The sequence below is a fragment of the Myotis myotis genome, unplaced genomic scaffold (genome assembly GCF_014108235.1).
Source record: "Myotis myotis isolate mMyoMyo1 unplaced genomic scaffold, mMyoMyo1.p scaffold_m19_p_1, whole genome shotgun sequence".
In the NCBI taxonomy this organism is placed as follows: Eukaryota; Metazoa; Chordata; class Mammalia; order Chiroptera; family Vespertilionidae; genus Myotis; species Myotis myotis.
The window spans coordinates 16,760,815-16,832,903 of record NW_023416313.1 but is presented as its reverse complement, the minus strand read 5'-3'; the positions used below and the strand labels follow the sequence as shown (position 1 = coordinate 16,832,903).

The 72,089-nt window shown below is 36.8% G+C and overlaps 1 pseudogene; it reads left to right on the top strand.

Annotated features, from left to right (window-relative positions):
- Nucleotides 1–21,484: 21,484 nt before the first annotated feature.
- Nucleotides 21,485–44,876, top strand: LOC118660565 (annotated as a pseudogene).
- The last annotated feature ends 27,213 nt before the right edge of the window (nt 44,877–72,089 follow it).

Below are 72,089 nucleotides of genomic sequence, written 5' to 3'. Positions count from 1 at the left end.
CATATAGGATGTAGCCAATCAATGTTTAGTTCTCACATGGATATTTCCCTCTCTCTCCCTTTATCTTTCTAAAAAAACATTTAAAAAATCCTAAAAACGAGTTTTAATATATAGTTGGAAGACCACTCAATTGTCTGTTATCCACCCAACAAGTTTTTGCCTTAATTGGGTAGTGACACATCTTAATTCATGGCTTCTTTCTGCCTGTTGAAAATAGATACAGTTAGAAAAATAAAATAAAATGATTTAAAGTGATAATGATCAGGTGATTGAAAAGAATCTGGGTCATCAAAACTATCACAAGCAAAGCTCACCTACTGTACCAGTTTCCTGTTTTTGTCTTAGCAAATTAACACAAACTCAGTAGCTAAGGAACACCAAATTTTTATCTCATTGTAGTATGTAGGTCAGTAGACTTGGATTGTCTATCTCAGTCCTACAAGGTCAAAATCATTTTCTAGGTACATTCAGGTTGTTGGCAGCATTGATCTCCATATAGTAGTAGGAATAAAGTCCCATTTATTTGTTGGATGTCTACTGGGGGTCTTTTTTAAATTCTTTCTGGTTTCTCTCCTCCATTTCAAAGCCATTACTGGCTGTCCAGTCCTTCCCTGGCTTTGAATATTTCCTGTCTCTCTTTTCTGCTTCATCTCTCTGATTCAACTCTTTGTTCTCCCTCTTCCACTTTTATAACTACATTAGCTCCACATGGATACACCCAATCTCCCCTTCTCAATGTCTGTAACCTTTACAACTTGTTAATATGAATACTAACCCTATCTAATAAAGAGGGAATATGCTAATTGACCCTCATGCCATCACAAAGATGGTGGTGCCCACAGCCAATAAGGAGGGGATATACTAATTGACTGTCCTGCCCTCAAAGATGGTGGTGCCCACAGTCAATAAGGAGGGACTATGCTAATTGACTGCCACACCCTCAAAGATGTCGGCACCCAGTCCCCTCAGTCCCGCTGGGGTGGCAGGCAGGCGGCAAGGCCGGCCCTGCCCCCAGGTGGGCCTGGCATTGCCGCACACCTGCCTCTGGAGTCCCCCAGTCCCCTCAGCCCCCCCAGGTCTGAGGCACAGGCAAGCCTCAGATGGACAGCCGTCCAGGGCTATGCAAGGCTCAGGTAACCAGGGCCAGCTGAGACTTGTGCTGCCAGCAGTGGCAGCAGCAGAGGTATGATGGAGGCATCGCCTTCCTCTAATTGCTGGGTTACCTCCTGCTCCTGAGGGCTCCCAGACTGTGAGAGGGGGTAGGTCAAGCTGAGGGATCCCCCGCTCTAGTGCATGAATTTTCATGCTCTGGGCCTCTAGTATTAACATATTCACAGGTTCCATAGATTAGGGTGTGGACTTTTTTTGGGGGGGAGGGCAGCATTGTTATGCTTATCATACCATCATAAACTTAGGTCAAATTTAAGATATATAGTATAACCATATTTTATTTACTATGTGTGAACACTGAAATACATTGGGATCTCTGGTAGAAATATTGTATATATTACACCAATGTATATTTTTATCTTAAAGATTTCTTACGTTTTTTTTAATAGTTGCAAAGGTTGCAATTGTTAAGCCATTTCATAACATATTATGGCCATTTATACTGTATAGTCACTTCCAGTTCTAGGAAGACTATACCAAGTATTTTAATGTGCTGCTGGAGGAAATCAGTGTTCTTAATAGTAAAACTCTTTAAGACTGAGATGCACAGAGAATGCCCATTTTTCTTTGGATTAAAGAAGACTAACACAGCTTTAAAATGATAAAAAGAATTTTATGAGCATAGAGATAAGCTCCACAGGACTCCTGAATCTTAGTGCTGAAATAAACGCTGAGAAAGGGATAATTGTCAGCCAAAAGACTCCTTCAGGGCAGAGAGAACTCACTTTCTAGCCAAAAACTGATGTAATTCACAAAGAAAAGAACTGTCCTAGAGAACATTATATGCTTTTTTTTAGGAGGGTGGGGGTTAGAAATAAACAACTGTCCCGTTTTGTCATTTTCAATAAATGAATAATAGATTGAATCTGTTTATACATAATGTAGTTTCAGTTTCCCAGACAATAGCATATGGAACATTTAATAATGAGGTGATGTAAATAAGAAAAAGTGGTTCTCACTTGGCCATATGGTTTTACTTTCTGTGAAAATATAATCTTTGCTCAGAGTTATGTTATTCATTTTAGATTTCAAGATAATTTATTTCCTTTGTTAATGTTATTTAACACTTCTCCAGAATATTTATGTAATTGGAAAGACATTCCAATAATTGTATTGGAACATTCTGATAGTAAATATATCAATGGGAGTTAAAGAAATGTCAAGAAACTGAGAATTTGTGGGAGGGTTTATTCAGATGTCTCCTTAAGCTAGGTAACATAACTGGAGGGTAGCAACATGAGGAAGATGATTATTGCAAATGCCTGAAAGCTGAACAAAGGAAACACACACCCTGCTAACTCACTCTCAGAGTCAAATGACAGTCTCATTTTCCCGCTCTCCAGATGTTTCTAAATCTGTTCAAGGATAAACTAGTCTACAGAAAATCAGTGGTATCAGCAGTGTTTTCTTAAACTCTAATGTGAGCTATTAAAAACATTTTTTGTATTTAAATTTATTTTTGAAATATAATTGACAGATAACATTGTGTGAGTTTAAAGTGTACAATGCGTTGATTTGATCCATGTCAACCTTCATCCCAGTGGTGATGAGGCCCACCAACGATTATACTCCTCTTTAATATATTTTTAACTTTCAAGTGATAGTCTTTACTAAGGGTAAATGTGCTCCATTTTATTAAGTCACTAGGAAAGAATTTACTTTGAAGGCAATTGCTGGCACAAGGGATTAAAAGAAAAGATGACTCTCTTCAAAAAAATGTGAATAATCTTCAATCCTGAGGTGACATTAAATTCTCATTCAGTAAATTCCAAAGTTGTAGAAAATTTAAAAAAAAATGGTGTATGAATTAAGCTCTTTTTTGTGACCATAGCATTTCCATTATATTTAATACTCACTTTTCATTGAATAGGCTACCAAATTTTACATTCTTTTAAGGTTAGTTTATTTTAACATGGTAAATCTCTGTTGTGCTAACATGGAAAAACCTACAAGATATGCCATTAATTGAAAAACAACAAGGTGTGTAAAAATGCTCTAATTGTGCAGGAAAATAAATAAAAGTTAAATATGTATAGATACAAGCTTTTATATGCAAATTTCTGGACGCTTACATAATAATTTGTATCAATCAGGGTCCAAACAAGAAGCAGATGGCACACTCAAATTTAGCTAATTTGAAGAAGGCTTATTTATAAATAAATTAGTCACAAAGGTGTGGATGGGTTTAGAAAACAGAAAGAAAGGGATAGTGCAAGATTTTTGACTATTAACAGTGGGACCGTTATCACTCCCAAGCCTGAAGGTTAGGAAAGCACTTAAAGATGGGGCAGGTTGTCAGAGGAACCAACCAGGTGATCAGAGCTTTGGAACTTTTAGTCCCACCCACTGACCTCCAGAGAGGATAACTTAATCTACCATGACTGTGGAATGGAGCCTTCATAAAAACCCCAAAGAATAGTGTTCAGGGAGCTTCTTGGTTGGTGAATAAGTGGAGATTTGGAGAGTGTGATAATCCTGGAGAGGGAACTGAAGCTCCATTCCCTTTCCCACATACCCAACCCTATGCATCTCGTCCATCTAGCTGTTCCTGAGTTATATCCTTTTACAATAAACCAATCGTCTAGCAAATAACATGTTTCTCTGAGTTCTATGAGCCACTCTAGCATAGTAATCAAATCCAATAGGGGATTGTGGGAATCTCTAATGATAGCCAGTTGGTCAGAAACACAGGCAATGGCCTGGGTTTGTGACTTGTAACTGAAGTCTTGTAAGACTAAGCCCTCAGCCTGTGGAATCTGATGCTAGATAGATAGTGTCAGTCTTGAATTGAATGCTCAGACATCCTGCTGGTATTTTAAGAATTGCTTATTGGAGGTGTGGGGAACACCTTCTCCGCCAGGCTGCAAACTGAGACTCAAAACAAAATTTTGAGCCGAAACCGGTTTGGCTCAGTGGATAGAGCGTCGGCCTGCGGACTGAAAGGTCCCAGGTTCGATTCCGGTCAAGGGCATGTACCTGGGTTGCGGGCATATCCCCAGTGGGAGATGTGCAGGAGGCAGCTGATTGATGTTTCTCTCTCATTGATGTTTCTAACTCTCTATCTATCTCCCTTCCTCTCTGTAAAAAATCAATAAAATATATTTAAAAAAAAAAATTTTTGAGTCAACAAAGACCTTGACCTCACTCTCCTTCCTCTTTTCTCCAACTGGGACCCAATTAACCAAACCCAACAAAACCAGTCCTGAGGAGCTCAATGTCCCTGTTAGGAGGTTCACTTGGGTCAGCTATCAAAACAAAGAAGAGGGAGAGGGTGGTGGAGAGCAAGTCTAGAGAGACAAATGGAAGACATTTACTATGCTGCAATTAAATGAGTTTCACCAGCTATGTAGTGTGACTAGCTTTTCCCTCTACATTTGTGATTCTTGCTTACTTATTGAGAATTGCACAAAGCAAGTGTTTCTAAGTAAAAAAATAACAATAACAACTTCTTTTTAGGAAGCCATTCACTGTTGGACTTAACTGTAAATTCAATTATAATTAAATTAGTTGCTCTATTATTACTATTAAACCTGGAATTATACCTAATAGATCAAACATCTTATATTTTTTAAAGGATCAACACTGTTTAAAAGATTTGGAAATACTTTCACAATTTATTCAAGGGGTGCAAAGGAATTGGTCATGTTAACAAAATCGAATTGCTTCACCAGTCTGTGTATGGGGACATGGTTGCCTTGTGAGTAGTAAGGAGGGTGGTTACCTAATCGATTATCTCCATTTTAGAGAGAAGAAGAATACATCTTGTATATAAATCATCAAGCCAGAATCTGAATCCAGTTCTGTTGATAACGTTAGGCTAGTTAATATTAAGTAGGAGAGATAACTTCATAACTTGGTTTCAAATGTCACCACTGTCTCATTAATTTTATATTTTTGGCAAGCCACTTAACTTGATTAATTTAAAAAATAGAGATTATCATTAAAATATTTTCTCTTGAGGGCTAACATGAAGATAAAGCGGTACAGTATCTGAGAAAACAGATAATATAAGCTGAACACATTATTTCACGCTCTATACAGTTTGTGTTTCTGTCCGTCTGTCTCTCTCAGACACACACATAGACTCACACATGCAGGTGAATGTTCAGGTATTCCTGAGAGTTGTTATGTGACCTATTTCACCTCCTGCCACAGTAGAAACTGGCTCTACTGGTCTTGCTTGCCATGAACAGTATAACAATGCTTTATAAGGCACCACAGCTTTCCTTAAGTTTGTTCATTGGATTGGACTACGGAAAATATTTTTGTAAATGCCACCTAAACAGTTGGGAAATTAAATACTTTGGCCTTTGTGAAATGTTTGGGCCTTGACTATATTTCATTCTCTGTGTAACTTTTCCTCTCCTTTCTTCTGTCCTACTGAGAGCAGACTGAGGTTTTTCTTAACAGAGGTATTTTTGGCAGGAAGAAAAATAAGAAGTTGTCTGCATGACACCCTCCTTATTTGGCATTTGTTTCCTAAAACCAAACTGCTCTGAAGCGATAAGCCCAGGTTCTCTGGAGGAGGAAGAGATGGAAAGAAACATGAATGCAGAGGAAGAATGTCTTTCAGGCTAAAAACAGAACCGGGAGACTGGGGAAAGTTAGCCTGGATGCAATTCTATGCTTAGGACAATCAAGGGAGCCCCTTAATCTGATCTGTAGAGATTTTCTAGTGAAGTATCAAGAATTTCAAGTGGAAAATCGGCATGGTTCTCAGGTTTGGCAAAGATTTATGAGTCAGGGAAGCAGCAGGGCAGAGGGAACTCAGGGAAAACATGTGAAGTAAGCCTGTTGGTCTCTTAGAGTGAAGGAGTGCACTCTGATGATTAAGGACGACAGGGGACTTCCTAGGATTATTTTTGCTGTAGCCTGTGATATTGAATTTTCTACCTGTCAAGGAGAAAATAGACATGCAATTAAACCTAGATTGTTTTGTTTTTTTAAATAATTAGGTTGAAATTAAGATGTTTCTTACTTGGAGAAAGTGAACTTTATTCTCATACATCTCCAATACAAAGTCTGCACCTGGGGCTGGAGGAAAGCAGTTTAAGTCCAGAGCTTTCTCTCCTTAAGGGAGTAGCTAAGGGGGACACCAGTCTTTGGAGACATTGGCCTGCACTGATATCGTAAGGAGCCTACACTGAATTTTAGACATGCTACTGTATGTTGTATTGGTTTGAATTGTGCATACATTCAGGGTGAATAAAGAGGCCCCACCCTGACACTATTAGGTGATGTCTTTCAAGTACTTTTATATGCTTAAAAAAAAAACACACAGGTTTATTGAGGTGTACCTCACACATTTAAAAGTACAATTTTGTAAGATTTGACATATGTATGCTCCCGTGAACCCATCAATAACAGGAAAAAACCTGGCAAATTCTTAGGCATGTGGAAATAAAACAATACACTCTTGAACAACCAATGGGCCAAAGAGGAAATCAAATGGGAAATTTAAAAAACAAACAAACAAAAAACAACAACACAAACTTGAAGCAAACATTATTTGCTTCTTGATATTCAGTGTCTATATTTTTAGTTGTTTCCAGTGGGAAGGTCATCTAATCCCAGCTACTACATCTTTTGTAAAAGCAGAAATGACTACTTTTTCCTTTGCTTTTAAACCAATGATGGCTTAATGCTTTAACTAACAAATGCCTTACTAAACATCTGCTACTTGTCAGACACTGTGCTATTAGATGTCACACACATTATACCAAAGTTTTTTGAGTCATGGATTTCAGGAAGAAATGTGTGATTCCAACTTTTTCTACTTTTAACTTGTTTTTTTTTTACCCGAGGATACAACTCAGATGTGCTCCTATAAAATAAGGACAGGTATTTGTATGCATATTAATCCTTCATTGAAGAGAAAAATGTTTTCCTTCAAATTATTGGTCCCTTTTTAAAAATACTTCAAACTGAGGGAATTGAATTGGTCATACTACTCAGGGTAGTTTATTATCATTGGCCCATTAAAGCTCTTTGGAGTTTCCCTTCCCCCTCCCTCTGTGAGTCTTTCCTCCCTTTTTTCTTTCCTTCCACTCCTCCCTCCCTTCCTTCCTTCTTCCTTCTTCCTTCCTTCCTTCCTTCCTTCCTTCCTTCCTTCCTTCCTTCCTTCCTTCCTTCCTTCCTTCCTTCCCTCCTCTCTCCTTCCTTTCCAACTCCCTCCTGCCTCTCTCCTTCCTTCCTTTATTCCCTAGACATTTTCTTCCATCCCTCTCTAGTGATGACAATTCCAATATGTTTATTATGCATTTTTAAAGTTTGTGTTCTTTTAAAATATATATTGGTTATATATAAGTATTTTGTATTTATATAGGATATATTGTGTTTTGCATGTCCTGGTTTGGTTATTCCTTGTTTTCACTCAGACCAATGTGTATAAGAGCCAGCCATGCATGCTCTGTTTGTGTGCACTTATTTCTTGCCTCTAACTGCTATCTGATGTGCATACATTACATTTCTCTATCTGCTTTCCATGTAATGGGCATGCAGATTGCCTATAATTTTTTTCACCACAACTCAGGATACAGTATTGAAAATGCTAATAAGTGCCCCCCCCCCCCGAATTATGTAAACAATTCTCCATTATGTTTTCCTGGGAGCAGAATTGCTAAGAGAAAATATATACATAGGAGTATTTTGAATGTGTCCTGAACAGGTTGCCATTCAGTATAGATTCCACAGTCTACAGCAGTGCCACCCCCAGTGTTTGAGAGTTGCTGTATTCTACCTATGTACATATTAAGAGCTGTCCAGCATTTAAAGTTTTGACAGAGAAATGCGCATAACCTATTTGCATATTTCTGATTTCTAATGACTTTGTGCATCCCTTCGTATGCTTTTTAGCATTTTAGTATTTCTCTTCTATAAAATATAGTTTATAACCTTTGCTCATTTGTCTGTTGGAATCGCTGTATATTTCTTGTTGATTTGCAGGACCTCTTGTTTTTCTGGGAATGATGGCTATTTATCCATTTTTGGATATGCAAATATTGTCTCCCATTCTGACATCCTACTAATTTTGTCTTTAGTGCTCTTCACTCACAAAGTTATTAATTGTGAGATAATTCAGTTAGTCCTTTTGAAAAGCCTATTGGTAAGAAGTTTTGCATAAGTATTCCTTTTTCCTATGGCAGAAATATTTTGTACTGACTTCATAGTTTACCTTTCCCTTTTAGGTGACTGATTTAATAGAAGCTATCTGGTGGCACATAAAGATAGAGTTTGAGTTTTCTTTATACTGTGAGCCACTTTTTATAGATTGAACAACCTGGTCTTGCCCTTCTGATTTGCAGTAACATATTTATGGTATTTATGTCCCCATATATACAGTCTGCCTCTAAGTCCTTTAATCAATTCCATCTACATATTTTTTCTTCAACCAAATGGCACTGTTTTTATTATTAGGGCTTTGTGGTTGTGGTATGAGTTAGTTCTATAAGATTGATATAGAAAAAAAGCTAATAATTTAAAGTTTGTTCTTGTATGTCTCGGGCTTCTGTATATATTTTCCAGTTCTATCCTTCCCTTAAGTCATCTAGGAGTTCTTTTGTTTTTATTTCAACCATTATATGTTTAAGCTATTGAAGCAGGGAGTCCCGCGGGGGTGAGGCCGACGGAGTCCTAACGAAGCATGCCCGACTCCAGAGACCAGGTTCAGTGACGCAGGTCTAAGTTTATTGTGTAAGTGCAGCAGTATATATAACTTTTTGGACCAATCAGAAGTTTACACAATCCTTAGGGCAGCCAATAGTAGGAAAGATCAGGGAACTATGTAGGGGCTCTAGGAGGTCTGCTCAGGCGGGCGCTGCCACTTCCCGGTGTGCCAAGGAAGCTTATATAGGCGGAGTGCGCTCACGCCATTGCATCTGCCACTGCACTGAGATAAATCTCCTGAGCTCTTCCCACAAGATATAATACTTCAAGTTACTCATTTTTATTGCTAATATTGTGCTTTATTTTGGAAAAAAAAAAAAAAGAATGTTTGCCTGCTGCGATAATTCTGCTTCAAATGTTCCTGTTGGTCAACTTCTTTTAGGTTGTTTGTCTTCCGAAGATATATAGTTTTGGGCCTGCGGGTTCAATTTCTTTCAGATTATCAGATATGGGCTGTTAATATGAGTTTAAGGTCAGAGCCTTTGTGTGTGTGTGTGTGTGTGTGTGTGTGTGTGTGTGTGTGTGAGAGAGAGAGAGAGAGAGAATCTTAGCCAGTTTAATCATTCTTATTTTCTGTGAGTCCATCATAAAAAGGATGTTGTCAGAATTGAAGCAGTAATGCTCAAAGGGCATTTTTCTTAATTTCTCAGAGCTCTGGCATCACCTAAGGGCACCAGCATGGATGGCCTCGGCATTTGGTTGCAGGGTTTTATTCTGAAGAAATAAGGTTATCATGACCCAAGGCAGTGACAAAACCTAAAACATTTTCTCCAAGCTGTCTTCCCTCTGCAGGCTCTAGACAGCTATGCACTGTCTAAATGCACTAGTCCAAGAAAATATTGTACCTCCCTGTGAATGTCTTATTTGTATTGTTGCTTGGTTACTTGCATTTTCTTTTTATTGTTTGCTTGATGCGTTAGTTATGGGTATAGAAGTTTCACTCCTGCCTTTAATTTTTCCAGAGTTGAGTTTTAGGGAAAGAGTCATACACTGCTTTATGCCATTTTGCATGAAACTTGAACTTTCTCTTTAATCATCTTTCTTATGATGTCCCTTTCAACTTGCCAATGCAGAAAAAAATTGCTTATTTCACCACATACTCATAGGCCTTTAACAAATTTGAATTCACTCATTTAATTTTTTTTTATCCTCACCTGAGGATAGATTTCCATTGATTTTTAGAGAGTATAAGAGAGAGGGAAAGACAGAAATATTGATGTGAGAGAAACACATCAATGGGTTACCTCCTACATGAGCCCCCACCAAGGCCTGGGCTGGGGAGGAGCCTGCAACCAAGGTATATGCCCTTGACCAGAATCAAACCTGGGACACTTTGATCTGCAGGCCAACACTAGCCACTGAGCCAAACTGGCCAATGCTCACTCATTTAATTTTATTGAGTTAATTTTTAATCCAAAATTGTGCCCTTTTTTTTCTTATTTTTAAGAAATATTTTACTTCAGGAGTTCTTCTAGTACCTGGCATGCCATATAGAAACTAACAATAATAAATTTAATAAGTACTTTGTTGTCAAGTGTTATCTAATTGAGTCCTCATATCAGCCTATTAGTTTAGATATCATTTTCACCACTTCTAGGTAAATAAATCATTAGAAAAATAACTTTTCCTGGATCCTAGAGCTTGCATTTGGAACAAGCTCTGAATTGCCTCAGAATATGAGCTGGTAGCTACTAAAATCTGATTTTGATGTCTCTTATAACCTGGAAAACACTTACTGGTAAAAAGTAAGGACATAAAAAAAAAGAAACTAAAAAGCAAAAAGGAAAGAAAGTTGATTTTTCTCTATTTCCTTTTGCCACAGATCACAGTTCAAAGCCCTATCCCAGTAGAATTAATCCACTTTGCCAGATTTGAGTTTATTCTATCTCATGTCACCTGCTAGGTGGAGTGTACCAGGGGTACATGAAACTACAGGCCTGACCTACCAGTCCCAGTAAAGACAAAGTCTTCATACTAAGATCCAGGACCAATTACTTATATCACTAATGCCCTGGTGTCCATATAAAAGTTTGTAAAGTATTGCATTCTGGTAAGAACTGCTGTTCTACTGTTGAATGTCAGATGCATTATTCATAATGCATGGCAGTAAAGCTGAATAATTAATATCTCAATATCACTGATAATCCACCCTCCCTTTCCACATGCCAATATGCAATTTGGAAATTCTTTTTGATGCATGCCTAAAGTGTATATCATGCTGTGCAAGAGTTCTGCATCCTGAAAGATAGATATGAATCTGAATCATAGCTATTGTGAGTCTTATAACTCAGCAATTATTTCTTCCAAGACCCCATAAATAAAAATGAGAAAGTTTACCTATATGCTTTTTTTTTGAAAATTGGAGAGTTGGTACAAATCTAGTAAAATATTCATTTTAAAAGAATGGTTATTGAATTGAATGCAATAACAGCTTAATATATGTTTAGAAATTTACGCTCTTGACAATGCAATTTGAAAGCTGAATTGTTTTCAAATTAGACTGGTAAAAATTATAGGAAGGTATTTTTTCAGTAAGGGATAGAATTCCCAGTCCTTGGATGACTCTGTACCTTAGAATTAATATTCCTTAAACAGCAAGATAATAGTTGCATATTATTTATTATTATATAAAATTTTAAATTTTAAGTTAAAAGGTAATATCTGCTCCCTTTTAGCCATTGTAATCTATTACCATTCATTAATATTTCCATCACTATTAATTACATTGAATGCCTAAAGTATCTATGCCACTTTAATAAGAGATCTCATTCCTTCAGAACACTGACTTTTGATCCACACTCAGATAAGCAACTATTATAATAGTGAGGCAACAATTAACTATAACAATGATATTATTTATAAGAAACAGCCAACATTTTCTGAATTCCAATATATATAAGGAACAATCTCATAAATCTATTAGTCTCATATCCAGTTAAGATTATAATGAGAATTAAAAAAAAAAATACCCAAAAGCATAGGGAGGGACCAGTAGTAGAAACCCAAAATAAGCACCCTTGTCAAATTAATTTTAAGTTAGGGTGACAGGCATGAAATATAAAAATAGATATAGAAATAGCCAAGTTGATTAGAAAAAGGGTTTCTGAATTAGTACCATTTGGAGGTAGATATCAAATTCTGATTCTGTTCTGACATATTAGGAAATGTGTCATAGTTGCACCCCAGGCCATTTAGATAGCCTTTATCTAATGGTACCCAGGTTTCCCAGGGAAGCATTTTTATTCCTACCGAGAGCCAGAAAGCCTACGGCAAAGAGACCCAAATCATCTCTTCAGAGAAATTCATCCCCAATATGACCAAGAAAGGATTATTTCCACTTGTTTGTGGAGGAGAGCTCCCTGCTGTTCTCTGTGTGTGAGAGTCACTCTTGCTCACTCTCCCTGAAGTTGTGGAGGTTTTTCTTTGTTCCTTTAACAAGAGAACGTTTTAATTCATTTGGTGTTCCTTTAGTCACCGAGGTGGCATTGTCTACTAACCTCCACACTTTGAAATGGCTGCAGTCAAGTTTTAGATCATAATCCTCATAATACCATCACTAAGGGTAATGGTTTTCAAGCAGTTCAACTGCAAGAGAAAGCCCGGGGAAAGAGAGATGGGAGAGTAGTTCTATTGAAAGGTAAGAATCTCCTGTGAGTGAAAACAAATCCTTCGTGCATTGACTGAACCCCAACTGGACCTTTCCTATTGGCAAGGTAAAGGCATTTCTGAGGACGGTGTAATCAGGAAAGAAAAACCCCATTTCCTCCAAATTGAAGTGAATGGCCAAAGCTACTGCTTGAAAGAACGGCCTCTTCAGAAGACAGGGCAGAAGAATTGGCTATGTCCCTCCTCCTCCTTCAACTATGTACAGTTATCAGAACTGTCAGCTGTTTCTGGCATCACTAGAAACAGCTGCTTTGAGCAAGGATGAGAGGAGAGGTGAATAGGGTGGTGTGATTCTATGGAAAAGGATCATTAAATACCTGTTACTCATTCAGCTTTCAGCTCCAGCATTCCCCCAATAACTCACATGTTTGTAAGGCATACCTGCATGGATTTCACTGAGTATTTTGCCTTTGGCATAAGTGCAAAAAGGTAGTGTCACTACCCCAAGAGATTCCCCATGGGGCTCTAATATATGAGAGCTTGTACTAAGTCATAGTCTGATGGACAGTGTCTCTAGGTTAATATTCCTTCCTGTTATTTTACACAAGTTGGCCGGGAAAGATTGAAAAATAGTGACAGGTATTCCAGCATTCCTTGATCCAACTCAGAGCAATGCTTAGAATTATATTCACGTTTTTCCATCGAATGAATATGGAGTCTCAGTATTAATGATGGTTTTTCATTATCATTCAAAGGAAATTGCTTGTTATTCTTTAAAAATACATAAAATATAATGAAAATAATCACTTTCTCATGCATAAAACCACCAGAATACTACTACTATGCATATTTAATCTTTATGCATTTGCCTAGTTTTGCAATGAAGGTATGTCTTGGTGGGTCTGATTATATTTGCCACATTTTATAACTCTTTCACAATCATCAGAGAAGCTAAGCAAGTACTCTCTGACTACCAGGAAATTAGAGAAATCAATTTTATCAAATATATAGGAAAAATGAGAAATCAATCACCATAAAAAATGTTGGTAAATCAATCCACAAATGTAGATATGTGTGAAGCATTTTGGCATGAACTGGCTAGAACAGTCTACACAGAACCTGGAATTTGATCCTTCTTAAGTGCAAAACACTCAGAATATAATTTTAAGATTGCACAGGATTAGCACTTTGGATTTTAAAATGATATTCCTCTTCTTGTTTACCCCATTAATTAGATAGCTTAAATCACTATTCCCCAATTCTAATTAAGCAAATTTCCCATTAAGGGTCTGCCCTGCCTCTGCATTAGTCACCAAACAGCTGCATGTAATTCACGTTGCTAAGATCCTTTCTGGGTTTAAAATTGCAAGATGGGCAAGGATAGCCATCGGCAAAAGTAAATTCAGGGTAATATTAGGCAGGTTTATTTGTTCTAAACACTATGCTTCCATAGAAAAGGTCACCCCAATGACATTTAAAGTGGAAAGAAAAGTTCAAGTTTGGGATGAGGGCACATCAGTGTCAACAGAGAGATGAGGGCTCCTCAGGAAAGTCTCCATCAGCGTGGAGAGGAAATGAGGAAAGTCGGTCTGACTGTTCCCTCCAGAGGTGAAGTGCATCTTATGATGGTGAGTGCCACCTAAGTTTGACCTTGAACTCTCTTGTCATGATTTTTGAGACGAATTATCAGTCAAGTGGTATGGCCAGGAGAAAGGCATTGCGGAGAACAGGGAAGGCTAATTTAATTGCCTTTGTTCCTCAGTGACACAGCTTAAATTGAGCCTGCATTTCTGAGAGCACAGGGATATTTGCATGCTTGGATTTTCATAAATGGGAAATGAACTCAAAGCACTTGGCCTACCGATAATGTACCACTTTATATTTGAAGGACAAAAAATACAAGAGGGAGTCAAGGGAATCTGAAAATCCTTTTTTTTTTCTCTCATTTTCTCCTAATTTTTGAGGGTGAGACTAGTGAAGTTGAATTTAAATGTGAAGTAAAATGTACTGTATATAATGTAAAGGTGAAAAAATGTCAAAAGCCAGAAAACATACCCTAAATATATATTCTTGAGAAAAAACAATAACTCCTGAGTATTAGTAAGGGAAATCAGTTCCCTTCCTGATGATTCATTTATTAACATACTAAAGATCTTTTGAAACTTGGTCAGTACCCAGATAAATTCTGCCACTGAAATGTTATGTAGGAGACACTTTGTCTATATGACTAAGTTATTACCAGGGAAATAATTCTAAGCTGTTCTAGGAAAATAAGAAAAAACTGGAAAATATCCAATAATATTCAACTCTTGAAAGACTTGGAACACTTTTCACTAAAAATCTGGTAGTACTGTGATTTCCTGGAGGTGGACATAATTAAAACACGTACAAAGGCAATTGACACTCCTGGCTTCCAAATCTCCCTGTAAATTTAAATGCTATTTGAGTTGAAATTTTTCTCTATTCCTTGGATTTTATTGTCACTTGTCTCCTATCTATAATCATTGTTTGAGAGATTTTATTAATGTTCAATTGAATCTAAGTAATAAAAAGTTACCTACCACTGTCAAACTTTGGTGCAATATTAAAGAAGAATGTCCACAATTATCTGAACACTCCCCCACTTTTAATTACATATTTACATTAGGCCAGATTTTCTTCATATACTTTAACTAAAGACCACATCACAACGGATGGAATGCAGAGGGGACATGAGAATTCACCTATCTTCTAGAAAACTCTTCTGTGAAAAAGATTTGCAAATTTGTAAAACAAAGCCATTATCCTCACTGTTGTTTTTTTATTTTGTTTTGGAAAATATAGTTATTTTATAAACAAACAAACAAACAAAAAGTTAATGAAGCTATTATAACACCAAATCCTAACTCAGTGGAGTTTTTGAGCAATACAAATTTATAAAATTCAAATAAGTGAAACATCAATAAATGCAAACTATTGTTGCAACTTGTAGCCAAAACAATAAATAGCATCATTTTTTTTTCTGCTCAGTTGGAATCAATTAAGAAAAAAAAAAAAGGATCTGACAGATGGAGATCAAAAGAGCACCAAGAATACTGATAAAGCCTAAAATTGTAAAAATGGTCTTTTAGTCTGATAGCCAGGTGGGCTTGCTTAGACTACACCCTGAAATGGACTCTGCCCGCCCAGTTGCAAGCATGACTGGAAACTTACATGACTTCCTCATGTAAGCTGCCCCTGTAAAGCTTTAAGAAAGGTGATGCAGAGAGTACATATGCTCTTCTAGTAGGTGTATCAGAAAGAGAGAGAGAATGGGGCTGAGTCAAACTTGTTAATTCTCCTCTCTTACTCTCACCCATGAGAAAATGTACTATTTATTCTGTAGGCAAAAGTGAATCTAAAGACAGAGAGGTCATATTTTATTCTATTGTAAGAATTACTATTGGTAGTATTGACTGGGACTCAAAAAATAATAGTAATAACAATAACCTCTTGAGATTTCTAAACACGCCTATATTTGGAAGGAGGCAAATGAACTGTACCTTTTAATATACTGCTTTTGATACCGACCAGTATTTGTCAACTCATGCTAGTATATACTCAAAAACACATAGTTTTAATAGATTTTAAAATGACTTCAATGATTGCACATTTATATATTTTGAATCACTTTTTTTGGTAATGATTGAATATTATATTCTTTCCCAAATCAATGAAATTGGGTCAAACTATAATCTCAGAACCACAATTTATGGTTCAGGAGTAGAATGCAATCATTTTATTGTTTTCCCAATTTAGTTCTCTAAAATACTATGGCATGCTAAAACTAATGATATTTATTACATTCATTTTTAAATTCTTAATATTTTCTGAATTTGGAGCTATTATTTTTTAAAAGCTTACTTATTTGGATTCCTAAATTTTTAAACTTAGATGATTTGGGATGATCACTGGTACTAAAACTATAAATTATCATCTTTATTTTTTAACAGCTTATATCTGCATGTTGCAATTTTGACTAGTTAATCTATTTGTTTAGAAAGCAATTGATCTATGTAGTTGTATGTGCTTAGCTCTCAGCCTGCCTGTTCACATATTTCTTTCTAATTTTCCCATTATTAACTTCCACAGCTATAATAATACAAGCATAATATGCTAATTAGACCAGCTGTCCTTCCAGTGCTGTGAGGGAAGCCAGTGCTGGCAGTGGGGGTGGGAGGAAGGAAGGCCTACTCTTGCACAAATTTCGTGCATCAGGCCTCTAGTATTATTATAAGAAGAATGAAAAAAATACAACTCGCAGCTGTGGTCCTCTCCTCATGTTCTACCTTTGAAAATGTTCTTATTCTAACTTCTTGAGGTACCCCTACTTTTGGCCCTTGTTCTGGGGTCCTTTCCTTAGCTTATTAACAGTTCAGTCTTGTTGAGTATTGATTTTTGAGGCAGCTCAACTTCAACCAGCACCAGTGTCCAAAAGGACCACATCCAAATGTAATAGCAGTTTGAGATAAGATGAAAATGTCATGGGAATCTCTAAAGCAATAACCAGAGGTGACAGGCCATTACTCCTCTGCATCCTTACTTGAAATGGCACAAAATTAGTAGGATCTCCACTACACAGTCAGTAAAATGCTCAGGGAATTATTTACATTCGAACGTCTTCTATAATATAAACAACTGCACCAACGAGTTTAACAGACAGTGGTAGGAAACTGAAGACACATGTTCAAACCCTGAAGCTATCCCCATTCTTAATATGATCCCTGACAGTTATTTAAATCATTTCAGGTTAAGTTGCTTCATTTAAAAAAGAGAGGAGAAGTGAGCTATTTATAATGGGTATCACTTATTGAGTACTGACTATATCTAGGCTTCTCTACATTACTTATATTCATTATGTTATTTGATCCTAAAAATGATTGTATGAGAGATGTAGTCCTATTATCCCATTTTACATTTGAAGAAACAGAATTCCTAGAGAAGCAAACATATTCTGGTGGGCACATATGTGGCAAATGGTGGAGGCAAAACAGAACTTCAGGTCTGTCTTCCTTCAGAGTCTGTGCTGAAAGGTTAAGATTCTAGTTCATGTTAACAACCTACGATTATTAGTTATTTGGGTGGTGTGTATTGTCGATGGGAAACAATAAAGGGTTTCTTGGCAGACAGGGTGACCTAGCATCTCTTGCAGCACTTACATACCTACAGGCAAGAGGAATAGCATTTTTAAAAGACTATACGCCACATGTATCTTCATTTATCTTCCTTCTTTTAGATTGGAAGCCTGTTGTAGTCATATTTCTGGAATAAATATGGTACAGGACTTAGTATATTACAGTGACTGAATATAATGTGGGGATAATTGAAAAAAGGCAGGGGAATCATCCCTGATTAAATTTGTAAATGGCTGTCTGGAGAACCATTATAATTTATGAGGATTTGTTGCTCAGAGAGTAAATAATACCAGTGACAGCATTTCCTCAGAGAACAGAATATCAAATCTGCTGCAGAGTAAGTGCCAGTACTTTCTCTCTAAAACACAGTTGGGGAGAGAGAGCAGTACTGACGGCCCTCCTGGCTGCTTATGAGCAGAGGGATAGAGCTGAGCTCTCGGGGCAGTGGAACTACAAATTCCTGCTGCTCGAACAGCCTTACATTCCCAGAACATAACTGGGTGGGGTACGTTATCCAGATAAGCAAACTCCATACAATTACACTCGCCATTTCTGTTGTATGGAGAACTGTCTGCTAATTTCATATAATAATCTTCTGTATTGTAATAATAATGATTTTTTTAAAAAAAACATCCACTGTATAAACTGCAGCAACACTATTCATGCCACATAAAAAAAAAGTGACATGTACTTTGCAATTAGCATTTGTAAGCATCTGGTAACGTAGATTGCACGTTGAAAATTATAATGTGTGGCCCTATAGTTTAGAGCTAACTCTAAGGTACAGATTCTAGCAGATTTCATTCCACCTTTAGCTCTCGCGTGGCATATAAATTGAAAGCTAGGCAACTTCTCATTCAAATGAGTTATTAAAACTTGAAACCCGGGATCTCACACTTAGAATCTGGTGGGGTCGGCACATATGAAGGGTAGTTTATGAAACATGCAGTGCTTTTGGTCAAATGTTAGCTACATATACTGATGTTGCCATTTTAATTAATACTTGCCATTTTTAACGGGCATTTGTTGTATGAAATAAATGACTGTTCTGTTCAGCTCACAAGATCCAGCCCTTATTGGAATCTTATTACATAGCTTTAATAACCATTTGACATTTAGCAGTTCCTAGCTAACAATAGCACAATGATTCCTATCTCCTGAATGGATTATAAAATCCTAGAGGGACGTCATGTTCTACATTCATTATATTAATTGATTAATTAATCTGACACAAAGTTAGGATGTAGTAGGTTTAGTAAATACCAGAGGATTGATGACCCAAAGTTCATATTTCATAGGTAGAGCGATATATATTTGTTAGTTGCATTTTTTTGGTAAATTGGATATAAAATGAAGTCGAATATGTAAATCATCCAATACAGTGCCTGTAATAAAATAGTTCATATAATATAGATGTTTTTCTTTGTTCCTTAATTTTAAGTCTCCTAAACAGGTGTGAATGGAAAACAGGCATATAATTTTCTCTCTTGGCGAGGTGTTTGTTTTCTGTAGGCAGAACAGACACAGCAGGATGGAGTCATTACAGGTAGTACATATAACAAACCGTGTTCATGCTCAATCCTATCTCCAGTAGCCAACTCTGAAACCCGCACACGCAGGCCCAGCCACAAAGGAAGATCTCCACGTATTCTGTGGGGAACAGAGCATCACAATGCATTGCTTTCTGGGGGATAATGTGATACAGGTCCAGCTTTAGGGAGAAACCCAACAACAAAAAAAGCACGCTGGCTTCTCATTTTGCATTTTACAATGATTTGTCCAAATTCTGTTTGGTTGATTGCACCAAATTGTCTTGTTTTTGAAAAACAGCAAAAGATTAAAAGGAAGCTCTCTGCAGATGAAGAAAAAAAGCTTGGGGGCGGGGGAGCGGGGAGAAGAGCTGAAAAGGAGAGGAGGCATTACTAATATAGCCGGTTATATAATGATTCTCTTCACAATTTGTTTCCTGAGAGCCTGGTGGCAGCTTTTGGAACTTGGTTGGCCACAGCACTTACAGGATTACAGAGTAATCAAAGCAGTCTTTATCACACAAAATTAGCGGCTTCCTGCTGCAAGGAAGCAAGCTAGAAAACAAACAAACGTATCCTCGGAGGTCAGCAATACTTGAGAATTAATTCCACCTCCTTGGAGGCCACGCGTGCCATAACTCAGAGCAAATGATAATATATTACCCTCCAAGTCCATAACCTTCGAAAATAAAAGCCTAGTCGGTGCTTGACTTACACGAGCAAAATAAGCTTACAGTGCATGGGTCTCTGTTGTTTGGCAAATAGTCAATAAAACTGTACCTTATGACTTTCTCTCCTAAAGGTCTAATCAAAACAATTTATTTTAGGCATGTAAAGCCTGCTTTTCAGACTGTAGCTATTGTCAGCATGTGCAGCGGCATCAGCAATAGTTGGTGCCGTTTTTGGATTGAGAGTCTCAGAGCTCCCCCATCTGTCTCAGTAATGGCTGGATTCCGTACGAGATCAATACAGCATGTCAACTACAGTGCAGGATTTTCCTCCTCTCTTGTATAATAGCAATTTCCCTACATCCAATCTGGCCCGGCATAAAAGCAACATCTGAGGACGTGATGCAAAGGATCTGGAGCTGATAGAGCTCGGAGAGCATTCGCTACAGGACGCTAATTGCTGGGGGTCAAGCATTCAGGCATTTACCATCTAAAGATCCAGCCACAAAAAGAGAACATCTTTCCACGCCAGACGTTAACTTGCTTGTCTCTAGGAGCGTAGGACAGTGAGTTAAGGTGAGAGAGCGAGAGATCTGAAAACAAAGCCGCTGCTTATTTTTGTCGGAGAGTAATCTGGCTGCTCGGGTTGGTTCCTTCAATGTATTTCTCTCTCATCAGGAGTGGGAGCGGAGAATTGTATGTGATGTGTTTGTCTTGGTAAAAGGTATAACTAGGTCCTGGGGGGAGACAGAGTGTTTTGCTTTGTTTCTGCTCCAGTTCTCTACTGAGAAATAAAACCAAGAGGATTCAATTCTTTTCCTCGCAATGGACTTGGAGCTGCCATGACTCACTGCTCCGAGCCACACAGAGCTGATTGTTGTGTATCACTGCCCCTTAGTGGTTGGCCAATAGCAAACTTTTTTAACACCCACTGAACATCGCAGGCTTACAGAGAAATAGAGCGTGCAGGCCCTCCTCTCTGCTGCTTAGAGCAGGCAACCGAGACTTATCGCTCATGCCTACCCCTTTCTGAGAGGATGTTTTGTTTCTGGGCGTCAGTGTAATGGAGAGGAAAGGACAAGTACTCTGGGTCGACCGGTCTGAGATCATATCTCCCTGCCGTGAGATCTGGGGAAGGCCGCTGAACCCCTCTCCGCTTCCTCATTTCTCCCTCCAAAATAGAACCAGCAACTACCTGCCTACCCTGATGCTGCAGGATGGACCGAGACAATGTCCCCACCGGCAAAGTATCTGACATGGCTTGGCCTCCTTAATGATGATCATTACTGAAATAGAAATTTAGGAAGCATGTGATTTCTCCCACTACTCGGTGAGACCAAGAGCATGTGAGCATGCTGTGCACATCCCTGCAGCCTCTGTGGGGTGACAGATACAGCCTGTTTTGGTGGGAACCCTAGGAACACTGCAGCACAGGGGTTCCTGCCTTGTCTAAATCACCTATCAGTTTCATTGCTGTGGTTGGTGGGTTAGATTTGCTTCTACGAAACAGGATTTTAATGCAATTCCCTACATGGTAGCCTACTGTTTTGTGCAGGCGGTGTGCAAAGAAAAACTAAATAATGTTAATGATTTCATGAAGCAGCTTCTAAGTTAGTGAGACAAATATATACACTTATCTAGATAGAAATTAGACTCTGCTAAATTAAAGACGTATCGTTAGTGCTATGGGATTATGGAGGAGACCGTCATTGACAACCTCATAGCAGTTCCTGTAAAGAAGGTAATATTTGTAGTAGTACTTAAAATAGTAATTTGAGAGTTAGATAAATAAGAGGAAAATATTTCAAGTAGGGATGAGAGCAATGGTAAGCATGTTTTCTGTAAACGGATGAAGTATTCAAATAATTAAAGCATTAAGTGTGGCAAAACATGGGCTATGTATTAGGAATAGCAACCAATAAAGGTTAACAGGATACATGTTAAATATTTTTAAAAATTTATTTATTTATTTTAGAGAGAATGGGGTAATGAGGCCAGAATGAGACCCCTAAGTATCTGAGGATGTCTTCAGACTGTTGGTTTAATAAGTCACCTACTTAAAACAGATGGTGATGCCGGACTCTCTCTGTAGGTGGGAAACCAATACCTTAAACTTGAAAGGGGAGAACCACAAAACCTAGAATTAGGTGGTTCAGGTTAAAAAAGGTAGAAATAGTTGCATTCTAGTCCAATGTTTTTAATATTTTTTTTATTCCTGATGCAAATGATAATATTATTTGAAAATCACTAAAAATATATCATTAACAGTGACAGTCATCACACAAACTTTTGCACAGACTTTCTCATTTGGCTGAGGTACCTACAGGAAGGCTGTTAGCTGGGAAAATAGATCTGTGAGGTCCAAAATGTTAATACAATGCTGATCTACCGAATTTGTGAGAACCACATGGAATGAATAGTAACATGGGGTATTGCAGGTTTTATGCAGGAAAAAAATGCTTGTGATTAGAGATAAGTTCATGGGGGAATAAAAGAATGTGGAGGCAGAATTACAGACTTAGTACAGGAAATAGATTAAGGTTGAGAAAAACTAAGATAAAAAGAGATTTGCCAAGAGGCTGAAATGCTTTTAAATCCATGCAAATAACAGACAAGGGGAAGTGAATAGGTTGAAAGGATAAAACCATGCATTTTAGAGGAAGGCAAAAGATCAGGTATAGGACAAAACATTTAAAATCTGCCTACATCCTGATTTATAAGTTACCTAAGAATACAAATTGAATTCGAAATGTTCTAAATAATGTACAGTAACAACAATAACTGAGCAACGAACCTTAAGTGAGCAAGTACAAAAAAATCAGAGTCACCTCGGTTAGCAATATTATGCAAATCCAATAGAGGGATTTCCGCTTAAAAAAGAACTCATTATAAATCTTGAATTAAGCATTTGGGGAAGATTTTTACTATATTCAGCTTAAAGATTTTATGACACAGGAATTGATTTCACTGTGCATTTTTGGAAGGTGGCATTCAGAACAAGATCGAATTCTTATGAGGCACACTCAATTCTGACAGTCTTAGACCAGGACTTCTATTGCTAAGACACCACAGACCCTATATATTGTCCCCCAAATAGTTAAACATGAAAGATATTAATCTGGATTTTCTATGTATGTATTTTCTATGTATGTATTTATTGAATATAAAGTTCAATATTTATAAATAACTTAAAACCCTAACAATCTTAAGGAGAACAGAGCCTATTGCTGTCATCTTGTTTTCAAAGGAGTCCTCAACTTAACATTTCAATAGCACTGAATGATTATTAAGTATATATATAGATATATTTAATATGCACATAAACCGAATGGTGGAACAACCAAACAACCAGTTGCTATAATGTACACTGACCACCAGGGGGCATGCACGGAACATGGTGGGTATCAGCAGCAGACGGCAGAGTGTGGAACATGGTGGGCATTGTCCGCGGTGGTATGGTAGAGCAGGTAAGCAGGAGCGCCAGATCAAGGCGGGGCGCCAGTCACTGTCATAAGATAAACCTCTGGTGATTACTGAAAATTCTTTGCTCCCATGTGCCACAGTCCTGCTCGGCACTCGTACCTGCTACGGTGCCAGTCCCACTCGCACCCGCAGCTGGCACTCGTCTGCTGGCCCCGATAGCCCCTCAGGGCTTCTCTACATCCCCTCCTCCTGAACGGCAATCAGGGAAGCAGCTGCTGCTCACACCTGCTGCTGGCAATGGCCCCAATTGCTCTGTACCGTCAGCAGGTGCAAGCAGGGCTGGTGTTGTCAGCTTGTGGGAGCAGCAGTGGTAGGACCGGGGCTACCAGCACACAGGGGACTGGTGTTGAGGAGGATGGGCCTAGATCAGCCCCTGTGCCCACTGCAGCCTTGAGGCCCACAGTTCCTTTCAAGGTGAATGAATTCGTGTACTGGGCCCCTAGTGATAATATAAAAACTTAAGTTTATGTTTGTAGAACATGATACATTTTTTAAAATATATTTTAATTGATTTTAGAGGAAGAGAGAGATAGAATCATTGATTGGCTGCCTCCCGCACACCCCACACTGGGGATCAAGCCCAAATCCTGGGCATGTGCCCTTGGCCAGAATCGAACCTGGGACCCCTCAGTCCGCAGGCCGATGCTCTATCCACTGAGCCAAACCGGCCAGGGTTGTAGATCATGATATTTATATTTTACATATATAGCATAAGATAGATTACACATGTGTGTATAAAATGCATATAGTTACTATATATTATCTATAAACATTAGGTTATGTTTTTATATAATCATTTAATCACCATTAATAATTTGTGGAATTGAGAAAAATAGTGGCTCCACAGTGAACAGTGGATTATTTTGGTAACTACATACATGATACAATAGAGTCATAGATAAAGGTACTCAATAGATAACTATCTCCAAAAGCATACTGAAATGCTTTTATTTTTTATGCTCTCTCTAACATTCTTAAATATCAGTGGAGGCTCTACCTAATATAACCAGTGAAACTATTTTGCTCAAATACAATTCAAAAATAAAAATGTCTTCATTAATTAAAGATACTATAGTTTTATCCTTCATTCAATCATTATTTCAATAGTTTAAGATTAAATTACTATATGTTTCATGTCTATTTTATGTTCCTATTTTGCTAGATTTTCTTTTTCTTGAAATGAGCAGAAGTAATTTTCATCTGGAAAAAGCCTGCCTCTCTAAAGGCATAAATCCCAAGTAGAAAAATGAAGGTTTTGATTCAGCTGTCTTTAAAACCATATAGCTAATTAAATTGAACTGCTCCTGTGTTGCTATGGCATGATAATTAATCATAGGACAAGGCTAAAAACCTACAACAGAGCAGCTTTCTGTTCTAAGTGCAGTCAAAATGGGTGAAGTGGTCATGGTATTAATTAAAAACTTGAAGAAGTGGCATCCATTAATTTTTTTAATCAAATACTGGAACTGCAAGGTGGGTAATAAGCTAAAACAACCACAACATAAATGCATTTGCTCATAGAAATACCTTCAATTAAAAAAAATCTAAACAAGCATTTTAAGATTAGATCTTGCCCTGTTTGAGTTACAAAATAAATATCTTCCTATCTTCTGCATTGCAGAGAAAACTTAGAATTTTCTAAGGGCTTGACTATAGGTAGGCTGAGAAGACTATGCTAATTTTCTGTTACCCAAATAGAAAGTTGGGCAGGCTTCTGTAGACTGTCTCACATGTTAGCATTTTTCCTATAAAAAAATCCCTTCATTTTTATTTTATTTTTTAAAATATATTTTTATTGATTTCAGAGAGGAAGGGAGAGGGAGAGAGAGATAGAAACATTAATAATGATTGGCTGCCTCCTGCACGCCTCCTACTGGGAATTGAGTTCGCAACTTGGGCATGTACCCTGACCCAGAATCAAACCCTGACCTCCTGGCTCAATGCTCAACCACTGAGCCAAACTGGTCGGGCCATCCCTTGGTTTTTAAACTCTACAGTTTCTCTTATGTACATGTCTCCCAATCCTATATAATAAAGAGGTAATATGCATATTGACCCTCATGCCTTCGCATCACAAGATGGCTGTCCCCACATCGTCACAAGATGGCCACCACAAGATGGCCGCCCCCACATCATCACAAGATCGCCACCCCCACATTGTAACAAGATGCCTGGCAGGGGAGGGCAGTTGTGGGTGACCAGGCCTGCAGGGGAGGGCAGTTGGGGGCGATCAGGCCGGCAGGGGAGCAGTTAGGTGTCAATCAGGGGAGTGGTTAAGGGGAGATCAAGCTGGCAGGCAGAAGTGGTTAGGGGCAATCAGGCAGGCAGGCAGGTGAGCGGTTGGGAGCCAGCAGTCCCAGATTGTGAGAGGGATGTCTGACTGCTGGGTTAGACCCTATCTGGACATCCCCTGAGGGGTCCCAGATTGGAGAGGGTGCAAGCTGGGCTAAGGAACACGCCACCCCCCCTCCCCCCCAGTGCACGAATTTCATGCACCAGGCCTCTAGTAGAATCATATTCAGCAAGTACTTAAAACACACTTTCTAATTGTTTGTTCTAATTGTGGTGGGTCTGAGAGAGACAACTCTAGCAAAATACACCTTATGAGCCTCTCTCTGCCATGTCATTCTCATTCTCATCTGAGCGTGATTTAATTGGGCCTCTATATTAATCCTTACTCTTGTCTATTATGGCACAAGTCCCAAAGATGTTGAGAAAGTATTGAAGAAAACTGTACAAAAGGAAGCAAAGAAAATGATAAAAATAATCACCAGGGAGAATTTCCTACATATAATTTTTTAAATAATCATATTAATATTCTGAAAATCAAGTAGCAATACTTAAAGCAATTTACATTTTTACCTGATACTTTGATACTTCCTTTGCAGCATTTTTTAAAGATATTTTATCGATTTTTAGAGAGAGAGGAAGGGAGAGGGAGAGCAAAGTCTATTTATAGTTTTGGATATTGTTTGAACCTTTTAGATATACATATAACACTTTATAGTATCTCTCATTTAAACTAATGAGAAATTGTGTCCCTGTTAAGATTTTAGGGAAGGAAGTTTGAAAGTTAGTAAAGAATTGCTAACTTTAAGTTAGTGATGACTGATTTGAGTCTTCTAAAGCTCTGAACTGGCAAGTAGCCGCACAAATGCTTTTTCTTGGAATCCAGAAATATGCCTAAAATGACTGATTTATAGATTTAGACTCAAATCAGTCATTTTAGGCATATTTTAACCCTTTCCAGGTTGCTCTTGTTGCTTCATGATAAAGGAGAATATTACATCTTAGGGAGACACAGCCTAAACTGCACATAGTGCTATAGTAAAGAAAGATTGGACAGTGTTGAAAGGAAGATCTCTGAATATGGAAATCAGTTTAACACTACTAGCCTCCTCTAAGTTTGACCTATGGCCCATGCCAATGGCTTCATTTTACCCATAAGACTTTGTGGGATAAGATATTCATTCATAAAGAAATTATGTAATCTGGCAAGCAAGAGGAGATATACCTGACCATGCTTATGTAAAGCCTGAGCAAATATATACATAAATATATACTCATGAGAGATGAATAATTTAACCTCCAATTATTTTTAAGATAACTGAATAAATGGCAAAATTAAAATTTTTTACTTTTAATGAAAACATTTATGTTAGATTTGAAAAGAAGCCTTTACTTTTCATGTCAAACAAGTATGTGAATATTTTCATGTTGTTGGCAATTCCTGTTGTGAGGAGCTTTCCATGGATGGCTGTGCTTTTCCAAGTATATATCTTTATCATGCACAGAGGATTGCATAGGGAGGGGAGGATATTTTATCCTTGAATATGCAATTAATGCCATTATATTCTTTTTTTTTAAAATATATTTTATTGATTTTTTACAGAGAGGAAGGGAGAGAGATAGAGAGTTAGAAATATCGATGAGAGTGAAACATCGATTAGCTGCCTCCTGCACATCTCCTACTGGGGATGTGCCCGCAACCCAGGTACATGCCCTTGACCGGAATCGAACCCGGGACCTTTCAGTCCACAGGCCGACGCTCTATCCACTGAGCCAAACCAGTTTCGGCGCCATTATATTCTTAAAGTTTCTTCAAAAATGGATCAAAGTAAAGCTAATTATGAAAAAAAAATATTTAAAATTCAAAAACTTGTCTGTATTAAGACATTATATACTAGGGATAATAACTCATATTCCCTACCCTCCCATAGGTTATTCTGTAACCTTCTTTCTTTCCCTCCCTCCCTTCCTTTCTTCCTTCCTTCCTGCCTGCCTTCCTTCTTTTTTCCTTCCATTCCTCCTCCTCCTTTTTCTTGATATTCTCTCTCTCTCTCTCTCTCTCTCTCTCTCTCTCTCTCTCTCTCTCTCTCATAATTTTGTGACATGGAAACAGAGATGCCTATCCTCATCACTAAAAGTAAAGTTTAAACTCTTCTACAACAGTATGGCTATCAAAACAAGGTTAGGTTATTTTTTTATATAAACATTCAAATAAAATCAGCTTCAGAATTTGTATTGCCATTGCTGCTGAAAAATGAACTTTTATCAATGTTTTAAGGTTTATTGCAAGGATGATTGCATTTAAATACAAAGAAAATTTTAATATTCACTCTGTTTGGATGGCATCTCTAGAACAATTTCCTACTAGAAATCTATTAAAGAAATAGAAACTTGATGAATGATTTAATATAGTTAAACTACATGGGTTAGTACATTTTGTAATATTCAAAGAGGTTTGTTTTCTTTAAATCCTCATCTGAAGATATGTTGTTATTATTTTTAATTGATTTGAGAGAGAGAGAGAGAGAGAGAGAGACATTGATGTGGGAGAGAAATGTTGATCAGTCGCCTCCCATAGCACCCTGACCAGGGATCAAACCCATAAGTGTATGCCCTGTGCCCGGACCTTTTGGTGTCTGGAATGATACTGCAAACAACTGAGCCACCTGGTCAGGGCACTCAAAAAGTTTTGGTTGTTATTTAGTTTATTATTTTATTTTATTATTTATTTTATTTTATTTTTTTATTATTATTTTTTAGCAAGAAATGATAACATGCTCTTTTCCACATTTATAATTTTTCTTCTATTTTCTTTACGTTATTACTTAGATCAATAGTGCTCAAATGTATCCATTGGTTTAGCAACTGCATGTCACAGTGCTGGTTGTGGAACTCCACTGGAATACTGAGACACTGATGTAAGTCACCTTTAAATTCCACACACTCAATGTTGTGCATAACAGATATCATCTTACATATATATGTGATCAATAAAATACAAGAGTCAATGTTCTAAGACAAATACACTTGGAAGAAAAACATAACATTAAAAAATTATCTTCATTAGGTATTTTTTTCTGCAAATTGGGAAAAGACTCATTATTCAATTATAGTGGTAGAACACCTTGATCCTGCTAATGGAATAGGTTCTGATGATAATTACTTAAAAACCACAACCCTACATTAACAGACTTTGAAAAAAGACCAGGGAAGTAAAGAACATTGACATGACTGTAATCAAAATAAAAATTAAGTTTATTTTTAAATGTAAAAAAATTCATGGCACACTGCATGATTTATGATATAAACAGGATGCTTTAAGCAAAGGTGACATCAATCCCCTCAAAACAGTTCTTTAATATTAAGTCTACATATTTAGACATTCCTCGGGCTATGACTTACAGAAAAGTTGATATGACAATAAGCAATGGTCAAATTAATTTTACCTTTTTGTAAAAAGGAAATAAAACAAAATCTAACAAACATCTATGGACTCATTAAATAACTGAAATACATTTTTAAAAGGTATGTCTTTGTTATAATAGTGCAAAGAATGCAGAAGGGACAGACTGCTATGTATGTTTATACAGACTGATATTTTGTGAATTGGTTAGTGGTGCAAGATTTTCTCAATTCATCAAAGTCACAGAAGAATGTTCCGGTGAAACTCCAACCTTCCAGAAAAGGTTGGCAAATTTAGAAGAATTTATTTAAAATTGAGTTTTTCCTTTAGCTGTAGTCTGTATCAGGCTTAACTTCTCAAGATGATCAAATAAGAAATTCATGTCCAGCTGGTGTGGATCAGTGGTTGAACCTTGACCTATGAACCAGGAAGTCATGCTTCGATTCTGGTCAGGGCACATGCCTGCATTGCAGATAGGATAATAATTATCTTGCTTGTTTTTATTCATCTGTCTAAGGCAGTGGTCGGCAAACTGTGGCTCCTGAGCCACATGCTGCTCTTTGGCCCCTTGAGTGTGGCTCTTCCACAAAATACCAACTTCTGCGCATGGGCCACAAAGTTTCAATCGCACTGTACATGCATGACCACACGTGGTATTTTGTGGAAGAGCCACACTCAAGGGGCCAAAGAGCCGCATGTGGCTCATGAGCCGCAGTTTGCTGACCACTGGTCTAAGGTATATGTATAGCTCATAGTATTTCAGTGTTTATATTAGAAGTGTTTTGGATCTTTATTTAGATACTAGAGGCCCAGTGCACAAAATTAGTGCACAGGTGGGGGGAGGGTCCTTCAGCCCTCCCTGCACCCTCTCTAATCTGGGACCCCTTGGGCCTAAACTGGCAGTTAGACATCCCTCTCGCAATCCGGGATAGCTGGCTCCTAACCACTCACCTGTCTGCCTGCCTGATTATCACTAACCACTCTGCCTGCCTGCCTGATGCCCCTAACTGCTCCTCTGACTGCCTGATTACCCATAATTGCCTTTGCCTGATGGCCTGATCTCCCCTAACTGCCCTGCCCTGCCGACCTGGTCGCCCCAAACAGCCCTCTGCTGCTGGCCTGATCACACCTAACTGCTCTCCCCTGCCAGCCTGATTGCCCCTAACCACCTCTGCCTCAGCCCCAGCCACCGTGGCTTTGTCCGGAAGGATGCCTGGAAGGATGTCTGGTCTAATTAGCATATTACCTTTTTATTAGTATAGATTTGAGGTTTTTTGATCAGAAATATGCTGAACAAATTTAATTTCTGTTTATATCATTTGGCCTTTGGTAAAACTGGCTTCGATATATGTTTTTTCTCTTAAACTTGCAGTTTCTAAGAATCCATCAAAGACATTAAATGAGGACTTACTATACTTTAAAGGAGCAAACTGCCTGGGAGGTGAACTATATCCTAATAAAGCTGTTATGTATACATTGTTTAACTAGACATTTGGGGGTTCCCAGTATCATAGGGAGGACTAGTGAAATGGAAGCTGAGGAAGATGAAGAAAAGGTGGCCAAGCAAATAGAGGCACAGATGGAATAAATTCATGACACCCAAGGCTATTAATGCCTGATCACTGCAATCTGTCGTGCAACTACCCATTTTCCTTGGATGTTACATGCAAGGACTTCTGTCATCGGTACCACACACACAGAGATTCTGAATTGTATTCTTATTTATAACATTAGCTCCCCTGTCAAAGCACTGGAAAGACTCATCTAATTGGTTAAGCGTACATTACATGCCTGCCTGTCCAGGATGTGTAAATACAAAGCTTGCTCTCTTGTATTAGGAGTTAGCTTTTGGTCCTTATCAGGCAAGGGTTCTTCAAGCAAGGAAAAGGACTCAGAGGCTTGGCTGACAAAGATAACAAAGACACATTAATATACTATATAAATATATACAATCCTATACAATAAAAGGATAATATGAAAATTGACCCTAACAACAGAATGACTAGGAATGACTGGTCACTATGACACACACTAACCACAAGGGGGCAGATGCTCAATGCAGGAGCTTCCCCCTGGTGGTCAGTGCGCTCCCACAGGGGGAGCTCTGCTTAGCCAAAAGCCAGGATGACAGCTGCCAGCACAGCGGTGGTGGTGGGAGCCTCTCCTTCCTCCTCAGCAGCGCTAAGGATGTCCGACTGCAGCTTAGGCCTGCTCCCCGCTGGCAAGTGGACATCCCCCAAGGGCTGCCAGGCTGCCACAGGGATGTCTGACTGCCAGCTTAGGCCCGATCCCCAGAGGAGTGGGCCTAAGCCAGCAGGTGGACATCCCCCGAGAGGTCCCAGACTGTGAGAGGGCACAGGCCGGGCTGAGGGAACACAACCCCCCCCACCTGCCGAGTGCACAAATTTTTGTGCACCGGGCCTCTAGTATTTATATAAATCTACATTAAAATAATAACTAACACATATACATCTTACTATGTACAAGAGCTTTATGTGTGTTTTTTTTTAATATTTTTTATTGATTTTTAGAGAGAGGATCAGAGAAGGAGAGAGAGTGAGAGAGAAAGAAGCATTGATGAGAAACATAGATTGGCTACCTCCTGCAGGCCCCCTACTGGGGATTGAACCTGCAACCTGGGCATGTGCCCTGACCAGGAATCAAACCCATGACCTCTTGGTTCATGGGATGACACTCAATTCACTGAACCATACCAGCTGGGCTTTGTATTTACTCTTCACATCAACTATGGGATGTTGGCATTTTTATTATCCTCTACTGTTTTCCAAGTGAGTAAAGTCAGACAGAGTCCAAGTAACATTTCTATAATTAGCAGGTAGGTGGCAGAGACAGGATTGGAAACCAGAGTGCCTCTGGAGACCATGCTCACTGGAGCACTGCCATGGTGAACTCCCTCCCTGTGAATAACAAAGGTCTTCTGATCTGCCTCAGCTCTCCTAGATGCATCATGATCCATGCTCAGAAATATGCTTTTCCTGCTAGGCAGACCCACTGCAAAGTTGCTAGATTAATTTAGCACTCCATTATTTTACTGCTCAGGGCCTGGGTTTGATGCTGGGGGAGGGAGTAGGAAGCAAAATTGATATAATATAACCCCTGTTCTTAAGTTTACAGTATAAATGGAATCATAGTAAATGAACATATGAAATTTATTAAATAAGATTTTTGTTATTCAAGTGACAGAAACACTGTTTTTAAAATAAATGCCATGCAGGAATACATTATATATAAAATGAAAGTATAATGACTTTAATTCAAACTTCAGTTTTAAACTTTGAACCTATATCCACTTCTTTCCCTGACACTCCAAGACAATTTCTACAGCATCTCTGAGGAAGCCATCAGCTCCCTAAATTTCAGTTTGAAAATCATAGATCTTGATAAATTCAAAGATAAATGGAAAAATAAAGATTCCTAGGAAGAGAGAGAGCATTGAGTTATGGGAAGTGCAAAAGCATTCTTTAAAGAAGATAGCATTTGAGCTTAAGCACTGACAGATGTGGATAGGCAGTGGTGACAGAACTAGGAAGAGACTTTTATGACCACAGACCCACAAGCAATGTTCAAGTAACAGAGGACAAACTAGTTCTGTTTGAGCACAGATTACATGTACACATGCACTGCAGGAATAAGTTCAGAATACAATAAAAAGAGATTAAACAAGAAAGAGATGTTCTGAAGAATGAGCTCCTAAGCCAAGGAAAAATTTACAGAAATAACCAAAATAATTAGAGGACAAGACTCAAGTCTGCCATGAGCCTAGAAGCCAGGGAATGAGAATTTAAATAATTAATTTGCAAAGTATGCTGGGAAAGAGCATCAAACATTGCAGAAAATAAGGATTTTTTATTAAATGAGTTATCAGCTCTGCTAAATAAAGAACGTTATTTGGACTGTTTAAAATCTTTGTCAAAGTACCATTAACAATGCCATATTGGAAAACCAAGAATCGCTCTAGCTAGTTGTGAGATTTTAGGCTTTGGAAACCTTATTTTAAGAATATGAATGCCCTGACCAGTTTGGCTTGGTGGCTAGAGCATTGGCCTGTGGACTGAAGGGTCCCAGGTTTGATTCCGGTCAAGGGCATGTACCTTGGTTGCGGGCAATCTGCAGTAGAAGGTGTGCAGGAGGCAGCTAATCGATGTTACTCTCCCATTGATGTTTCTAACTCTCTATCCCTCTCCCTTCCTATCAGTAAAAAATCAATAAAATATATATTTTTAAAAAAGAGTATGATTAACTACATTGCATAGTTTCTTCATTGAGTATATGACAGGTCACAGGAAATAGGCCCAAGGATTTAGAATTAATCTACAGTTATTTAAAAAATATGTTTAATTGGATTTTTAGAGAGATGAAGGGAGAGAGAGAGAAACATCATTGATTGGCTGCCTCCTGCACACCCCCTCCCCCTGACTCCTGGGGATTGAACCCTCAACCCAATAATGTGCCATGAATGGGAATTGAACCAGCAACCTCTTGGTTTATGGGTTGATGCTCAACCATTGAGCCACACTGGCTGGGCTATTTTACAGTTTTGAACACTATTAATATTAACATTTTTTAGAAAGATGCAATTTTCTGAAGATATTCAGAGGTGTCATTTCACACATATAAAATCTCTCAGTTACTTGCATAAAATATTTGTTCACTAATTGTTTCTCAAAGACAATATCCATGGATCTTATCGATCTTATAAGATATTGAGTTATTCTATTTATTCTCTTTATTTTTGCTTGAAATAGCAATGATCTGATAAGTTTTTTTTCTATAAAGATATTATGCACCCATATTTTTGACACCATGTTTAAGAATCATAAAGAAAATTAAAAAATAAGCCACTGTCATTTTTTAGAAAAGACAAATCTTTCTCTCTCTCTCTCTCTCTCTCTCTCTCTCTCTCTCTCTCTCACACACACACACGCACACACCCACACACACACACACACACACAAGAAGATCTATGATTTCAAAATTATGTTTTATAGCCTAGTTTTAGCAGTGTGTAGATAAAGCTTATCATCCAAGTCTACTGTAAGAAATGAAATAATACACATAAACATGATTTACAAATTAGAAAACACTCTGAAACCATTTTTAATTATTCTTTTCTTAAGATTTGCATAAATCAAAGAGAGAGTATTTATTAATCCAACATAGATCATGAACTGGAAAAGAGTACTAACAATTACTTCAATTTTTATAGTACTCTGAATTTCCACTTTTTCTGTCTTAGTACTCATGTTGACCCAATGAAGAAAGAAAAATTAGATATTCGTTTTCTAATTTTTAAATGGCAAAATTAATATATACAGATAGTCATTTTCAAATATCATGTAGTTATCAAGATAGAAAGTAACAAAAATGTGCTGCATCCAATATCAGTGATTTTTGTTCCCAGAGTAGCTTAAACAAGGTCACAAATCAAGTGGCAGGAGTTATTCTTTGATCGTTTGCTGTCTACCATATGCAATATTTTTTGAATTCTTATCTATGGCAGGACTTCTATCAAAATCAATAATAGTTTTTCAAAACAAAAATGATTAAAACTGGCTTTCAGACATTTTATTTAATTCAGTAAAGATGTATTGATAGCTTAGGATGTTCAAGTTAGATGTGTAAGACATTGTGATAAATTAAAAATCAATGGTATATATTTTCTCACTGCTATTTCCTCTCATCTTCCAATATCACAGGGACTCATAAGTTAGTAGATGTGGTAACTATTTATAAATCACTAATAACATAAATCAGGCTCACATAAATAGTGTAATAAATATTCAGACAATGTGCTATGGGAGTAATATGTAAATAGATAAGAAGCCTATTCTGATGAATGTGATGTGGGAAGTGTCTTGGCTCAGGTAGAACTTGATAATGGCATTGAAGAGAAGTGAAGGTAAACAGCAAGTTAAAGGATATATATATGGCATTCTTCAATGGCCTCACACAACTGAAAACTTCAGAGATTTGAGATTAAACTCATTAAATTCATCAACATCTCTATCCAAAGAATTGCATAGGATGTTTTAGCAAAAAGCACAACGCAAACACTGAGACAAATATTTTGATCAATAGTTATAAATACATGCATGTGGGGACTGTCATATCAAATAAGTGAGACTGTCCATTTGAAAAGAAAACATTCAAATTATATAGAGATGGTATGCATTGATAGAACTTAACTGTGCAACAGAATATTATGCTAACCAAATTAAAGTTATGTGACTGCCTTGAAACATAAAATGAATAAACTCTGCTCAGCTCTGTCTCTTTTCTGACATCATGAAAGCCTAATTTTAATAGGCATCATTGTAAAATATGTAGTCATTAATCTTTTCTTAACCATGAGGCAAAAGTATTTCTTTTTGAAAAATTGAGCATAAATCAGAAATATTGGGTAACTGCATACTTGAAAATGTAGAGAACTTGGAAGTATGTCAGGACCTTAGCTAACTAGGCCCCAGGTCTTCTTTTCATTATCTTTGAAGATTTATTAACCAGATATCTATTCTATTTTATGAAGATTCTATATGCCTTATACAATTGCAGTCAATCTTATAGAATTGGATTGTAGTGTTCTAAAAGAATAATGCAGAAATTAGAATTTAATATCAGAGAACAAGAAATATTTGTGCCTCTTTAATGTTATAATATGCTGTCTTCATAAACACAAATGGCTTTCATAGTATTAGGATATTTTATGCTGATATTTCCTGACTCTTCTGATCTTATTTAGAAAACAATGATTGGTTTTCATAAAGCTCCCTTGCATCAGGGCTTCTCTGCCCAGTAACTATTTTGGCTTTGTTGTCCAACCACTTTGAACCCTCTCTCTGATGATCAAAACCCTGTGTAATATGGTCACATGTTTCTGAAATAATTTTCTCTACTTCAAGTCTTTATCATTTGCATGATTTCTAATCAGGTTATTTTCCACACCATTTTCAGTACAGGTCACAATTAACTTATGAATTTGGTCATCGCAAACACCTACTCAACTGGTATCTACTATTTGAATTCCAATTATTGGAATGATTCTAATTATTCAACACCTATCTCAGTTTCACTGGGCCTTTTAAAAGAGATATTAGAGGCACAACACACTTAAATATTATCTTGGCCTTCAAGAAACTTATAATTTACCAGAACAAATCCAAAAAGAATGAACCAGTAAGTCTGCTAATACTTAGATTTGGAAGAAGGAATTCTGTGGCATGGCAATGATGGCAAGACAAAGACATAAGTATAGTAATGGCTATATTCCAAAAGGCAAAGGGCCTATTTTCAGGCAGAACTTTAAACACATGAGCACTGAATGCCCTCCCTAACATGACCCCTAATACTGCATATTTAGTGCCAGTATCGGGTCCTTCCATTGAACTCGTCTGTGCATTTCTGATGCCAGCAATGACCATTATCAGGAGGCTCAAGTAATCAATCCCAAGAAAACATCTACTTGGATGATAAAATGGGGCATTTATAAGACTGACACTTCCTGAAACTGAAGCCACCTGACCTTAGCAGATGGCCAGATCAGACTGAATCTGTACATTCACTATAGAATTACCCATCATTATTTCTACAAACAACTCCTGAGACCTGTTATGTACTAAGCCCATAGATAATATCTAGTTACATCATATCCTGTGCTATGTCAGATTCAAGTTTGCCCCACAGTCTTTTAAAAAATATATATATATTTGTATTTATTTCAGAGAGGAAGGGAGAGGGAGAGTGAGATAGAAACATCAATGATGGGAGAGAATCATTGATCAGCTGCCTCCTGCATGCCCTCTGCTGGGATTGAGCCCACAACCTGGGCATGTACCTTGACCAGAAATAGAACTGTGACTTCCTGGTTCACAGGTAGATACTCAACCACTGAGTCACGCCAACCAGGCTACCCCACAGTCTTGATACATATGCTGAGATCCTACACATGTATTAATCAGGGAGGAGTTACTCCACTGTGATATATTTATCATGATCATGTTCATTTAGTAAAAATATGAATATCACAAACAGCCATAAACCCTCTTATAATGGCTTTTATCATAATTCATGGAACTTTATCTACATATTTTAGAAATGCTTCTTTGTTCTGAAAAACTTGGCTGATTTTATTTTGTTCAATTTTGCTAATTCCCACTGACCATTTTCCTTGTCACCAATTGTTTCCTGATCCAAACCATACCTTAGGTTGTATTGTGTCATACATGTGACTGAGGTGTGTTAAATGCAACATTGATAGAAAAACAAAATGGCAATATCTGTACCATGGTATATGAGGGAAAATATCTGTAAATATTGGTTGTTTTATGAAAATGGAGGTGCAAAATAAAATACAGGACACAGTTAAATTTCAGATAATCACGTGGCCTACTGAGATACAAATAGAACCTTTTGTGGCCCATTTCTTTTGCTTTTGGCCAATTTAAAACTTCTGTGGTAAGATAACCTGCTATATTAGTACCCGTATGTTCCAAACAGTGCAAGTGAAACATTAATACAAAAAAAATATTTTTTATTTGAAATACAAATTTAACTGGCATCCTATATTTTTATTTTCTAAATCTGACAACCATATCCAAAATATAAATGACATCGTATTAGAGATGAAAATTTTACCTTGCACACTCTGGAGCAGGTATCGCAACCTCAATGCTACTGACATTTTTGGCCAGAAACTTCTTTGTTGTGGTGGGACTACCCTGTGCATGGTAGAGTATGTAACAGCATCGGTTTCTACCCAAAAGGTGCCACTGGAATCTATCCAGTTGTGACAATCAAACATGTCTCCTAAAGTTGCCTACTTTCACCTGGGAGCAACATAGTCCCAGTTAAGAACCATTTATCTAACTATAAGGGTTAATAATAACACTGATTTAATTATTGAGATTATTTAGCTCAAATATTTCTCTTTTAGTTAGATAGCTGAAGCAAGCAAACAGAAGACACATGTGGAATTGTTTAAATTAGTTGCACGTTATTCAGTGTGCAACGTAAGTCCCTAGCTAATCTATTTGCTGATACATTGATTGCTTAACAGAAGACCATGAAAAAGCCTTCTGTTGTGTGATCCTACTTGGAAAGCTATTGACTCAACACTTACTGCCAGAGCTTTTCTGGTTCAAAATATTTAGTCTGACAGGCGATACTTACAAGACATGAAACGCATGCCCTCACACTTCTACTGTCTATACGTGGCCTACTGAGATACAAATTGAACCTTTTGTGGCCCATTTGTTGTGTTTTTGGCCATGTTAAAACTTCTTTGGTAAGCTAACTTGCAATTTATGATTATTTAAATAACAAGAATGCCTGCTGAGGTCTGTTTTAATTCAGTAAATAAAACAGCTGGCCAGATAGGATGAATGACAGAAGCAACGGATAAGATAGGGTTTTGTTCCTATTCATGTCATTATCAAGAAGAGCATTTAGATTCCAGGGCAGAGATTTCATCTGCCTCCCTCTTTGCTGGGTCTCAATAACATGTTTGCAATGAATGCATGAATGAGTGAAAGAAAGTTCACAACAGATGTTATCTAACATAGTCATATATGATTTCATTGATTAATAATATGCCAGTCACTGCAGACTGAAGGGTCCCAGGTTCAATTCCGGTCAAGGGCATGTACCTTGGTTGCGGGCATATCCCCAGTAGGGGGTGTGCAGAAGGCAGCTGATCGATGTTTCTCTCTCATCGATGTTTCTAACTCTCTGTCCCTCTCCCTTCCTCTCTGTAAAAAAAATCAATAAAATATATTAAAAATAAAAGAATATGCCAGTCAGAGAATGATAAGTATCACATGTTCTCACTTGTATGTGGAATATAATGAACAAAATTGATGAAAAAAATAGATTCAGAGACATAGACGCATGGAACAGACTGACAAATCTCAGAGGGAAGGTAGGATGGGGTATGAAGAGATGAACCAAAGAATACATATGTGCACACCCATGGACACAGACAATAGTACTGTGAAGGCCTGGGGGAGGGTGTGCACAGTGGAAAGAGTCAATGGGGGAGAAAAAGGAAACATCTGTAATACTTCCAACAATAAATATTTTTTAAAAAATTGTTCAGTTAGAGATAGTACATTGTTCAGCAGACAGCATTAGCTTGCTTACAAGTTTGTATTGATTAAAGGAGAAACAAAGCTCTTAACATTATGTTTAATAAGTGATTAAACTCATTAGAATTAATTATCATTTATTAAGTCATAAGGTAGGGCTCTAATTTCAACCATCCAAGTTGTTTGCTGTGTTATGTTGTAATTCTTAGAATGTAGGTATGAGAATAGATAAGACATAAAATAGCACATGCATTTATTCACTGAAGACTAAGTAACTTCCACATGTGAGAGGAGCAGAGAGAGAATGGAGAAAGAGATGAAGGAAAAAGGAGGAGAAGAATAGAGAGAGATGATATAGAGGACTTAAGTTATTTTGAGTAGAAAAAACCATGGACTTCATATTAAATAATACCCCCCAAAGAACCAAATTTTGTCTTAAAATGCCTGGACAGAGTTCTGTACATGCTGGTCACTATTTTCTTAAAACTGTTAGGGTGTTTGTAGTACCTAGCGATTTTGCCTAATACAGCAATTAGTTGTGCTCATAGCCATAGATATATTGAAGGCAAGTAATTTCTCAATCACTAATATTAATGAGGTTGATGAAGCCAGTTTTATCATTTAGAAGACATCTGTTGGGGCATGACTAATTGGAAAAAGAATGGTGATCAAAATGTCTGAAACATCTTTATATTTTATTAGGAAGAGGCAATTACCTTATAGAAATGTAAAATATACAGAGCAGAGTTATGAGTTTTTATTATTCAGAATTTAATACAAATATTCAGTTGATGATCAAAAATTAAATGTACACAAATGGTTTCAAAATCCTTTCTGCCATTCCATCCTCTTCATATGTAAATTAGAACAGGAACTGCATATTTTCAATAGCAGGGGAGAATGTCTTCATGCCCAGGCATTAAATGTGTGTTCTTATTTTCAGCCCAGCACTGCAAGGTGTTATCAAACTAGGAGAAAGGCAGTACGATGTTAAATTGGGCAAATCTCCTAGTGCTGACATTTTGCAACAGTCTCTTAAGCCCCGTGAGCCTCAATTTCCTTATCTTTAAAAAGGGAATAACAGTGACTTCTAAGATGAAATGCGATGTTTACAAACTGTTTAGAACTGTGTTTGGCCCATGGTAACTGACAGGTAACTATTGTTATGTGGTTTTCCAAACAATTTCAATCTAGATGGGAAAAAATCTTTTGTTTTTAAGTAAAGACTTTCTGTTAAAGTGTTTTTGGAGCTGAAATGCATAGTAATGCAAATATAAACTTAGAAATACACAAGGGATCAATGTTGCTGTGTGTTGGACCCTATATCAGTTCATCAATACATTTAGTTCAAGACAACTGGGATTTACAAAGCAAGCATCAAATGCCAAAAAACTATGCTCAGGGCTAGATAAAGATGAGAAAAATTCCATTGACCACACAAAAGCAATAATTTTACTTTAATATGCAGAGCAATTTAGTCCTCCTTTGGTCTAAACTATACAACTTAGACCCCAGGCTCTACCTTCGCATATCCCAAAAGGCACATTTGTGTGTGTGTGTACATGCGTGCACAATTTCTTTTTCACCCTATATAATAAAAGCCTAATATGCTAAGTGTCTGGTTGACCAGTCGGCCGTTCAACCAATCAAAGCGTAATATGTTATGGATATGATAAGGATGCTCAACCACTCACTATGACATGCACTGACCACCTGTGGCAGTTGACTGGTCGACCAGCCGCTATGACGTGCACTGACCACCAGGGGGCAGAAGCTCCGATCAGTAGGTTAGCTTGCTGCTGAGGTCCAACCGATCAGGACTGAGCAAGATGGGCCACACATGCCCTGGAGCCCTCCCACGATCCCTCTCCCACTGGCCAACCTCCCACATCCCTCCCTGGCCCCGATCATGCACCCGTGGGTCCGGGACCCCTCGGGGGATGTCGGAGAGCCGGTTTCAGCCCAATCCCACAGGCCAGGCCGAGGGACCCCACTGGTACACAAAAGCGTGCACGGGGCCTCTAGTCTTTATTAATAACAGAAGTGGTTTTTACAAGGTTGAATGTTATCTGTAACCCTGGAGCAACTGATGAAAACTAAGGCAGCATTGAAATCTCAATTCTTTCCCAACCAACTACCTATCAACTAATGTATCCATTTAATCAACAAGTGTTTATTAAGCACCAACTTGAGCTTCTAATAAAAGCTGGGAAATCCAAAGATAAGTAATATGATCATGGCTCTAGCCTTTCAGAGTTCAGCCTCTACAGGTCTACGAAGAGGCATCACGTGATGCACACGTAGAAAATACAGTTTCACATATATATTTACACAGGGGCCCATCCTCCATGTTCATGAACATTAATGTAAAGATCACATTTCTTCTCACAACTTAAAATTCTAGCTAGAGGAAAGAAGAAAAAAAATAAAATGTTAGCACACACTAAGGACATTTTTAGCCTTCTCATGAGTAAGTATCCACTCATTTGTGCAATAAACATTTATCGGGCAGCTTATGTCTGCCAGGCACTTTGCTGAGCACTGGTTACAAAGAAAAAAAGGCTCTGTCCTTGGCTCAGGTTGCTCTCACTCCAGAGGCTCACACCTGCTGGTAAAGAAAATGAAACCTGTGATTTTGATGACCCTCCCCATCTCCGTCACCTGCCATTAACATACATGTTTATATATGCCCCCTCGCTCTTGAGAGTCACTGGTTTCGAGAGGGAAGCTAGCCAGTAACAATAAATGCAATAAAATGCTACAGGTATTACGGTAAGAAATCGTTACAACATTCAGCAGGAGTTAGAGTGTTGTTTTGAATAATTTTATCTTGCAGGAGGAAGATGTTCAGCATTCCCGAAATACATAAATAAATGGACCTCTGAAATAACATTTGAAAAGTGAGCGAAATATTCTAGCCTGTTTTCTAAACTATTCATGGTGAAGTGGGGCAGGCATTTTAAATGAAAGTGGGAGTTATATTGTCCAAGGCAGAGAGAGGGAGAGAGCTATCTTGGCACTTTCTGAGAACTAAAAATGTCTGGTAGTTTTAAAAGAGAGTGGAAAAATAGACATGAGCCTGACTTTAAACACACACACACACACACACACACACACACACACACACACACACACACACTTTCTTATACAATGGACCTGTGTTTTGGAAAACGTCCATGGCAGCAATGAGAAAGCTGCAAAACAGGAATATAAACATTGCAAACCAAAATTCAAGATGGTGATTGCAACAGTCCTGGTGAATCCGATCATGAGTATCTCAAAGAGGGAAAACTCAAACTTTGAAAACTCCAATTAGCTTCACTCAGAGACAAATGAAATCGTAAAATAGAGTCTCTTAGATAGAAAAATACATGTGATAGTTTTCTACACCACACTTGACATTTGGTTGCTGAGGGCTCGCTTGGCACATAAAATCTGCAGAAGCCAGTTCTCTGAATCCTGCCTCTGCCAATGCAAAGACAGACTGTACAAAACTTTGCCAAACATTCCTTCAAACCAGCTTTGCCTGTTAAACATCTCCAGAGAGGAATGTCTTGTTTTGGTATATTCTTATTCACAGCTTTCCAAACAAAAGGTCAAATATTTTATTTTTAAGTTGTCACATCACAGCTGCAAAGAATTTTAAGTAACTGGAAACTTGCACATAAAAGGTTGAGACTACAAAAGCTAATAAATATGTAAATTTTGTCTGAATGTGAATTTTGCTTATTTTTCAAGATTCTCGGCCTGTTAGTTTAACCCATAGGGTAGTAGAATTCTCTGGGCTACTTTCTCTTGCTATATTAAGAGTGTTCCTGAGACAAATACTAATTCAGCACAAAGAAAATGATTGCAAAGAGTAAATCCAGGAAAAAAAAAAACGGATGGAAGAGAAAAAAATGGTAAATTTCTAGTAATTTTGGAAAACATTTATAAAAAGTGTAACGATGCTTTGGCATGTCTAAGCTATTACTGATTGACTCTGACTTTAAAGTGACCAAAATCTTTAAAATTAATAACTTCTGTCTCACAGATATTAGAAATATTTTTAAATCGATCCTAATTTGGAATTAATCTGTTTATATACATGAGATTTGATCACTTTCTTTAAGGGTGGCTTTGAATAGATACATGAGTCCCTCACCCTTAAAAAAATGAAAAGAAACAGAAAAAATGTAGGTTTATATGAGACAGCAAAATAAAAGTAATAGTAATCATATTTACCCTAGCCATTATTATGGTCAGTTGTTAACTGAAACCAAGGAAAACCAAGCAATCCTGCCTGTATCACCAAGTATCTTATAGTTGCTTTTCATATTTCAGTGTCACTTCTCAATCCCTTTCAATACCATCTCTTTCACCAACATTGAAACTCACTGCTTTTCCTTAATTTCTTTTAATGTTTATGTTCTTTTCTCTTGTAACACTTTTTTTAAGTAAATATATTCCCTGGTCAACTTGGCCAATTCAGTCCACAGAACCAGAGAATTTCACCCAACTTTGGATAGAACTTTACAATTTAACCCAATGATCGTTGATGTCAGAATCCCATTCATACCAGTAACACATTCTAGGTTTTTTCTTAACCTCCAGTGACAATGAACTCAGTTCCCTCAAAACAATACATTTTATCGTAGAATACTGACTTACAAAGTTTTGCTACATAGAAATCAAATTGCTCTTCCTATATATTATACTAGAGACCCAGTGCATGACATTCATGCACTTGGAGGGGGTCCCCTAGACCCGGCCTGTGCCCTTTAGCTGTCAGGGAGCCCTCAGGGGATGTCCGACTGATGGTTTAGCATGCAGAGAGGGCCTAAGCTGCAGTTGGACATCCTTAGTGCTTCCACAGAGGTGGGAGAGGCTCCCGCCACTGCTGCTATGCTCGCCAGCCGTCAGCCGGCTATGGCTGAGCTGCGCTTCCCCTGTGAGAGTGCACTGACCACCAGGGGGCAGCTTCTGTGTTGAGAATCTGCCCCCTGGTGGTCATTGTGCATCATAGCGACCGGTCGGTCCACTGTTTGGTCGATTTGCATATTACCCCTTTATTATATAGGATACTCTATTCATCTGCTTGGGCTGCCATTAGAAAATATCACGAGCCATGCAGCTGCACCACTGCCTGGGCAGAGGTGTGGAATGGTGCCCAGTGGGCCCTAAATAGCACATAGTGTTCAGGAGCTTCCTGGAGGTTGGCTGGGTGGCCTACCTCTCCTTTGGGTCTCATGCCGGGAAGCTGGTCGCAATCTTAAATGTTATCAATCAGAACAGGGCTTTGGCTGATGGACCTTGCACTCAAGTAAGGAGCCAGGCTATGCCTTTCAAACGCATGCAGCTCGCTGACTTCATCCTTAAGTTCCCACACAGTGCCCGGCAGAAGTATGTCTGATAAGCCTGGGAGAAGGCAGATATCAATACAAAATGGCAGCCACAAGATGGGCCAAGAAGATTGAAGCCAGAGAAAAGAAAGCCAAGGAGACAGATCTTGATCATTACAAAGCAGTGAAGGCAAAGAAAATGAGGAACCGAATAACCAAGCTTGAAGTTAGGAAGCTTCAAAAGGCAGCTCTCCTGGAAGCTTCTCCCAAAATAGCACCTGCTGCTAAAGGTGTGGCTGCAGCGGCAGCAGCTGCTGCAAAGGTTCCAGCAAAAAAGGTGACCGCTGCAGGCAAGAGGGTTCCAGCCCAGAAGGTTCTGGCCCAGAAACCTGCAGGCCAGAAGGCAGCGCCTCCAAAAGCTCAAAAGGGTCCGAAAGCCCCGCCCAGAACACACCTGCTGCTTCCACGGCATCTGGCAAGAAAGCATGAGAACATAAGGGGCTACTATGCACATATAATAAAGGCTCTTTTTAACACACACACACACAGAAACTATCACATGCTGTGTGACTTAACAAATGTATTTCTCACATTTCTAGAGGCCAAAAGTCCAAGACCAATGTGCTGGCAAGGTAGATTTCATTGTTAGGCTTCTTCTCTTGGTTTGTAGGTGGATATCACCTCACTGTGGGCTCACTTCTATTTGTGTGTACAAGGAAAGAGTGAGAGGCAGATAGAGATAGAGACAGAGATAGAGATAGATAGAGATAGAGATAGAGATAGAGAGATAGATAGATAGATAGATAGATAGATAGATAGATAGATAGATAGATAGAGATAGAGACATACAGAGATAGACATAGACATAGAAAGACAAAGAGAGAAAGACAGAGAGACAAAGAGAAAAATATCTGGTGCTTGTTCTTATAAAGACACTAATCCCATGGAATGAATCCTTATAACCTCATTTAATCTTAATTACTTCTTTACTCCAAATATAGCCACACTGGGGATTAGGGTTTCAGCATATGAATGTTGGGAGGATATAAACATTCAGTTCATAACATACAGCAGTTGGACCCCTTGGAACTAAATGGAAAAGTGTTTCAGATACCCTATAGCTAAGATTATTTGAAACAGCTTATCAGATATTCTTTGGCTTTCACATACATTAACTGTAATTCTTCCGAAGACAGCTCATTGGTACACTTCCTTCAGGATTAGTTATTGATTCACATGTTTCTTTTCCGTTTGCAGAGCCTTGGAGTTTTGAACACAGCTTTCCTGACCCCCTCTCCCCATATCCAAGGATAAGTAAGTCTAACAGAAAAAAGGTTAGTGAATTTTCCCCAGACAACTTTTCACACCTAAACTAAAATTTTTCATGGAAAGTAATCTGAAATAAGGCTCCCCTTGCACTGTATAAAAGATTAAGCTGCCATGTCTTTGGAATATTGATGAGAAAAGGATGAAAATGTTCACTCCAAGAAGCTGTTTTCTTCCATCCCAAAGTTGGTAGCTGGCAGTCTGGCATCTTAGCTTACATCCCAGACATTAAACCTGGGCTATAAATATACCTAATGGGGTTTTCAATAGTTTTGTTTATCTCCCCGAGGACAGAGAAACCTGCTGCTTAGAAATGTCAGATCTTAAACCTTGTTTCTGTGGGTTGTTTTTATTTATGCTCCACCTTGTGTTTCTCTGATGCACATACAAAAGTCAACTTCAAGGAGCCATTCGTCATATTTGAAATCCTTAAGTAGTTAAGTTCTAGTCTGAAGAACCACCTGGAAACGTGGAGACAGGCAGTACATCCAGCACATTAAACCCAGACTATGAATACCTAACACTTTTTATATCACAATTTTGTTTTCCAGAAAACCGAGCACACCTGACATTATATAACATCATAAATATAGCGCAGGGTTATATTATGTATCGTTATAAAATGTTGTTATTCATGTTACTGCGAAGAGATGTTGATGGTGCTTCCCATTATATTATTTTTAATAACTGCAGAAAGTCTATGACATAGTTAACAACGTTTTATATGCAGAGATTCTAAGTAATGGATAAAGTTATCATTGAACCTCAAACAATGCCATGTGTTTTACTCAGATATTATCAAAGCCAGGGTCCTCCCCCATTTGTATTCTTAGATTGTAGTGGTCATTAATATCACCAAGTTAACCTCTTTGTGAGAGTTGCTTAGCTTAGACATAGAGTCAGAGAATATTAGAGTTGTAAGTACTTCAGAGTTATCTTCAAATATCTAACTTTGCACAAATATCTTAGAAAATGAGGCTGTGAGCTATTGAGTAGCAAAGCCCAGGAATGAACCCAGGATTTCTGGTGGTGAACATAGTAGCCTGACCCCTAATCTCTAATCCCCATTACACTAGTTTATTTTCTTTTCTTTTTTTCCATAATCATGTATTGATTTCTAACATACAATAAAAGTGTTTATTTATTGCTTATTATTATGGTCTCTTTCCATGTATACAGTGTAGCTTCAATAAGATAGGGCTTTTTATAGGTCCTATGTACTGATATATTTCAACTGCCCAGTAAATTATCAATAGGTATTAAGTTAATGAATGAGTGAGTGAATAGTGCCTAAAATATCCAAACTTGTAGGTACCATTCATTTTTTTAATCCACATATATTTATTTAATCCACATATATTTATATAATCCACATATGTTTACTTAGTCCAAATACTGCCCTACATACTGGGTTTAAGATCATAAAAAAACCAACATAGCCTCTTCAATTATGGTACTTATAATATATTGAGAAGCCTGAATATTACCCAATAAACATAACAATTAATAAACAATTCTAATTAATTATTAGTGAAATGAAGACATAGCAAAACAATGGGGACAAACTTCAGAGTGTGATCAGGGAGGGTTGAGAAAGAATGATGATGACATAGCAATGCAAAAGAAAGATGCATGTCAGGTGACATGGGGGTTAAGTTATCATGTTTGATTGTGTACTTTTGCATTTAGTTCTCAACATGTACAAAGTATTATATTCACAATATGTGAAGTGTGCTATTAAGCAAGTGATGTAACAAATAGAATTGAAATGGTACCGGTGGAGATTAGATGACTGTGAAGGGTGGTTCTCTCTTTTCTATTTCCTATCATCTCATGGAGACCTTCCTCTTGTACATGTCTTACCTAGAAATTGACTAATAGATTTAGATATCAGTCTAACTCCCATCAGTTACTTAATATTTTAAGTATCATCATGATATGATTTTCAATTTTAATTCCCTGTTGTCTCATTTACTTCATTCTCATTTAAAAGCACTCATCTTTTGATGGACAGAAGTACTTTATTCTATACAACTAACACCCAAGGCAAAGCCAGGAGAATACTTAAGATAATGTTGCTTTTAATGTACTCTTGGGATAATCTTGGGTATATTTTTCTATTTAATTAAGGAGTGAGAGTAGTTATTATTTTCACCTCTTAAAGAACATCTACAATTAAAATACTGAATTGCATGTTTATATTAACAACCTAACATATTTAAAGTCTATTTTTTTGCTCTGAATATCTGAAGAGAGTATGATACAAACTATATTGTTTTTGTATACATGAAGAAACGCAGACTAGATTAGTTTGCTTTTCCAAAGTCATACAGCTGGAATTAAACTCACATTTCTCAACCTCAAAATAGACTTTTTTAAATTGAACTTTTTGTCAAAGGGCAATGTAATGGTGGATGGAAAGGGAGAAAATGTAGTAATCATGGCTATCTCTGTTTCAGTAGAATTATTTTATATATATATATATATATATATATATATATATATATATAATGTTTATTAAGAAAAGTTTGATAATATAAACAAAATGGAAAAAGAATAAGATTTGTTCATAATTACATATAGGTGCATCTATAAGTTAGAATGAGTGTTCCATATCACAAACACACAAAAAAAGCCAAAACAAAAGAAAAAAGAGAAAAACAAGGATAGAAAAATAATAGTTTAATCTTTTTTACTATCTTTTTCTATATTTGATTTCACTCTGATGGAGGTTGATAAAGTTGAGATAGTCCTTTACCAATTTTATAAATTTATCAAATTTCTGAGATATTCCTTCTAAGTAAAAACTTGAAAATGAAATATAACATTTGTATATATAAATTATGTATGGATATGTAAATGAAACAGGAATATTATCAGAATTTATAAAAATAATCATATTAGAACAGATAAAAAATCTAAAATAAAGTCTAACAATTGTTAAGACATACCTAGTAAAATATAATTAATAAGTTAGAAATAATTTTTTATATACACTGGTTCCATATCAACATGTAAGATGCACCTGGCTGATTTTGGCCAAATGTGCTAACATCTGTGTCTCAGTTTATACAAATGTAAATATTAATCCAAATTATCCCACATATTTTCAAATTCTAAAATTATATGGCTGAATAAAATAACTTTCAGATATAACAAATTTCTCATCTACCACACAAATCTCCATAGAATACTAGTCACTTCAAACTCACACTTAATTTATTTGCTTTATTATTTTTCCTGTACAAATTATCTGGTTATTTAGAAGTGCATAGATGAAACCAGACTATGATGATATGGACTGAGAAAATTTGATCAGATACCATCAAAGTTTCTGGCTCTCTTTCATCAGTTTTTATATAAGCTTAAAATCTTCACCAATTTGTATTAATATTTTTAAAGGAATCAGCCATCATAGATTAAGACATAAGAGGAATTAATTTCATAGCTAAAATATTTGGATAAAAAATGAATAAATACACATGTACTTGAAAAAAGCCTGGTTAGTATTCTGGAACCTAAAAAGAGGTTTTTAACAAAGCAAACTAAAGTTAGTCTCCACCATTCTGACTGATTTAAAAATTACTTACAAGAGAGAGAGAGACATAAATGCCAAATCAGAATTTTAGAGATTGATTTAAAAATACAGCAATGAAGATAGCAGCAAAAATAACAATATTCCCTATCAGATATCATACTGTATTAATATTCCTTTGGGAATGTGTAGAAATAAATAGAGGGGCTGAGAAATACAACAATAACTATTCTAAAAGAAAAAAAAAATGTCAGTCTCATAACCCAGTATTCTTTGGAGAAAAAGAGAGATATGGCAAGTTACTAATATTAAAAATAAAATGGAGCTATCACTACAGATCCCATAAATATTAAAGAATGATAAAGAAATACTACAAACAACTCTATGGCCACAAATCTGATAATCTCAATAAAAAAATGGACCTGTTCTTAGAAAGACACAATTTGCCATAACTCACACAAGAAAAAGTTGACAATCTGTTTAGGCCTTTATTTATTAAAGAAATTTTATTAATAATTAAACTTGTAAAACAGAAAATACCAGGCCCAAATGGGTTCACTGCTAAATTCATCAAACATTTAAGGAATAAATTATACCAATTCTCTATAGTCTATTTCAGAGGTTATAAGTAGAGACATTACTTATTAACTCATTCTATGAGGCCACTTAAAATTGACCAATATATCTCATAAACATCGATGCAAAATACCTCAATAAAATATTAGCAAATTGAATCCAACAATGTATAAAAAATTACATATCACAACCAAGTGTAATTTACACCATTTGTGTAAGATTGGTTTAACATTTGAAAAATCAATTAATAAATTTATCATATCAGTAGGCTAAAATAGAAAAATTCACATGGATATATCAATAGATACATGAAAAGCATTTGAAAAATACAACACAAATCTATGATAAAATTCTAGGACTAGAGGTAAACTTCCTCAAATAAAAAAGGTCGTCTTTATAAAGATGATCTACACAATACCATAACTAACATCATATTTGATGAAGAACTTGATATGATATTGATCTACTTGATTATTAAATAATCTCTCCTATCACATAAGATCAAATGGACTATTAAAATGGTAGAAATAACAGCACTTTCAAGGCCATTGTGCAATTATTTTTGTTTCTCTAGGCATGGCCTTGATGTCAAATTCCACCATGACTGCATTTTCATATCAAGCCTATTTTGATTTTACATATAACTCTAGTACCCTGAATGCACTCCCATCTCTTAAATGTCAATCAGAGGTTAGGAAATGATTCATTCAGTTCTACCAGAGGCAATATTGTACCTGAGAACTTCATCTTACATTTTTGAACCTCAAGACCACCAACAATGCCCAACTTCTCTTTCAAAACATCAAGTATTAAAATAAAAGATGAAATTAGAGGAAATTATAAAAATCATTAAATCTACCCCTGAATCATATCTTCAGAGTTGTGATAGACTTGATTCTGAAATGTTCCTTTAATATTTACTGAAGTTATTGCATAAAATTTCTCTTTACTATAATTTTCATTAATTACTCTGAAAATGTAGTTGCTAATATCTCCATTAAAAATAAACAATTAATGTTCATGTTTTCAGTAAGGAATTAACTTGAATGCTTATAATATTGAAAAAAATCAAGTATTTGTGATTGATTTAAAAGACTATTGAAAGTTTTCAATTACTTCATTAAAAGCAAAAGTACATTTAAAGTGTACTGAATTTTTTAAATTTTATTTTTCAATTACAGTCTACATTCAATATTACTTTGCTTTAGTTTCAGGTGTACCACATAGTGGTTAGACAATCAATACTTTACAAAGTGCTCCCCTACTAAAAGTTCATACAATATACAAGTTATACTTAATAAAGCTTTTATTCCATTTTTTTTGCAGCAGAAAATATGAACTGATTTTAAACTCAATATTATGAGAAATGGGTAAGTCTTAACTAGCCATTTTATATATTATGATATCTAATAATCTTAAAAAGATATAATTAGAAATGATTTGTCCATAGTTTAACATTAATTGATGGAGATAGTGAATCCGTGCTCTCCATAAGTCTCTGTTGTTCACTGATATAAAGATCTTGGGGTTGCCCAGCCAATTTGGCTCAGTGGTTGAGCATTGACCTACGAACTAGGAGGTCAAGGTTTGATTCCAGGTCAGGGCAATGTTGGGGTTGTAGGCTTGTTCCCTGTGTGGGGCTTGTAGGAGGCAGTCGATCAATGATTCTCTCTCATCATTGATATTTCTAACTATCTCTCCCTCTCCCTTCCTCTCTGAAATCAATAAAAACACACTTTAAAAAAAGATATTGGGGAAATGTTATTTATTTAGGAAACTTTAAAGAACTCAGATTTGGTGACAAAAATGGTGGAGGTATAAAGGGACGTGTCCTGTGCCTTGTCCTGGAGCAGATAAGGGTGAGCAGCTGAAACGGGTAACATGCAGCCCGAATAGGCAGAGGATTTTCAGCTGAGAGACTGTCTGCAGCTAGGAAAGACCGAGAACCCCCAGGAAAAAAAAAAAAGGACGGTTGGAGACTGCAGCTGAAGCCTCTCCTGGTGCGCCAGCTAAGCAGCGGAGACTGCGCCATCTTGGGTGGTTGTTGCAGGTATCCAGAGACCAGCTACTAACCTGGAAACAAGGGATCGCAAGCAGCGTGACTGCGTGAACTCAGATGAGCACTGCTTCTTCTCAGGGAAAGGTTGGACATCCCCTAAAGGTGCGGTTAGCAGTTCGGGTTGGAGGGAGGACCGAGCTCGCGCGCGCGGGGCGGAATCTGCGCCCCACAGAGTCTGCAGCCGTTGGGACCAGCGTGACCCGCGAGTGGGGAAGGGGCCCCACAGGGCTGCTGGCAGAAGGGAACGCGAAAAATGAGCCCATAGCTGGACTGGATGTAAAGGAGCAGCCTTGGACTTTGCCAATCTGCTGGCTGCTTGGTGCCAGGGGCGAGTGGGCGCGCGGAGACTGTGCGCAGACCTGGAAGGTGGAGGCTTGCGAATTCGCACAACTATCAGGCTCTTGTTACAGTTCCCCTTAGATCCGTGCATTTGATTATTAAACCCAGTGCATGGGATTCCCCAGTTGGGGTCATTCGCAGAGCCTGTAGGGGAAAGTTCTTTTTGGGGAGCCTGGGAAACAGCGGGCAGTGGCAAGGAACCAGCTCTGGGCAGTGGTCTTTCCCGAATCAGTTCCAAATACCATAGAGGAAAAAAAAACAAAAACAAAACCCTACTGATAGAGAGGACTTATAGCCTCGGAGGTCAATCCAGACACACTGCCACCCAGAGGCAGAGCCACGAACTGTCTCCTCTGCGATCACAAATAAAGGCAGTCTGGTAAAGAAATACAAGCTGCCTTAAAATCAGGTCTGTGGTTTACTGCACGGAGGGACAGTGTATCGCAGGGAAGTTCAACACTCCCCTGAATGCCTGGCAGGACTGAGGCGTGCCAAAAAGAAGAGTGGAAGATCTGAAGCACCTTCACTTCCGAATATTTTTATATATATTTTTTTTAATTCTTTTTTCACCATTTCATTAAGGACCTATTTTATTTTTTTTTTATTTTTTTCGTCACTTGATTTTACCTTTTTAATTACTACATTTTTTTTAACCAGTATTATTGCTATCCTTTTACCATTTTTTCAAGTGTCATTTTATTTTTTTTTATTTTTTTTATTTTTCTTTATTTTATTTTGGGATTAGTGTTCTATACTCTATTTTCATCATTCCTTTAGCATCATTTCTCTCTATCTCACATTTACCCTTAAGCCAGAACTCTCTTCCTCACTTTTCCCTTTTTGTTGTCCTGTTTCTCTTACCCTATTCCTGCTTTGGATTTTACCTATTCCTTCTTTCTACCCACTGTCTAAATTTCACCCTAGTTATATATCTAATTTCCAATCCCTCACTCTCCCCATACAAATAGCCTCTTCCCCACCTCTATTTCATTCTCTTACTTTTTTGTTGTTGTTGTTGTTGTTGTTGTTTTGTCTTTTTGTTTTTTTCTTCTCTCCCTTTTCCCAATCTCATTTCAGCACTCCTTTTTGTTTTTTATTTTTCTCTTTAATCTTTTTCTCTTTTTTCTTCTTTATCCCCTAATTCTCTTCGCTCGGGGGGTCACCTTTATTTGGGGTTATTAATATCGTGAATGCATTTAGTTCGGTGCCTTGTACGTTGTGCCTTGTTGTGTTGTATTTTGTGCCTTTGAATCAGCGCAGCAGAGAGAGAACTACATAACCAAACACCTTGAGAAGAGAAATCATGGTGAAACAAAGAACCAACCCAAATATGAAAGAAAAACAGGCATCATCAGAAAAGGAAGTAAACGAAATGGAGGCAATGGAGGCAAGCAACCTGTCAGAGAAAGAATTCAGAGTAATGGCCATAAGGTGGATGAAAAGAATGGAAGACCAATTCAACAATATGTGTAGGAACCAAGAGGAAATGAAGAAGAACCAAGAGGAAATGAAGAGAAACCAAGAAGAAATGAAAAACGACATCACTGCCATAAAGAACTCAATAAAGAACTCAGATTTGATATGTAATTTTTAGACAAAGGTTAAAAGTATTGAAATAATTTGTGAAAATAATTTTTAGACTGAAAATGTGAGTCCATTTCAGTTTGGGATGTAATTTAAAAATTGTGCATTTGCTCAGAAAACATTCAGTATGTATTTAAATGTAGTGCATTTTCTCTTTCTCTCTCTCTAGACAGACAGACAGACACACACACACACACACACACACACACACACAATAGTTCAATTTCTGGTAGATTCAAGCAGAGAGAGAAAGAAAGAGAGAGAGAAAGAATATGTAAACTTAAGTTTTGTTTTTATTTTCATTTTCACTACTAACTTTTTATCCATATTCTCATTATTGTTGGAGTCATTTGAATGCTGAAAGATATGGTAGGTATTCAAATGATATCATGAGGAAATTTTGGTATAGTCGATATTGATTTGTTTTATAAATATAAAGTAATTCAGAGTAGTTAGTAACAATGAAGAAAACAATAAGTACTGTATGCTTTTTAAAATTATCTCATTTAGTATTTATAAGAATTCATTATAAATAGGAACTATTTTTATGTACATTTTCCAAAGTAAGAAATGAAAGTCAAAATGACTTAATTAATTTCCCCAATTATAATCTGATCTGTAGATTTTGATGAAGTTGTAGTTTGAACCCATTTCTTTTGATTCGCTACTTGTTCTGATCATTCACTGAATAATAATTTTTCATCTGACATGTCAGGTAGTGAGCAATTGGCTAAGTATCTGATGAATAACCAACCATGATATTCTGTAACCTTCACACGATCTCTTTATCTGCATAAATATGTCCTAATTTCAACATGGAAATTCAGGGCCCTCAAAATTCAAATTTAACTCCTATAGTGCAAAAAATATTACAAGTTGAGCTTTTTCCCCCAAAGAAAACAAAAACTGATATTTGCTCTCATGCAATTTTCATGTTCCTGTATGTGAACTGAGCCAATGCTAACATTGTTACCTTAATTGTCAAAAGACTTCTGCAACTCTATGAGGCTTTGAAAGAATTAAATTTACTTCTTTATTTCATGAAAATAAGTACAAGTCTGTGATTTCAAATAGTGCTGTTTTTAAAACAAAGCTATCATAAAAATTTTTTAAAAACTTTTGTGTTGACTTAAGGGAAAATGAAATGCTGTTTACTCCCCAGATGTACTTTGAGTAGATTTAGCTACTTTAATTCCAGTGCCATTGTAAAACATCCCTCAGAAAATGGCAGTAACTTGGAGATAAACAGGATGATAGTAAAAAAAGTATTCAACCCCCAACCCACAGCAGTGTAATTGCATCTATTGCAACAAGTTGCCATTAAACTTCTGCTTCGGGTGACTCATATTTTCAACACATTATAATATTTAGTTGTTCCTTATGTTGAACCAAACCCTTGCTTCCTGGAATATCTTCCTAGTGATCATGGCTTTTACGTTCTGAACCAACACAAAATGTATTCCTCTTCACAATGAAATTTCACTCATCTGAACCCATTTAGCGTTTCCAAACTCCAGTTCCTTAACTTCCTCCACTGACTCTCATTCTGTCTCAGGTCCCTGCCTTTCTTATTAACCTGCTAGAGATTTTTAAGTTTTATCAAAATCCTCCATAATATAGGGAGCTCTTTACCAAAAGAGTACTGGAAATATACTGAGATTGTTATTTTACTCTCTCAAGAAAATAGACCTTAATGATTTGGTGTGAAGTTTCAATATTTTGTGATTGTATTGACACACTATTAAATTATACAAACATATTTCAAAATCACAATGTAACATTTTTCACTCCTCCCAGAAAATGCCATCAAGGAATCTCTTTGCCCCCAGAATTGAAAACACTAATTAAATAAATAAAAAGATTAAACAGTAAAATTATTGTTGACCAATATAATGTTTCATGTTCACTTATTGCTCTCTCTCTTTCTCTCTCTTTTAGTGTCTGGGTAGCAAGTTTTAAAGCTGCATCATTAGAAAGGAAAAGAACATGAAAATGTAAGATCATGTTTATGACATCTATTTCAGAACTCAAGTTTTAGTGCAGGACAATTCCATCCCAACATGACATGTGGTCTTCAAATTTCAATCACAGAACATGAGCTTGGTAAAATGGCTAGGTCAAGCTGCACAGCTTGCTGGCCAGAGGGCCATTTGAGCTATCCAAACCAGCTATGTGTTTGGCTATAGTTTGGCACCAGAGTTTGGAAATCATCCAATCTTGTTTAAGACAATGGGTCCTGTGGCTGGCTATAATATTGAGGACAATTCCAGTGATCCCATGTATCTCCTGATCAGCTGAGCTGGTATAAGTGGTCAAATCTGAGAAAACTGAGCAGGGTGAGTAATGGAGGGTGCATGGATTAATTCTGTACCACCATGACCCCTCAAGTCCGGGTGGATTACAACACCCTCTGAGTCTTAGTCACCACAATCATCTTGCCTCCTCCCACCACCACCACCAAAAAAAACACACACAAAAACAGAATAATTTCACTTGTTCCCTTTCCAGACAGAATGCTGGAAAGTTAATCGAGTTTACGTAGACTCAATAGTTACTTGTGACCTGTGACAAATGATTTTCTCATTATTTCAAGAAGTAATAGTTTAGTTTTCCTGTAATTTCTTTTTTTAATTTACTTTCATAGGAGAAGGGAAAGGGAGAGAGAGATAGAAACATCAATGATGAGAGAGAATCATTGATTGGCTGCCTCCTGCATTCCCCACATCAAGGATTGGGCCCACAACCTGGGCATGTGCCCTGATCTGAATCAAACCATGACCTCCTGGTTCATAGGTCAATGCTCAACCACTGAGCCACAATAGCAGGGCATGTAATTTCTTAATCACTTCTTGGTATTAGCTATTGGGGTACATGGTAATTCACCTTGAATTTACCCCTTGTCACATGTTGGCCAACCTTTTTAGATACTGAATCGTTATTTCTAAATCTAGTTACAACATGAATCACCAACTAAGGGAAGGAGGTAGATAAGCAAAAGAAAGAATTGTTTTAGTATTTCTTTAAACATTAGTGTTTTATTTTTAAATATTTAATGCTCCTCTCATGTTTCACCTCAGCTTGCTCTTTTCTTAGATATATGTTGTTTTTCATCTTTCTTCAGGGACTCTATTTTTCCTAAGGTTTAATCATTTTTATTGCTTTCATTATTGACTAAAAAGCAGAGCACATAAACACAATATTTCTTGCACTTAACATTTGACAAAAATGTAGTGTTTGATGATCTACCATAATGCTATCAACTCAAATGTTTTTTCTCCAGGAAAACCAATACTTCAAGGGCATTGTAAGGGATCAGTAAGAATATGAAATGTTAGTAATGTGCCAGTATTCATAGTCATACAATCTCCTGACTGTAGAAGATGTTACTTTTAGTGGCTAAGATGTATGAAGTCTGTAAGCACAATTGCTCTCAATATTCTCTGTAGTACCACTTAGTGGTCCTTCAGCTCATTTGAAAGTTTTATGTTAGTGGAGTCTCATGATTCTGAAACAAGTCTTCTTTCTCTGGCAAGTTCTGTACTTTGGAAGTTTTCTTTTTTTTAGTGTGATTTCATTTTTTCTTTGCAACTTCCCTTTAGTACTCCTAGTATACCCCTTAGTGTCAACATGGGGGTGGGGGGGGGATCAAATTCTCTCACATGATTAAATATCATTTCACCACTAAGACTCCCTATAACTTAACCTAAAATTTTTATTTTATTTGCACTTTATGCTATAATGTAATATCTGTGTCACTATTATACAACAAATAAAAAAACATAGCTTAGAGTGAAGAAAACATAACTCTGGAATATTTAATGCTCATAGCTTTGCAAATTTGGACAAATTATTTAACTTCTCTGTTTTAATTTTCTAGTGGTAAAATTGAAATAATAATTATAATAATAACACCCTCATTGGATTGGTAAGAGGACTAAATGACTGTACTCAATAACTGCCAAAATAATTTAAAATGCACATAGACCATTTTAAAAGTAGACTCATATTGAGTCATAACACCAGAATACTTAAACAAAAAATAAATAATAAATATATAATTAAAATTGTTTGATAAATATTTATAAATTTGTTAATATATTTCTAAATAGCCCATGAGTCAAATGGGTTGCAATTATTTCAGAGGTTTAATCATAATTTAAATTAGTAAGCTATCATAGGCCTCTAGATCAGCTCTTTGCACATAGAACAAAATCAATAAATTGATTTTTCATTGAATAAAATTAAAATTTTATTTTGATAAGTTGTACCATTACAACTTAAATATCAATAAACAATAACTTAAATAGGTCAATGTTGGAAGCATGTCCCTTAAAATAAAGAATAATACCCTCTATCTTCTATTCAAATTTTCATTGGATTCTTACACAGCCCAATAAGAAAATAAAATTAAATAAATATAAAATAGAAAGAGGGAAGTAAAACTAATTATTTGTCATAAATTACTTTCCGCATGGAAACACAAGCATATAGTAATAATTTATTATAAATAATTGAGAATGTTAGAAAGCTTACAGGATATTATTTTTAATTGATTTTTAGAGAGAGAGTAAAGGACAGGGAGAGAGAGAGAAACATGGATGTGAGAGCAAAATAGCAAAATATTAATCGGCTACCTCCTATAACCCCCCTACTGGGACTGGAGCACAAAACCCAAGTATGTGTCCTGACCAAGGATTGAATTGGCAACCTTCCCTGCACGGGCCGACACCCAACCAACTGAGCACACCTTTGGGGCCAAGATATAATTTAAAAAGCCAATTTTAATTCCCAACATCAACAACAAATGGTAGAACAACAGTTTATATACTTTAATTTATAATAGCAATAAAATTATATTTTAGTTGGCAATAAATTTAGAAAATAATGTGCAAGAATGTTCATAATGAATAATGACTGTGTAATAAGGGCATTAAAGAAGACCTAAGAAAATGGAGACATAGCCCATGTTCAGAAGGCTTAGTATTATACAGGATGATTTTTCCCTACTAACCTAAAACACCGCACGTGATCAAGAAAACACTGCCAACAAATATCCCAACAGAGTTTTTTGTGGCATTTAACAAAGTGCCATACATTTTATAAGAAAAAGTACACAGCTAAAATAGCTTGGAAAAAGACCAAGAAAAGAATAGATGCACTATTAAGTCAGGAGGTTGTCTTCTAGAGCTAGAATAAGTAGCATAGTGTGGTATTGGTATAAAGATAGAAAAACTAACCCAGCTGGTGTGGCTCAGTGGTTGAGTGTTGATCTATGAACCAGATAGTCATGATTCTATTCCCAGTCAGGGCACATGACTGGGTTTCGGATTCGTTCCTCAGTGGGGGTTGTGCAGGAGGCAGCCGATGGAGGATTCTCTCTCATCATTGATGTTTCTCTCTCTCCCTCTCTCTTCCTCTCTTAAATCACTAAAAAAAAAAAGAAAAAGAGAGATGGAAAAAATAATCAAGGGAACAAAAAAGGGAGCCCACAAATAGACTCACACATATAAAGATGGTTTGAACTTACAATGGTTCAACTTATGTGTTCACTTTATGATGGTGGGTATCTGATATGCATTTGGTATAAATGAAGTTCAAATTTCGAATTGTGATCTTTTCCCAGGCAAGCAATTCCATAGGTCACTCTTTCCTGATCCTGGTCAGTGGCAGCAAGATGGTTTTGTCAACTGTAGACTAATGTACATGTTCTGAGCATGCTTAAGGTAGACTAAGCTAAGCTGTGATGTTTTCTAGGTTAGGTATATTGAATATATTTTTCACATGACTTTTTCAATCATTTTGGGTTTATGAAGACATGACCATTGTAAATTGAAGAACATCTATATAGTACATCAATCTGATGAATGACAGGTGGTGTGGCATATCATTAGGAACAGAAGAATAAAGGAGTCTTAAGCAATGCTTATTCAGAGGGTGGAAATGGAATTGGAAGTCAGCTGCACATCATAAATACAATTTTCACATGTAGAGTCCCACATGGCCATAAGCCACATGAGCACTGAGGTGCACATCTCCTGCCATCCACTTAAGATTCTAGCATACCAGGGAGAGAGAAGAAGCGTGTTCACTTTTTTGTATATATGCTTGTTAGTTCCTATTGGTCCTTTCAAAGAATTTTGCCTTAGCAACATCCTTGGGATTGGTCATATTTCTCACTGCCTTGTGATTGGTTATCTGTAAGCTGCCTGTCTTAGCAACCTCCATAGATTTTAAAGCTCATGTCTCCCACTCATGACCTTTATTCCACACCCAGGTGGGGTATCTTAGGAACTCCACCTAGTTGGGTTCCCAAGTCAATTCCTTTCCCCCTAGGGTCCTCAACCCTATCTATCTAGCTTTCTTCTGTATCCTCAAAACCCCCAAGGCCAGTCTTAATAGAGGTTCCTCACAGAAAAATTCTATCTTTGAAGTAAAGAGAAGTTAATCATTGACTCTGTAATAATCTATACTAATAAAAGCCTTTGTGGTCATCGTGCCCTCATGCTGTGATGCCCTCACACCTTAACAATTCATCACCAGGAGGCTGCGTGTGCAGTGGGTGCACGTGGGTGGGCAGGGCTGCATGAACAGCGAGGCGCCACAGGTGGGCAGGGACTTGACGCTGCGTGCACAGTGCTGAGGCGGGACCCATGGCTCTGGCCAACCTCTTTTTGGGCCATCCATTGAGGAGCTCCGAATGGATGGGGCAATCGATTGTGGGGCTCCTGCACTGTGACAGGGCACAGGCGAGGCTGGGGAAACCCCCCCCCCCGATTGCATGAATTTCATGCACCAGGCCTCTAGTATACTCATAAGAGGCTATTTAAACAGAAACCATCCCAGAATCATTCATTCAATTTCTTTATTTTAATGATAAAGTTTCACCTTCCTACCTCTTCATTTTATTCTCTGCCCTATAAAATATTACATGGAAGGTATGTCCAAAAGAGACCTCCAATATCAAACACTCAGTTTCATCCCTTCATGTATTTATCAAAAATTTACTTGCCATAGGTAATACTACCTCAAGTCTGCTCTCAGCAAAGCATTAACAAATCATCTAATAAATTAAGCCTCCAATAGAAGTTAGATCCTAAATAAGTTGTGGCTTTACTTGTATTTCTTATTACAGTGACAGCAATAAAAATGTGTTTCTAGCATCCTGGCATAAGGGGATTCAAGTTGAAATTCCTAGTCATTCCACATAAATATATGTACAATTTCACAGCTAAGAATAAAGTACCTGGGAATTAAAAAGCAGAGTGATGAACAGAAAGCAAGATTTATAACAGGAACATATATCCATCAGGGAGAAATTTAAAGTTCAAAATGAAAAGAGGGTTGGAATGTCATGGTAATGTCAGGGTATCAGAACAATTATAAGAGATGGGCAATAGGTAGTTTGGATAAATGTGAGACTATACCATTCTCTGGGAAGGATCCATATCAAAAGTCTTAATATATCCACAAATTTCATCAAACCAATAAATGTATCTTTGAAAAAGAGTATGTTAGAATTCACAAATAGGTTACATAGAAAATTAAACATGTTAATTTGGTGAAATAAAGATTAACAAAAATATAGTGAGATATATAATCTCATGATATGGAAATACTTATTAATCATAGAAAGTTAAAATAAGAAAAAGGAAGAATAACAACTGTTTGAGTCCATATGCATTACTAAATATGTATACGTTAAAATATGAATAATATTAACAGTCTTCAACATGACTTTTAATTACAGAAATGCAAATGGTATTCTAATATGCTGCTTGTGAGAATACAAATGTATGGAAACTTTCTGGAGGACAATTTGGCAACATTTATTGAAATCATTAAAATACCCACACTGCTTTACCCAATTATTCCACTTTAGAAATATAGCCTAAAAAAAATTGGAGATGTGCATAATGAATTGTGCATAAGAACTTGTATTGAAACATTATGGTAGCATAATTCTGGGACCAGATACAATGTCCAATATTGGAGAAAGAGCTGAGTAAATTACTATAGAAATAAGATAACCCAATAATATAATACAATATTATGCATTCCTCACAACATCTTTTCAAAAAATTGATTAAAATACTAGAGGCATGATGCATGAAATTCATGCAAGAGTAAGCCTTCCTTCCCTGGGCTGCCAGCACCTGCTTCCCTCTAGCACCCAGGACCTGGGCTTCCCTTGCAGCCCAATTTTGTCTGTAAGGATGTCCAGTCTAATTAGCGTATTATGCTTTTATCATTATAGAAAAAATAAAAACTATCAAATACATATCCTAATTTTCTCTAACTATGTATGTACACATAGACATATTTACACAAATATTCCTAAAAGAAAATACACTAAGATTTAATATTTTACATTGATATATACTGTGATAGTGAATAATGCCTTTCTTTCTCTTTGCTCACTTCTGAATTTTATAAAGATTGTGCATTAAAGATATTAACTATATTATGAAAAATAATACACATTAAAGAAATATCTGTACATTTGCACTTTCAGAATATACTAAGAGAAAAGAATTATCATCTTGAGATAAATGAAACTGAGCTCAGAAAAGAATTATTTGTTTTGAAGCAAGCAAGTAAGTATAGTTCATGAATTCAGGGAACTTTTGGGTTAGAAAGGCAACTGTGTCTTTATTCCAAACATTAAAAGAAAAATGAATCAGTTCTTTGACATAAAAAATTAAAATTGGTCTTTAGTCAAAGATTAAACACAGAATATGACTCGTACAACATTGATAAGCCCTTTACTGAATTGCTAGCAACCAGTAGGTCACCCCAATTACACAGAACACCTCAGGAACAGCAGAGGAAGAATGTGGCTAATTTCCTACCTAAGTGGCCCAAGTTCCCCATGATTTGGTGGGGAGAGAACAGAAGCCTGGAAGCAAGGAAATGAAGACGTATATTAAATCCAGGAAGAACGTCTGAATAGAGAACTGCAGACATGGATGTTTGCACATGGAGCTGATGGGAATCAAACACACAGAAGCCAACAAAGTTTGTAAGAGATCTGTACTACTAAAGGAACCATAATTCCAAGCATAAAAATGTGTGACTTCATAATTTAAAACAGCCGACTGTATAAGAACCAAAATGGCCCTTGGCCCCCAAATGTTGCCTTAATCAGATATTTTTCTGAGGAGGGGGATGGATATAGAAAATCCTCTCAGAGGATGAAGCAATAGGCTCAGAGATCAATGGCATCAATGCTTCTCTCTGGGAGTAGTACCAGGGCCCAATCAAGCATTGCCCTTGCCTGGGTAATGGGGCGTTTGCAAAGTCTGCCCATGGTATTTGAGTTTCTGTGGACCGGTTTACCACTCCTTTGTTTTCTAAACAACCACATATATTGTAGTTATTCTGCTCTTGGGATTGCTAAGTGGTGCAGACATTTCCAACAGAAACCTGGCTGCCACCTAGTTTAGTATGTTAGTGCCTATTATCTGAATGTTCTACCTCTGGGAACATATCCTTAAGTGAGAGTTCTAACAGTATTAATTGCAGGACTATTGTCCATAGAAGGGAATGGGGAGCTGTGTCCCCACTGATACAAGCACTGGTGAACTGTAAGGGTAAACAAAGAGAGTAAACTATTAAAATTGGTGGAATCACAACATGGAATTCTATGCAACTGTTAGAAGGAAAAGAATTTATATAGATATAGATATAGATATAGATATAGATATAGATATAGATAGATATAGATATAGATATAGATATAGATATAGATATAGATATAGATATAGATATAGATATAGATATAGATATAGATATAGATAGATATATTGAATGGATGGAACTTAAACCCATTTGATGAGTGAGAAAAGTAAGCAATATATGATACTTATACTATACAACATGTATATCAAATATATTTGGATGCTTTCTTAGTGGGAAGGAAGGGAAAAAGAAATGTGGGAGATTAAAGAGAATACTTGAATAGATATTGGTGGTGTATGAATCAATTATGATATTGGACCATGCATTTAGGAATAAAATGACCTCAATTGTAGGCACCTCCATGTCCAAAACAAACCCATAAATTTTAAAAACATTTCAGCTAGTATACATAGAGAACAGGTGATAAAAAATCAATTAATCCTCAATCAATGGAAAGGAATGGAGTGAAAACTCTTGGGAACTGGAACCTAGGGACCAGCATTTCCATGTGTATGTAGGGGTCATTCTAATAAGATATTGGGGGACAGTCATGCCTGGACATGAACAAGCCTCCCTTTTTATCAATAAAGAACATATCATTCAGAGCCACCAGGTCTTTTTAGAGCCTTCCTCCATGACCTACTATTTGAATAATTTGGGGTAAATGTAGTTTTTCTCTCAAAATATTTTATTGTGCTGTACTCATCATTCTTCTTGTGATGATGTGAGATGATAAAAGTGCTTATATGATGAGGTAAGTGACGTATGCAAAATGGTGCACAATTTAAAAATCTATGAATCATTTATTTCTAGAATTTTCCACTTATTATTATTTTCAGATGATTCTTGACCACTGGTAACTGAAACCTTAAAAGGCAAAACCAAAGAAAAAATTATGATTGCTGTAATATTTTATTCTAATAAATGCATTTGTTCTTTAGTCTATTATTTTATATAAATTATTAGAGCAACTCCTTTAGCACTAGTTATGTGACAAGTGTTCTGATAAGACTCACTCTGAGGGTGAAAACCCTGGTCTGTGTCCTCTAGGAGTCTAGTTTAATAAAAAGATACAAAAAAATCAATCTACACATGTGGGCTGTACATTTATATTTGAAAGATTAAACAAGGAAATTAAGGGCACGATAGAGATATACCATTTGCCATCTAGCAACTTTATGTAATGATCATAAACATATATTACCATGTGATTACTAACCTCTGTTGTGTGGGATAAATAACGATATTTTAGTTCACTAATATGGCTCTATTTCTCCATTGAATTCAGCATCAATATTCAAAAATATAAATTGATATGAAAACCCATCTGATCATCTTAATGTATTTAGATTTTAAGTATTCAAAATATTCTGTGCATATACAAAATGTGAAAAGATTCATTTTATTTGATTTTAATACTTTAATCTAGGGTTTATTATTCCCTTTGAATTATTGAAGTATCCAGATTCACTCATGGTGTAGTAATGTAAACATATGATCTTGTATATACATATGCATAATACTAAAGAGCTTTTTCATCTCCATGGACATACTCAAGGTCATAAAATCAGAATTATTTATGTGGCAATAATATTTAACAGTGAATCTGAGAAATCTCTCAAATTAGTAAACAGGTTTACCAGCAAAGAAAAAGTTCACTTCTCAGATTTCATATTACAAATAATATAAGATTACTCATTCTTTTTCCCGGAATTGATAGGCTCTACAGGGATGCAAGAGAGAACTCACTAGTTACTTACATATGATAAAACGACTGGTCTATGTCAAAGTAATGCATTATAAGAGTAAGTGCTTTTTCAACAATGAATAGCTATTAAAACAAGACTCTATTTTGAGCTCACATATTAATGCAGAAATACACCTTTTATGAGGAATTTACTAAAATGCTTTATTTATGGAATCCTGTGGCAGGCACCATATGCTAAAACAGCAAATGAAAGACTGTATCATTGTTGAGGAATTTTTATATGTAATTCTTAAAAAATGAAATCCTAAAGACAAACTCATTACAATCTTCTGAAAATTGATGAATTCATAATAATCCCACTACCTGTATATTTTCTTTAAGGAATACAAATTTATCTCAGTGCTCCTAAATCTAAAACAAGTATAACTCAGGCACTTGAGGGGAGACAACTTGTGGTACTAATAAGCTGTTTTTCTTTAGTGTATTAAATTATATATGCCACAGCCAGGCATGGCTCAGTGGTTGAGCTTTGACCTATGAACCAGGAGGTCACCGTTCGATTCCCTGTCAGGGCACATGCCTTGCTTGCATGTTCAATCCCCAGTAGGGGGCGTGTAGGAGGCAGCCAATTGATAATTATCTCTCATCATTGATGTTTCTCTCTCCCTTCCTCTCTGAAATCAATAAAAGTATATAATAAATTATATATGCCATATGAATAGGTCTGTATAAACATACATAAATTAAATCTGATACCTAATAAGGCTTTCTTATATGGCCTCATCTAAAAATTATCAATAAAAAGATTATTTTTTCTTAATAAATAGAAAACAAAAAGATGTAGATAATGTTGTTCTCAGGTGATAGACACTTTTTATGTGGCCATTTATAAGTGTACTCTATAGTATTATCGTTTTAGTAACACTTTTCTTGACCTATTTCCTCAATGAAGTATATGGTGGTAATTTCCTTTTATCATTTATCCATCCCTGCTATTGAGTGGTGTGGAATTATCCCTTTTCCTGTCTTTTATTATAAACTACCCATCTACCTCTAAGTTCAGTTCAAATTCAGCCTACTTTACAATGTTTCTTTTTTACACCCAATTCTTCTTTTCTTCCCTGTAAGCTAAAAGTAATTTCTTCTTTTTGTGATTTTTTATAAGCTATTTTGTCACAATTTTTACAACCCTTAACCCAACCAGACTGAAAGCTCCCTGACAGCAAACACAGGTCTGATTTATCATGAAATTCAGTTATGCAGGAGCCAATAGCTCAACTGGGGCCATTAGCAGACCTCAGAAGCAGCAATGCTTTGGGTCACAAAGGAAAATGTGGATGGGACACTGGATAACTAATATCAGACGAAGATTTCACATGGACTCATTGTTCAGAAATGTCCACTTTTCATTCCCAGTGGGCTAGCAGTCAAAATTATTCAGCAATTGCTGCTAGAAAATCCTCAAATTATTATTAATAGTCAAGTTCCACCAAGTACAATTTCTTTCTGAAAATTATAGCATATCATTTCCTCCCCCATAAAAAGAGAAAGCTTTCCTCATGAACAAAAGGGAATGCAACTCTCAAAGCCTGATTTCAAAAGAGCAATCATTTTAGCTGAGAAAGCAAAGCTCATGGTCCAGTGAAAGATTACCATGACAAAGCTACTTTTGAAATTTCGATATACAATACACATATACACCCCTACACGTGAACTCTCTGTTCTCCTTTTGTATTACGAATCCAAGGTCATGGCCCTGCTGGCGTGGATAAGTGATTGAATGTGGACCTATGAATCAGGAGGTCAGGGTTCGATTTCTGGTCAGGGCATATGCCTGGGTTTCAGGCTTAATCCCCAGGAGGGAGAATGCAGGAGGCAGCCAATCAATGATTCTTTCTCATCATTGATGCTTCTATCTCTCTCCCTCTCCCTGTCTCTCTGATATCAATAAAAATATATTTTTCAAAAGCAAGACCAATCAATAAACAAAAATCCAAGGTCATGGTTTGTAATAACCTCTCCTGGGGTTTAGTGGGTAGAGACAAGGGCACTAGTAAAATCCAGGATAGGAGCCCCCTTGTAGAGAAGGAAGAAATTTCCCTCCACCCTTCAGGTTCTTTGTGTGGTCTAATAACTAAACCTGCATGAGAAAGACTAACAAGACAAAATAACCAAACTTAATTACATGTTCAAGTATGGGAACCCCACATACATAACAGGTTCAGATAGGTGAAATGGGGTATCTGATTTAAGGAATGAGGTAAGAGTACTGAGGCTTTAGAAGGGAGGAGGGTCATTTTCAGAACATTAAGAAGAGCAGATACTCAGTAATTAGATGTTTTCCCTGACAGATAAGTCATAAAAAAGTATTTCTGTTCTAAGAGTGTTAACCTTTATTATGTAAAAGACCCCTGATTTAGAATCCTCTAAGTAGCTGAGAGGGAACAGGTGTTTCTACTGAGCCTGTAGGGTCTCCACTGACTTCAATTCAAAATAATCCACATGCCAAAGTGGCACACCTTGGGGAAACCTGTTCTGAATCCCTTTATCCTACAACAAAGAATAATGCTGCCCAAATGTCAGTAGGGCTGAGATAAAAACAAAAACAACAACAACAAAAAAAAACAAACAAAAAAAAAACTTTTTCTAAAATAATCTTGGCGCTTAAAAGGCTTTCATGTATGCTCAGGGGTCCAAACCCATTGGGGAGACTTAACTGGGGCCACTCTACTATTTTCAATTTCAACAGTGCATTGACTTCCATTTCAGGGTGAAGAACAAATACCTGCAAGGCCAAATATCATTTCTTCAGATGTAAAAGATAGAGGGATACAGGATGGGCAAAGTTTAGCAACACATTTACACACTCACCCATATACCCACATATACACCAAATGCTAAACATGCTCAGAGTAATCATGTTTTGCCCAAACAGAAAATACATATAAAAACAAAAAGATTATTTCCTTTTTTCCTCAGAATGTAATTGCAATGTCTCACCTGGATCTAACCTCCCCACACTCTTAGTTTTTTTTCTTTTTCTTTCACAGTTTTCTTTTACATGATCTAACATTTCATGACACAATGCAATTAATTTTTCTTAGTTCTTTTGCTTTAGAGGGAGTGTCTTAATTTCTGCTTATTTTTATATGAAATATAGTATAAAAGATAAAGACAAAACAATGAATTCAGATTTTACATTATTATTACTTTAAGAAGCTTTCTAGAGGTGTAATGATTTGGTTTTAAAAGGGGATATTAATGAAGAGAATTTGAGGTAACATGGCAAGCCAGCAGAGAAAATAAATTGGTGCAAGCAGACATTTCCACATCCCAGAAAGAACCTATCTATGATATGCAAAATACATCAGATGATTTTAGTGAAACAAAAAAAATTTCTTCTTCTTTCTAAGGAGTGAAAGTGAACTAGAGCATTTGATAAGTTCCTAATCTGTTCAAAACTATTTACATGGCTGGTATATTTGAGAGGGATTGAAGATAATTATAAATTCTTAATGTGGATGCTGCTGTTCTCTAAAGAAAATAATTTAGTTCTAACTTCAGCTCTTTATAACACAAACACACAACACACACAACACACACACACACACACACACACACACACACACACACTCACAGACACCTTTACTTTAACCTCCTAATAAGGGGTTTAATGGAAAGCTTCGTTCAAAAATTGATTAGGAAGGTTTTGTAACCATGAGTCCATTCCCATTACTTATCTCTTGTATTACCCCAAATTCCTCATAAAATGCTAACTTCTATTGCATATTATTGTACAATGACTAATATATTTTAAAAACTCTACATTGCAAACATATCTCATATGAATAGGTATCATGCATTGAGTTCAAGGAGAGAATATACCCTAATAAATCTGTTATGAGACACCACATCAGCTACTCATTAGAACTCCTTGGAAGCTCTACATAATACATCAAAAGGAAACTTGTCCATGATGCAAATCCATTAATTTATTTTTATTTAAATTCTTTGTTGTTTAAAGTATTATATAAGTCTCCCTTTTTCCCCATTGACCTCTCCCCGGCTGCCCCCAACCCCCAGCACATGCCCTCACTCCCCCTCCCATCTGTGTCCATTGGTTACGCTCATATACATTGCATACAAGTCCTTTGGTTGATCTCTTACCCCCTCACCCCCACACCTTCCCTCATATGTTGGAGAGTCTGTTCAATGCTTCTATGACTCTGGTTCTATTTTTGTTCATCAGTTTATGTTGTTCATTATATTCCATAAATGAGTGAGATCATGTGATATTTATTTTTCTCTGACTGGCTTATTTCACTTAGCATAATGCTCTCCAGTTCCATCCATGCTGTTACAAATGGTAAGAATTTCTTCTTTTTGATAGCAGTGTAGTATTCCATTGTGTAGATGTACCATAGGTTTTTAATGCACTCATCGGCTGATGGGCACTTAGGCTGTTTCCAAATCTTAGGAATTGTAAATTGTGCTGCTATGAACATAGGGGTGCATATATCCTTTCTGATTGGTGTTTTCTTGGGATATATTCCTAGAAGTGGGATCACTGGGTTTATATAGAAGCACATACCCTGTGTACACTGTGTATTGTAACATGCTTTGCAAAGAGTGTTAGTCACGAGCCAAAAGGAAAAAAAGAGACAACTTTTATTGTGAGATAAGAATCCAGTACTAGACAATTCTACACTCTAATGTGGGCAAGTATAAAGTGAAAACTAAGGCTTTGGAGATTAGGGGAGACTTTCCCCTTGTTAAATCTAATATTGTCTTCCATTTCTTCTAAGATTGGTGCTATTCTTCAGTTATGAGAAAGTCTTATGAAAATTAAAGGGAATAAAGATAGCACAATTACTCTTCTCACTTCTTTGAGTATTCTTCTTTTAAAAATCATTTCCAATGACAGTATTTAAAGAACTGCCTGAGCTCTGGTTGTGCTGTGGATAGCTTTAATTCTGTTAGGAGTTGACCCCAATCTCTTACTTAGATGATTTGAATAAATGACTGATGTGATAGCAAAGTGTTAAATATATAAAGTAGGAGAGCTCATTTCTATCCAAATTATTATAACTCTATTTCAATTTTCATATGATAACAAAAACAAATTAGATTTCAAGTATTATTTGTTCTGATAGTGTTCCTTGTTAACATTCTCATTTACAAGAATGTAAAACCATATGTATTAAACATTCAGGCACCTAATATACATCTTTGGAATTAACAGAATCAAATAAGATATGTAATTACAAAGTCCCAGGACTTACACTATTTTGTATCCAATTGCCACTAGAATAAAAGATAAATTTCTTACCAGTGGTTATGAGGCCCTGCATGGAGTGATCCATACCTAACTCCTCCACTTCAATGCTCATAAACCCTTGGTTGTCTCACACACTCAAGTCATACTCATCTTGGCCTTTTCTCTGAGTCCCTCTGATTCTTGCCCTTGGTGATCATTTGTTTCTGGTAACCAGCTCCCATAACTATGGTCATCTAGTCTTATTCGTCAATAAAGTACTCCCTCATCACTCTGTGTCTATTGGCCCTCTTAAGTTTTCGTCATGGCTCCTATGATTATTTGTCATTCTATTTTATCTCTATCTAGTTCTTCATTGTTTATTCTTCCACTAGAATTGTTTTTCTAATTTCCTTTTCAAAAGTTTATTGTACAGAAATACAAGTACATTTCATTTTTTTCTTGAGTAAATTTTACTAATTCATGTTTTCAGGAGAGCTACCTATTCTATAAAAATACACTAGCCTAATTAAATAGATAAGACCCATATTACTCATACTGTTACAGATCATTAAACATATTTTTAAAATGTATTAACATGTTTTTAATAACAACTATGCTAAATATAGCATTAAAAAACTCAGAGACCAATGTTAAGATTATTGGCCTTTAAACATCCATAAATAAAACATGTGATAGGTATAATCCAATGGTATCCTATATAATAAAAGCCTAATATGCAAATCGACCCAATGGCGGAACAAATGGTAGAACAACCAGTCGCTATGATGCACACTGACCATCAGGGGGCAGATGCTCAATGCAAGGGCTGCCCCCAGCCCACAGGCCCCAGGCCAGCCAAGGCAGGTGCCAGTGGGGGCCCCCTGATCACCCTGCTGGTTCCTCCACTAATTGGCCCTGATCACCGGCCAGGTATGAATTTTGTGCACCAGGCCTCTAGTCTTAAAATAATAGCATAACATTTTATGTCTTTGAAACTCAGCGTAGAGTCTAGGGCTTGGCAAATAAAATAGAAAGACAAAAATATAAAACCTTGAGACAATATAAGGTCATTGGAACCAGAAAAAATGACGGGGAGAACAGAAACTTTCAGAATTTCAAAACATTAGAATCCTAGTTGACCAGGGGAGGAACGTAAGAGTACGCTGAGAATGAAAAGCCAGCGAGGTTGAGCTCAAATGAAGTGAGTGGACTATTGGGACACAATTTGCCCTGGAATGGTGCCACGAGAGCACAAGGAGCATATCAAATTGGCATCTGGGATCTGTAAGATCTGCCCCTTGGTATTATGAGATCTTGAAGGACATTTTTGTGGAGTTGTGGGGGATAAAGCCTGATGGGTGGGGGCTCATGGTCAGACAAATATTGCAAGAAACAAAGATGAAAACTAAACTCTACCAGAAGAGAAATATGAGGTCAACATCCTTTCTTTTTTAAGACAGTTGATGCTAACAAGTACTTTATATATTATTTTTCAAAATATAGTGTCTAATACAGGTTTACTACACAATATTAGTAATAATATTCATTATGTCAGTACACCAAAGTAAAAGAGTAAAAAAAAAAAAATAGCTCACCTTTATAGATGCTAAAGAGTAGTTGATGGTTTTTAGTATTTTTTG